The following is a 71282-nucleotide window of genomic DNA, read 5'->3' as shown; positions in this document are numbered from 1 at the left end:
TCACTCTGTGTTATGAAGTCTGTCAGAGTTGCAAGATCTTTTCTGGTTTTCGCTTATAATGCTGCTAAATGTTATGTGAATTATTTTAGATTCTATTTCCTGTCTGTTTTTAGACTGCTGTTTAAGCTGGAATATGGCTTGTGTTTAATTTTTCCTTGGCCTCATTGCATTTCATTCCTTGCTTCACTGCATCATCTGTCTTGTTTAGTCTATAAATCCAATCTGCTCTAATCACTGTAAGTTCTCTGTTTCCCCTAGCTGTGTGTCACCAGCAGGACTTTGGAAACTGCATCCCTGATAGGCCATTTTGTGAAAGATACAAGAGGAGGAATGGTGCAGTGCTGATGCTGAGGGCTGGGGGGATTCACTTGTCTTAGCCTCAAAGCAGCTGCTGCAGTCTGTTGTCATGGGCTAATCTGGGTAGTTGTTGCATGCCGAGATGGCCTTGAAGGTGAGTGCGTTTGGCCTCAACCTGGTAGCACAGAAAACTCTTCACTGGGATTTGTGATCTGTTTACAATGTAAATTATGTCAGAGAATCACAGAATCCCAGCCTGGTTTGGGTTGAAAGGGACCTTGAAGCTCATCCAGTTCCAACCCCCAGCCACGACCTGCTGCTCACGCTCTGGGGATGCACCCCAGCACACAGGGGATTTGGGCTGTGAGCACACACTGCTGGGGCACGTTCAGTTTCTCATTGACCAGCATTGTCGTATCTGGAGGTGGCTGGTGAAGGAGTTACCAGTTCAGAGGCACTTTGTTGGAAAAACAACGTTTTAAAGACAGAGGTTTTGTGGTACTTAGAAACAGGCAATGATGCAGAGCCAAAAACACGCAATGGCTGTTCCACCACAGCATCCTCTTCTACAGGAACACACTGTGCAAGTTTCTTGTGCCTGACACTTGTCTTTCTCCCCTCTTCCAAGGGCCCTGATGGCTTGGTACTTGGTATATTGATAGGACAGTAGGTCTGTGGTTTAGCTGAGATCAGTACATTCAGAACTCTCCCCTTTTTTCCATGCTGATAGATGTCAGTGCCTCCACGATGCTCTTGTTTCCGTGCTGCTCCTGCTTTGGGCTGGTTTTTCATTTCTTTCTGAGGTTTCAGACGGGTGTCTGATGATGCTGTAAACATAACCGGGGAATATGAGCAGGGGTGGAAGCCTGCCAAGTTTTGGTTTGATTACTGAAGCCATATCATAACTACGACAGTAAAATCCAACTGCTCTTTTCATAGAGGTTTTAAGCAATTAATGTATTTATTTAATTTTGTGAGGCTTTTTAATGATCTTTTGAATTTGTTTCCCTTTGTGGTTGACTCCTATTACTTACTTTTCTAGCCTTGGGATGCTGCAACGTCATGCAACACGCTATACTGGCTTTGATAGTCCACCAGGGCCTGCAGAAGGTAAAGTTCTCCCTGTTGCACAGAAATATGCTGTTATGTTCCCTTCTGCTGATTCATCAGATACTTCAATTACCAAAGTTAATGCTTAGGGGTCTGATTGCCGGAAAACTTTGGTGACAGATTAGAACTTCCTGTCTGGAGCTGGTTTGTTGTGTGTCAGGGGAGCAATTCAAACCAGGGAGAGCTTGCATCGGTTGAGCCCAGAGAAGAAATTCAGATGTAAACCAGGCTAAATGACCACGTAAAGGGGAGTGCGGAGTGGTGCGAGCTCTTGCTGGTGTTTGTACGATGACAGCTGCTTGAGTTTGAAGCTGTTAATTATGGGCAGTTTTTGCTTGGTATTGTGAGGCTTGAATTACCCAGAACTATGTTTGGTGATAGAATACTAAAACCAGCACAAATTCTGAGTAAGCCACAGCTGATCAAGGCGTCCAATTAATAGCACATTATCTAATGGACTCATTTATTGGGGCTGTTTGAAATGTGCTGTGTAGAAGCTACAAGATTTCAGTTTCAAGCATGAGCATCGTTCTTCATTCCTCCCTTTCTCTCTCTTCCCCCGAAGGTCTCACTGGCATATTTGAGCCTCCTGCCTGGTGAGCAGTTCAGCTCGGTGCCATCCACGAGAGCAGAGTGCTTTGGAAGGAGCCCACTGAAGGCATGCTAGCAAGACCCTGAGTCACAGCAGAGCAAATTGTCCTAGCTCATCACCATATCCTGGCCTCAAATCCTCTGTGGAGCAGCTTCCAGAGGGGCTGAACTTTGCTGTTTCCTGCCGTGCTGCCCGGTCTAGCTGGTACTGGGTGAGCGTGGGGTACTTGCCCTGTCCCTGACGGGCTCTCCCTTCTTCAGCTGCACCATCACACACCAGATGTGCAGGAGGCTGCGAAGAGCTGCCCTCGCTGAGCAAAGGTGCCCTCTTCCAAGAAAAAAGTAAGTCTTGATAAATAAATGCCAGGCAAGTCATAGAACCATGGAATCATGGAATGGTTTGTGTTGGGAGGGACCTTAAAGCTCCTCCAGCTCCAACCCCTGCCACGGGCAGGGACCCCTTCCACTGGAGCAGCTTGCTCCAAGCCCCTGTGTCCAACCTGGCCTTGAACACTGCCAGGGATGGGGCAGCCACAGTTTCTCTGGGCACCCTGTGCCAGTGCCTCAGCACCCTCACAGGGAAGAGCTTCTGCCTAAGAGCTCATCTCAGTCTCCCCTCTGGCAGGTTCAAGCCATTCCCCTTGGCCTGTCCCTACAGACCCTTGTCCCAAGCCCCTCTCCAGGTTTCCTGCAGCCCCTTTAGGCACTGGAGCTGCTCTCAGGTCTCCCCTTCAGGAGCCTTCTCTTCTCCAGGCTGCCCCAGCCCCGCTCTCTCAGCCTGTCAGTACTGCATTACTGTCTGTTTGGATAAGAAGGATTCTGCTCCCTGGGGGCAGGCAGTGAGGAGGGGACAGCCCAGGAGTCTGGCTGTAGGTGGGCTGACTGGATTGGGAAAGTAGCAATGCCAGCCCACTGCCCTGAATTTGCCTGGCAAGGCAGCTCTCCCAGTGGAGATGAGATGAGGTATGGTGAAGCCAAGGGTTTTTTTAGGAGGGTTTAGTCGGTTTAAAATGCTTTGTTAGCAAATGCTGCCTCTGACTTCTTGTGTCTTTTAACTTGCCGCAGTTCATCTCTGTCTTTATTTTAAATTGAAAGGTACTTTACCTAAAGTGTTCTCATCAGCCAAGCCACTGCTGGTTCACACAGAGAGCATTTTAGTGTTTGTCTGTCTCATTTCTTTACTGTCCAAGGTGAATCTCAGGGGATTGAAACTCTGAAACAAGTGGCTTCAGGCCATTCATCTGGAAAACAGAGCCTGTTAGACCTCTGTAAAGAAAATAATTTAGTAATCAGTGCAAGAGATTTGTCTCTAAGCCAACCCATTTGGAAAAATTGCCAGTGCAGTAAGTACAAACATTTCATCACAGTAATACTGATGATGACTTTCCATTATTGCCAACATTTCTTCTTCCCTGCAACTGCAGGAGACTGAGCTGGGTTTGCATCCTCTTCCGTGACCCTGCATTAGAAATGCTGTGATTTGAGACTGGCACTGCAGAGCTGGACATTGAGCACAGACAATTTTATGAGCATTTCCCTATAGACTGATGCAGCTAAAACCATTGGGAAGTGAGGAAGATGTTGTTGCCATGGGGCTGGCAGGGCAGCAAACTTTGCCTTCCCATTTCTGTATGTGAAGTTGCAGACTCCTGCCGCACCTCCTCTGATGCAGGTAGAGAAGGGATGGTTTTTGCTGTGTGTATGGCTGCTAGTTCTGTCAACAAATCCTTGATTCCATAGAGGTTTTGGCAGCAGCAGATCCAAGTAGCCAGAGTTTACTTTGAGAGAGACTCCTCAAGAAGAGATAGGACAAGAATCAGTGGTGGGTGCTGGTGTTGGCAGCAGAAGTAGCTGGTGAGTGTTTCGAAGGGCAGACTCTTACCTTGGGGTTTGAGAAATTCCCAGTATTTGGACAAGTCCATAAAAGAACAAACTTCAAAAATATGTTTATTCCAGGAATGGCGTTAAAGAGGATGCAGAGGCTTCTGTGCAAGTTCTGCTCAAGGAAGACATTTGGTTTGCCTTTCCTGGCAGGGGTGGGAATGATTTGTTAGAATTTGCCTACAGATTTGTGAGACAATAACTTCCTGGTGGAGAAACAAAAAAGAAAAACCTTGACAACGCATTATTGCTGTAGATTTTGCAGTGAAGCTTCATCATTTTGGAGAGAGTAACTATTGCCATGCAAAATCCATGGCTACTGTTTAGCAGTAAAAACCCTGTAAAGAAACACATGCGCTGTCTCTGGGGGAGCATTTCTGCCTGTGATGGTGGCTGTAGAATTGCTTCATACTTCTCTCAGGAGAGAAAAGGCCCCCATTCCTACCAGTGTGCTCCATGTGATCATCTATAGTACTTACCCACTGCCATCACCCGGTGAGTGTAGGGTAGGATGTCCCAGTGTCAGTGTTCAGAGACCAGGAGGAGGGGAAGCCTCCTCTAGTTGAGTTTTATGCAGAGCTATTTGTCTCTGAAAGTGCTAGCAGATTGAAAGTACTGCTGCTGTTGTCAACAAGTTCCTCCTGCGTGTTCTGTAACGATTAAGGTCCTTGGAGGTTTTGGATCACTTATGTTTCTCAGTGTAGCTGCAGACTGTGAACATAAGGGTTGCATCAAGTATATTAAATAATGAATGGAAAGGCAGAGGTTCCTTTCCTTCTGGCTACTTTGGGTAGAAAAATTCCTGCTGACTCCACGTTTCTTGCTCCTGAAAAGGATCACCTGGTCAGGTAACTAAATGTTAACTGGGAGCTTGCCAGCTTTTGCACTTGATGTACAATTGCTCTTAGAAACAGCTGCTGCCTCGCTGCTACCAGTGCCAGAGACCACTTTGTTTGATGACTTAATCAACAAGTTATTTCTATCAGGAACCATTTGTGAATTCAAATACAGATGAAGGATGAGAATTTTTCAGGGGGAAACATTAATTTCCTTGAATTCAAAACATACCCATCATAAACCAGCCCATGTCCAACTCCTGGTTTGCTCTGAAGCCAAGGCTGAGCAGGTTGTGCACCTAGGCTGAGCTGTGCAGGGCAGTGACTTCCTGAGAACATGATGGCTAGAAAGAGTGAGGCCTCTTTTTTCTGTAAGCGTTAAAACTGTCCATGAGCCCAGTCCTTGTTCTTCAGTGAAGTGCTGCTGAAAGCTTCTAGCTGGTATGCGAGTCATTTATTAAACCCAAGGGAAAACAGTGGGAGTTTTCTTTTCCAGTCAACAATATGGATTAGTGCAAGGGAAAACCCAGTAAACATATTTATTGCTTCTTTGCCTACAGAACCTATTTCTGATGCTTGTAAGGTTGATCTGAGGTTCCTTATCTGTTCCCATCCTATTCTCAGGCTCCCATGTATTGTTGAGCCATCATTAGTTGCTTCAGTATACGAAGATTCCTGTGTTCTGCCAAGCAATGGTGGTAGGAAACTGATGTTTCTAGGGAAAAGCAAGCTGGAAATGCTAACCCCTTTTTCTCCATGTAACACTCACAGGTTTCCCAGTTTCTTTTTTGCGACCCATTACATAGAACCAGCTGCATTATTAGGGTAGAGCAGAACAAGGAAAGCACAGGCCCTGTTTTCAAATCATGAAAGGTCTAGGTTTATGTCTTCAGGGAATCTTTGCAGTGCTCTTCTTTGCCAAAAGCAGATCCTAAGTGTGATAAGCACATTACTGGAGAAATCGCATCCTTCTGACTCAATAAATGCCTCCTGAACCTGCAGTCAGACCCCGTTGTTCTCCCTTGTCTTAGAATCATAGACTCATGGAATGGTTTGTGTTGGAAGGGACCTTAAAGCTCATCCAGTTCCAACCCCCTCTCTCTTGTGTTTCGAAAAGTGTGTGAGCTGCAGGGTGGCTGTTGCTTGTCCACTGTGAATGCCATGAGCTAAATACCTACCAGTGGTTATTCTTGGTCCCAGCAGTAGTGCCTGGAAATGGGCTGCTCAGTTTCAGGTTGGTTTTGCACCCTTCCTTCGTTCCAGCCCCCTACTGACACGAGGCCAAGTCAATCAGAGCACCAGGAGGGCGCACATTATTAATGTGCTCAGCGTTTACAGAGCTTTATTTCTCTGGGGAGAGGGAACATGAGGAGTCGTTTTGCTCCGTAACAAAGACCCTTACTTCTTATGCTGAGCAGCTCTTTGCTTGTTTGGGGTTTTTTTAACCCTGGAAATAAAGTTTATTGAAACTCTTTCCTGCTGCATTTAATTAAAAGCTTCTTCTACCTATGGGTGCTTTGCTCATATTGCAAGAAGTCAGCATCAGTGACTTCCAGAAGAGAGATTTCCATCCAAATTTGGCTTCTGCTGGTCTTGATTCTTGCTGGTGTTAGACACTTCAATGGACGGGTATATTCAGGGTTTGGGGGCAGTCTAAAAAGGTACAAGTGGGTTGGATCACACGTTGCATTGTCCTTTGAAAGGCATTCAGATTTTTTCCTTTTGCAAAAATTCAGGTGCAACAAAGTAAAGGTCAACTTTTCATTGGATTTCATTTGACCCTTTATTACCTGGGCTTGCTTCCAATCTTGTTCTATCAGATTCTGGTTTGGTGTAATTCCATTGTGCTCAGAGGAAGTGGGACCAAGCGCAGGACTCCTCGGTTTATTCTGAAGCAGGCATCGTGTGTCTCAGAAGAGTGAACAGTTCGTTGTGAATCCTGACCTGGGTGTGTACAGTTTAAGTACTAATTTCCCTGCTGGACTGCCCCAAAGCTTCCCCATTAATTCAGGAGATCATCAGAAATCCCGGCTTTCACCAACTTACAGGAGTTTACAGAATTACAGAGGTTTTCAGAGCAAGGAAATTTCTTGCTCTTATTAACAAGGAAAACAAGAAGCTTGAAGCTGGCACAAACCCAGGTTTACTTTTTTAATTGCCAGGGTCTGATTGTCCTCAGTTTGCAGGCAAGGACATGAAGTGCATCTCATTCACAACAGCAGATTTGCCCCAGCCTGTGCTGGCAAGACTGGTCATACTTGGGCAGTCATGTTCTTCTCTCCTTTCTCTTCTGCCTAGTAGCTTCTCAACTAGGAATGCACAATTATGTCCTAATTGGCTTCTGTTTATTGACCAGCTCTCCTTCTGCACAGAGGTCAATGCTGACCTGCTTTCTCTGCTGGATATGCTTGCGTGTTCTTTTGAGGCAAGCTATTAAAAGAAAGAAAGAAATCTCAATTTATCCAGCTTGTGGATAAGCAGGATTTAAAATGCTGCAATTTGCTTCACAACTCCCTGTAATGAGCAGGTGGGGGCACCTACCTATTTTCTTAAGCTTGGCAACTCTAGTGTACCCTGTATGTACAGGGATGTAACTATTGTTCCGAGCATCTACTTTCCTCTGCTTGTTTTAGCACTTCCTGGATAGGTTAATCAGTAATTGTAGCTGCAATATGTGATTATCATCTGCAGTCATCTAGCAGGGGTTGGATAAGTGTGTGTTTTAAGCGAAAGCAAGGGTATGCATGCTGTATCTTGAGAGATCTTTCTTTCAGCTCACTTCTTATCACACCTTTCCAGAGGCTTTTCCTTGTTTATTCTTAGCTTCTTCTGACACCCACAGATGACTGCAGAAAGGTGGGCTATCTCCATTGCATAATGATACAGCCAGCAGCACTCCTTTGCTTCTCTGGGCCAATACCAGCAGGAAAACAGCTGACCCTCACCTGGTTTTATTCCCAGCAATGCTGTTGACTCGTGGTGCTCTGTAACCTTGTTGGGGATTCTTCCATAAACCAGTGATTTATTACAAGGAGAGGTAGAGGCCGTCTGAGAAAATAGCTTCAGCCTCTGTGATGAGTTATTTGCATCTATTTGGCAATCTGCTCTTACCCTCAGTTGAACACCCAGTGTTCCAGCATCTGCATTGCTAACACATATGAAGTAAAAGCTAGGACATTAAAGGAGATGTGTGACCGTATTAGGTGCCTAGAGAGATGACCAGTGCAACCTATTCTTACATGCACTGATTTTGTAACTGCTACTTTATACATGCAAGGCAGACTGGAAGCAGATTCTCCCTGTCTGACCTCTTTCTGGGTTTGGGGGAATCTTTAGCTTCTTTTATACTTCGCTTCTTTTATACTTCAGATTAACTCATGCATTTGGACAGAGGAGGATGGAGTGAGGAGGAGAAGTCCTATCACTTCTCCCAAGTAACAAGAGATAGGACAAGAGAAAACTGCCTCAAGCTGCACTAGGAGAGGTTTAGGCTGGATATTGGGAAGAATTTATCCACCTAAAGGGTGCTCAGGCATTGGAACAGGCTGCCCAGGGCAGGGCTGCAGTCACCGTCCCTGCAAGCGTTCACACATTGTGGAGCAGAGGCCTCAGTGCCATGGGTTAGTGGTGGCCTTGGCAATGGTTGGACTTGATGAACTTAGAACTCTTTCCAACCTGGTTGATTCTATGATTCTATTCTATATTGAATGTATCAGGGCCCATGCCTTGCCATTTCCACGTGGTAGGAGGAGGCATGAGGTGATTCTACCTCATGCCAAAGCAGCTGGTAGCTACATGAAGCATGACACAAGAAAACAGCTTGCTTAATCATGGGAAAATACTAAAGGCTCTGTCTTCAGACCTTGCAAAATGTCCTTAGTTTGTCATTGGGAAAACACGAGGTGATATCTCCGGTGGTTCTCGCACGGTTGTTTTGGCTTTGTACACACAGCAGGAAGATGTTTTGGGGACTGAGCCGGTGTCTTCACTGTGGCCTGGTGGAGTGGCTCGCAGGGACAGTCACAAACAAGAGATCTGGCTGAATTACGCAGCTCTCCATCACCCACCACCGCTCCTCAGCTCTTGGTGACACGAGGTTTTCTTGTGAAAATCCAAGTTGCTGTGGTTGTGTTTGATAAGAAGGAAAAAAGGACTCCTGGGCGAGGGGCAGACGGCTCCCTGTGACGTTTGCCATGAGGACATCTGTGCTGGAATGGGAGAGTTCTCAATACTTAAGGTTGCATTTAATATCCTGCTCGGTGACCTTTTGTAAGAAGACAGCTGAGAGTGCTAATGCCCAGGGTAGTTTGTGGAAGGATATGTGCTTTTAATCAGCTTCCCAATAGTAGGATAATAAAAGCAATAGTTCTTTTAGTATTCTGCTACTATAATCTCTATCTACGTTTTCCAAGGTCACTGAAGCAGTCATCAATGGGGAAGATAAGCTTCCAAGGAGTTGAACTGTAGAGCAGTGAAAAATATCACACCCAGCAGGATGGATTGTTCTCCGGCTTCCAGCCTGTGGTGAGGGAGTTGAACCATGCAGAGAGCAGGCTGAGTGGTTCCCCAGGGCACTGATCACAACAGATTTCCACTATTGAGTGAGCTTCATCTTGTGGTCTCCAAGCATCATTTGTTACATTCAGATGGAGAATTTGGACTTTCTCCTCTTATCAGGAGACCAAATTATTTGCCCCTGGGAAGGGAGAGAAATTACAGATTTGGGGTTCTGATTTGGTTTGGCTTCAGTCAGCTTGTTTAGTTTCTTTGAGACAACAAAAACCACCCTACGCACCCCAAAAAACCCTGTCACCTGCTGCATGTCCTGATTTCTGATCGTGAAATGTTTAGCATCATAAATTGGGTGCAGCAGCAAGAAGGTGTCGTTGAAATGTCCAGAGAGTGCTTCTGTTCTCAGCTGTGGTGAACTCTACCGCATGTAACAGGCATGCATTTTTCCCTTTCCTTCATTAGACTGTATACAAGTACCAAATCCGGCTGTTTGCATATTAAAGCATCATAATTGAGTTGCCCATTTCTTCGCTTGTGGGCTCTTGGCATTAGAGTGTCTCTGCTGGGTCAGTCCAAAGGTCCGTCCAGCTCAGTGTCTTGTTTCCAGCACTACCTCCAGCTGGCTTAGCACTGCGCCAAGGGCAAGCACACAGCCCTGTAGTCTCCCAGGCTCCAGCAATTCATGCTTAGGGACTCCCTAAGTCAGATCTGTTTAACAGCCCTGAATGGATTTTTCCTCTCTCACTAATTTGCTTTTTCAACTCTAAAATTTAGTATTCATAGCACTGGCTGACAATGAGTCCAATAGTTTTAACAGGGCATTTTCTGAAGAAGGATTGGAAGATTTCTATAGGTTACTTGAGGATTTCTCTAATTTACCACCATGACACTGGTATTGGCTACTCCTGGCTTCTCATGGGAAAATATAAACCACAGTTTTATATGAACAGTTATTTACTGAATTTCCTAGAGAGCGAAATGTATTCTTTGGGCAGTCAGTAGTATACTGCTGCCATGAACTTAATAGTCCACGTACCATATAATTTGTAGCTGTTTTAACTATGGATGATGCAACTTCTGCCTATATAGATGTCTTTTGAATATACCTCTTCTAGTTTAGTAGTATTCTATGCTTTTGAGCAAAAAACTTTATTCTCCTGCATAGAAAATGCGCTGCATTTTTGGTTAGGCCTTGATTTGTTCTTTTTTGATGTTGCTTTAAATAGAACAAGCAAGTTTTATCCTGGAATACCAAGTAATTATTTACTATAGATGTTTTCCTTAATTAGAAGATGTAGCCAAGTACCAATTTGTAGTACAAGATGTATTTTGATTGCCAAAGCCTTGTGCTGCCTTTACAGCAGAGCTCTTCTCCATACCCAAGTTCTGTCCCTGTGCTGTTCCCATGGAGCTCTAGAAGCAGTTTTGGCCAAAGAACTCCCTGTGGTGGGCATGGGGTGAATGAGCATTGTAATGTACGTATGCATTTACAGAGGTGATGGAGAAACGAAGAACAGTGGTCATAGATTGTACGCAGCAGAGTCAAACAGGACTTTCTTATGCCAGAAGGAACATTGTGTTCTAATCTGAACTTCTCACATCACATAAACTATAAAAGTTAATCCCTTGTGATTCCAGCCCCAGAAGGGTTTTATTTCAGGTGCTGGCCCTGTGTCTTTCCTCTCTATAGCATTGCCCTCAGTGTTAAAGCAGTTTTACTGCGTGCCATGGCATGGCAGTGGTTTCGGTTTGTGGGTCGTGCTGTAAACTTTCAAGATAAAACGTTGACAGTCTTAATGTGTTTTGGAACAAATGCATTTCCTGAGATACGATGTGTTCCACCTTATCCTTTAGTTAATAGATCAATACTGCCTCAGGCAGAGACGCTTAGGCTTGAGCCTCTTGGTTGTTGCTTTCAATTTGAATTCAGTTGTGAGCGTTGAAGAAACTGTCTCAGACATTACAGTTGCTTTCAATTCACAACTAAAATGGCCCATGACCCATCACATGGTTTTCAGACATTCAGGCATCTAGCTTAGTCTGTGTCAGGCAGCTGTAGAGAATATCTTTCCATGTTGGCTGCATAGGACAGCAATGATACTCAATTTACATTGAAGCTGCATGAGATGAATTGAGCTCTTCTGCTCAGTTAACTGCTGAGCATCCAACTGCTCTTGAGAGGAGTGGTCCTACTTGGGATCCTCCACCCTGCCTTCACAGCTGGATGTTCCCAGCACTTCTCTTGCATTAATCCTGCCTTTCCTGAACCCATTAGTGAACTGATTCGACTCGGTTATTAGACAGTGGATATCGCAGCTGAAAAAGAAGGAAGGAAGGGGAAGAGAAGGGAAGAGAAAGGAAGTGAAGGGATGGAATTTAAAAGAGCTGGGCTGGTAAACTGATACAGCTTCTAAATGATAAATTTCAGGCATGATGAATAACCAGTCCAAAACATGCCTAAAGCTGTCCCCCGGTTATCTGATGGAACAGCACTGAAGCATGGAAGTTCTGTGAAATACATTCCTGACTATCTTAATTTTATCATCTCCCTCTATTTTCTGCCTTTCTGTAACTATTTCCAGCCTTGCAAGCAGAGTGGTTATCAGAAAGGTCCAGTTGATGCGGAAGGGTGAGCTTCACTCCTGTGCCTGAGCAAAAAGCTTGGACACTTCAAGTGTAACAGTCCAGGCTTTCTGTAGTGGGAAGCCAGGCATGGCCCCCGCTGGGGCGTGTTGTTTGCTCCACTGCGGAGCTCAGATTTTATTTCCAAGCTAGTAGGTCTTGATTTCTCTGCTTGTAAATTGCATATCAGTGTGTTTACCCGTGTTATGCAGCCTTTGTGTGGCTGAAAGGCTGTCTGAGAGTCTGCAGATAATTGAGTTGCTGTGTAAGAACTTGGAATGGAGTCCTGCTAAATTAGCTGTCAGCCTTTCTGCAGAATTATGCCTGTGAAGATATACCCATATACTGGTGTCTTAAAGATGCTTTGAAATATGGTCAAGCAAATTGGTTCACTTAAAGAAAGACATGTCTAAATTACAGTCCCATTTCTCTCTGTATTTGACACAAGCTCATTTCTAAGACTGCAAAGCCAAATGAAACCCAGGCCGTGGTGTTCTCCGTTTTGCTCTTTCTTCCTCTCTGATTTTGGCAGCTTGCATGCCGTTGGCTGGGTATGTGAGAGGGAAGTTGGCAGCATTGGCCACGGGACACCTTGAAGCCTGGTTTAAAGCAAGGCTTACTGAGGATCTTGTTGAGAGCCTTCTTCAGTGTGACTCTCCACCCTGCTGTGCTGTTCACCAGCAGTATCTTGGGTCCAACCAACCCATGGATCATGAAGACATGGGGATGAGCTGGTTAGCCATGTTGATCTGTAGCACTGAGTGATTGCTGTGTTTCTGGGTACAGTCTGAGCTTTGGGGAAGGTTCTTTGTGGCAGTTCCGCGGTTTTGTTTGTGACTGAAATGCAGTTGCTTTTTCTTTCAGTGTTCAGCAGGAGGTGAAGCAACTGTACTATTCTGGCTGCCCTCTGACAGCTTCTCACAAGGATACTGGGACCTGAGACAAGCATGAATCAATTGGCTTCTCAGAAAAATTCTGGGAACTGGCTCTCTGCCACTCTGCCTGGAAATGGGACAAACCCAACGTCATCGCTCTGTTCTCCTTCACTTTGCTGAAATGCCCCAAAATCCTAGGCTGGAAAAATGGTCCACAGAACCAAGCCAACCAGCACGGTGTTTCTGTTGTCAGTAGTGACTGAAAGAAGCAAAGTACCTGGCTTTGCTTGGTGATCTGAAGCAGAGAAATAGGGATTGAACAGTCAGGTGACAATCTGTAATGAGCAAGTGGTGTGATTTTTTGCCTCGGGAGGAGGTCATGCTCGGGTAGGAGTGATGCACAGCAGGGGGGCAAGGCTGCAGACTCCCAGGCTAACAGCACAAGCTGCTCCCTCTGAAGCCAAGGAGCTTTGCTCCCCAGTTGCACGCTGTACCTGCTCGCTCTCTGCAGAGCTGCCTCAGAGTTAGGAAACCCGTAGGGATGGAAGGATGTTGCTTCCAAGAAATCGTATCAGAAGTTGTTCTTGTGGTTATTTAGTCTGCCTTCCCATGTGCGGAAGATCAGAACATGTAGGGGCAGGTGACAGATGCTGCCACTGCTGTCCTTTGGTTCCTGTGACATTCCTATCTCTGGAGCTAAACTCAGGCAGCTGAAGGTCTCTGCATCTTTCAGCACCGTAACTTTTGTCTTGTTGGTTGACAAGATTATGTTCATGTTTCATAGCATTTTTGATGATCCAAAGCCAGGCTTGTTTCGGCATCATCTCCAGAATGTTAAAATGCTTTAGTTTGATTTTGCAAGGTCTGTTATACTCAATAACACAATTTGCTACTTCCATTCTTGTTTAATTAATTTTGAATTAAAAGGATGTGTCTAAAATTAAACTTGTTCTTGTCAATTTAAGGTTACTTCTTAATAATAATATATTTGGACTTTGAACAGAGATTAAAGTTTAGTATATTAGCTCCTTTTAGGCAGCTTAACATTTTTAATAGAGAGAAAAATCTGTCTTATGTAACTAAGCCTATAATTCTAAATGAAACTGATTTAGCTGATCTGATAAATTATTAGTGAAATTGGAAATTAGATAAATTCTGGTTCAGTAGCATCTAGTTTGAGAACGTGATTGTAGGGAAACATGAATGGGAAGAGGATGGAAGTGTATCTGTTGGTAATGTAATAGAGAGGGCAAAAGTAATTTGGTCAAGATTTAAGACTACCTCAACTGACAGGACTCAATTTTTTCCCACAATGAAACATGAAACAGTGCTGAAGATGTCCCTGTTAGAAAATGAGGATCATCACAACTCCTATGAGGACCATGAACGTATTGAATAAACGTGGATGAATCAGTAACTTTTATTGAGTAAGAAAGAATAAATTTATCTAATTTGTTGCTCTCAGGAGTTTCATCTGGGCTTTATGGGATTGCGGGGTAGAAGTAGTGGGAGCAGGATGAGGCACATGAACTGAAGCACAGCAAAAGGTGAAAGATGATCCCATGCACTGCAAAGAAGAAACCTCAAAATAGCATTAATTTGTCTGAGTTTGATCTATCTAGTACAACACATACTGTAGTTATGTAGCTGTTTGCTATGAGGTGGTGCTAACACTTCTTCCATAGGCAGGATTTTCTTCAGCTTGTTTGTGGACAGCTGGTGGTTTCCGAAGAATTGGCTCATTTCTGATCCTAAAAATACATTAAATACTTTCTTCATCTTTCTCTTTGGTGCGGCAGAATTGGCCAAGACTAAACCCTGCATCTGTGAAGTGTAGGAATTGCAGGACTCAGGGGGCAATGTGGCTGGGAGGGGTTGGTCTGTGCTAAGGAAATGTCTGGGAATCTCGTGTGAAGCACCAGAAGGACTCCAGTTATTAAAGATTAGAACAAGTTCTGGATGCACAGGAGACTCTTACCCCCTGCAGACCAGCATCTCTGCTGGTTTGGAGATGTTGTGTTTTCAGTGCCTGTGTCCCACACACCGCTGTGGCTTAGACAGCAGAGAAGAATGTTTGCTCTCTACCTGTTTGGGAACTTCTTTCTTGCTGTTGGTGGTGAGGTGGGTCCCTAGGTACTAAGCATGGGTCATCCCTACCATCTCTGTGCCCCACGAAAGGCTTACATGTATGGTGGTTATTCCATTCTCTGATGCATTTTAGTGAGCAACCAGAGCTTGTGTGCATGTGGAACAGAGCTTTAGGTGCCAAAACAGATTCTGGGCATGCCAAAATGATTGCACTGGGTTACAAGAGTCTCTGAGCCCAAGCTGGAGGTGAGGGATTGCGGGATGAATTCAGTAAGACATCCTGAAAGAAGAGGTCAGAGATGCCATTGACTTAAGAGCTGTGAGAAGCTGGGTTAAGCTCTTCTTCATGGTGTTTGCATAAGTTACATATGGCTGAATTTTTTGTCCTCCACTTTGTATCTAGTATGCGATGAGTAGTTCCCTCCATCTGTAGTGAGACACTGCATTGTCATTGTAATGATTCATTGTTCTGTACACAGTTTATCATCCTGAAACCAACTTCTGGAAGATGCGGGGTATGTTTCCAGGACGGGAGCTGGCTCTGTGGGCAATTAGAGGTTGGGGTCAGGACCATAGATAATACACTACTGAAATGGTCAGTTCTATGTTGGTGAAATTCAGAAGTACTGGAAAACAAATTAACAAAGAATAAAGGCCCAACTGTTCAGTTGGACCCAATGTAGCCCCTAAATCTGTGTGAACAAATGTTCATGATGAGCAGAATTAGCCCGTTTGGCTATACAATCTGTGCACTGTGTTCTTGATTTCAATTGCAGTAAATGTGAACAAAAAAACTTGATGTTCCAGTGTTATGTATGCAAGCCCAAGCCCTGGATCTGTAGCATGTTTGGTGACGCACAGTATCCGCTGGTGCACAGCCCAAATGTTAGACCAGTTCTTGAAAAGGCAACCAAACAAGTGAGCTCCAGAACTGCACTCAGGGTCCACAGTTCTGGTTTCAAAAAGCAGAATTCCAGGACATTCAGCTTTCTCCTTCTGATACCTGCTCACTCTTTTCAGCAGCACAATGCAGAGCTGACAGTGTTTGGGAAGCTCCAGACTGAGCTTACTTCTTCAGGCGCTGGTCCTTTAAGAGTAACTAGGTTTAATATAATAACAGACTTTCAAAGCTATTCCTGGAGATACTCCAGGCCAGGCTGGTTCTGAGCAACCTGGTCTAGTTGACGATGTCCCTGCTCAATGCAGGGAGTTGAACGACATGAGCTTTGAAGATCCCTTCCCACCCAAACCATTCTGTGAAATCTTTTTCTTTTTCCTTCCTTGCAGGGTAGGTGGGTTTGTGAGGTTTTTAACACAATCAAGAAAGAACATTCTCAAAGCATCAAAAATAGGTAAATTGGCAATCGAGTTCCCCAGTGTGAAGTTCACTCCCCACACTACTCTGATGTGGGAGTAGCATTTTGTTTGACTTCAAGCTGTTCTGCCAAGTTCAGTTTTATGGGTGTGCAAAAAATCCTGGAGATTCTTGAGTCTTCCTAGGCTGAAAATTCAAAACAATGCTGTTTCCATTTCTGAGCCCTGTCTGCTTCCAGCCCAGCTGCAAATCAAGTCAGGGATGAAGAAGGTGCTTTCATTCTTCAGGAGAATGCCAGCTTGGATTTATGCCTAGTACAAGGGTAAAAGGGCAGAGCATTTTCTAACTAAGATTGTCACTCTCTGGTGCACGATGTTATGGTTGATTTGCTTCATATAAAAAGAACATAATATAGTTCATTTCATTTTGTAGTTATCAGAAAATACTCAGAAAAGTGACCCTACTGGGTTATGATTTTCTGCCAGTGACTCGCACAACCCGGTCCCTGGGCTGAGTGTTCTTGAGGAGCATCTTTGTGTAAGATGGAAAACTCTCAGTCACTGCTTTCAGCAGCAGTTAAATAAGCTCCATCTTGAGCCGCTTGGAAGTAATCAACTGTGCTGAACTTAGCTCAGCTACAGGCTCCATCCTACGCAAGGCTCTGACCCGATTGCATACAGACTACTAGCTATGCTGTTGTGCTCCAGGGACTGTTAAGTTAAGAAACATTTCCCTTTGTACAAAAATGGTGTGAGTGATATATGCCAAAATGACACACAGATTGTCTCGTATTTGGGCTTTAATATGTTCTGTTTTCCAGGGAAAGCGTCAATTACCAGTAGATTGACAGCCAGTGCACCTTGGGCACTAATGCCTGCAGTCCCAGCCCTGCCACAGAATCAGGCAGCCCCAGATCAACACAGATCAAACAAGCTTTTGGGAAGTTGTGAGGACTCTCCCTTAGCTGAACTATAACCAACAGCATCACGTGAAAACAGAATGATCAGGTAATTATTAGAGAACAATAACATTGTTGGGCTGACTGGGCTATACACCAAGGGGCTGTCAATCATGGTTATTATGAAGAGCAGAGCATTTAGAGGCTGTCAATCATACCTGCTTGTAAAAGCAGAAGGACTTCAGGAGTAATGTAACGCCTGAATTTACTAAATGCAGAAATAACAAAAAACCCCGAGTCTTGTGCAGGCTGATATTACAGGTTATGTAGAAGTTCTTGCATAAGTTTATGCCTTTATTCATCTGCAAATATCTTATGACACTGGGAACTTGGAAGGGTTTATTTTTCAGCCAGCTCCTTTGTATCACTGATTGTTTTTAAGGCTGCTTAAATGTGTCAAATCTGGGAACAAAAAAGGAACTTTTGTTCCATTCCTTTGCTGTGAAGCAAAAATTTGGGGAGTTGGTATGCAAATAGCAAACATTTGATGGCCTGATCATCCTAAAGAGATGCAGAAAGAACAGCAAAAGGGGTTAACCTGCCCAGAGTCATCCAGTGAGCTGACGGCAGATCCAGAGGTGGAAGATACACCTCTTTGATGTTCCAAGGAGTTTCGTAGGTGGACATGGACCACACCACCTCCCCTGGTAACATGCCCAGGTACTGCAGCAACAGGCATCATCTCGCCAAAGCACTCACGCAACTGGTAGTTAATTCAGTGAATTTTAAAAGCAAATGTTAATAATTAAACTCAAGTGGTTAATGAGTTCGTAGAGAAAAGATCAAATTATACTCTTCAAACATGGAGTTAGAATTTTGTCTGATTGGAAGAGATATGTTTTTCCCATGAGGGGCAGTTGCTGAAGTGACAGTTTGGAGACTGTTGTGACAGCATTTGCAGAGATGGGTGCCAGCCAAAGAACAGAGCTTTTTTTAGTATCTCTGGTAACATAGTAGTTTCTTTTGAAAGCATAATTATGTTGCATTCTTTGCACAGTTCATTAGGAAAAGAAAAACAAAGAACTTGTATTCCATGTGGTGGATGTTCACACGTTTTTATCTTAGCATGATAGAAGAAGTTGTTAGATCCAGAGAGTAACATGGTGTCTCTCTCTCTCTTTCCCTGCTAGCCTAATAACATAGCTAGTGCTAGGTGGGAAACAGCTTTCCTGCCCACAACTGTTATTCAGGAGTCCATTTTTTTCCCTGTGTGAAATCTCAGAAAGTGTAAAAATAAACGTAAAGTAAAAATCTCAGCAGGAACTAATCTTGGGTCAATTTGAGTCATTCTGATGCCTTGAATTTTTTGATTTCTGATTAATTTTTAATACGGCTTTTTTTTGCTGCTACTTTTTTAAATATAAAAAGGAAGAAATGGCTTTAAACTTTGGGATTATTTTTGTTTGCAGACTGTAAAAGTGAAATTTCCCCAACGTTTTCCCACAGTGCTCTCTGTGGAGGAACGCGTCCAAACTGTTCCCCACAAAAGAAGTTTCTGTTAACTTCGCACATCTTTTTTTGCATGAAAAAAAGAGTTTTGTGGAACTGTTCCCAAGCAACTCTGGGAATAAATATCCTGTTCATTACAGCCTACCATTTGCAAGCAAAACAAGTAAACAGGATTTCTCCAGAGCCAGGATTTATCAAAAGTGTCAAGATAAAGCAGATTCATTTTCTTGGAGCATATGTAAGGCAGTCTTTATGGCACAAGAGCAGAGGAGAGAATAAGCAATCTTTACTGGCCATTAAACAGACCTTGCAGAACTGAGCCATCCCATACTTCCAGAAGCTAGCGGTTACTTTTCACACTGGTTTAATCCCTTTATAGTAAGGAGAAAACCTAATACCTGTAACTTACCTCCCAATAGCTATAACCTACCTGATACCAACACATCCTGTTGAATCACTTATAAATGGCTTAAATCCCATTTCTGTTTAGTGACAGCCTGAACTGCCCTGCTATGGTGGGAAATTGGCTATGGAGCCAATTTCTAGGACACTAGGACATCCAAGGGTCAAGGCAGGGGGTTGGAATGGGATGAGCTTTAAGGTCCCTTCCTACCCAAACCAGTCTGGGGTTCTGTGCTGCTTCAACCTGTTCAGGCAATTTGCAGCGTCCCCTTTGGAGCAGAGGGAACCCTTTCAGTGCGCAGGAGCATACAGTGCAGATGTTCCCTTGCGATATGTGTCTTTCTGTCTGTAACTCTAAGCTATGAGATGTGAAGACAAATTACAGCAGCTGTGCCACGTGTCTTTGGGAAAGAACCTCATGTTTCCCCAGGATGCAGCTGTCACTGGAAAAGGAAGTGTGGAAGACTCTGTTTGCAGTCATGTAGGATGATGGGGCTCAGCTCTGAAGTCTACCCAAACCCTCTTGCAGGCAAGAAGGTCGTTTCCCAAATAACAGGGATTTGAGGCAGAAATTGTGATAGGGGAAAAAGACATTATTACTGAGTTATTTATTACTGACAAATGGATTGAGATAGAAACCATGCGTAGATTATATATGTATATTTATGCATATATATATATACACACAAAGTGTTTATTTCCCTCTAACCTGAGCTGTATAGTGGTAAATTGGAAAGCAGTCTTGGTTTTTCAATGGCAAGCCATTCTGGTAGGGCCCAGGCAGGATCTGTTCATAGATCCCCCCAAAACATTGCAGATCCTGTTATTCTGTGAAAGACCTCACAAGCACCAGAAAAATAATCTCCTACAACAAGAGCTGTGCCCGGCACAGAGGGATCCCCTGATGGTTTGTTGTTGTTGCTGCATTAGCTCTGCAAGTGAGGCATGGTGAAGCATAGGGAAAGGGAGGAGGAGGCTTAAGTGCACAGCTGCAGTTACTCAAAAATCAGGCTAAAGCTGATAGAAATCAGCACACCCGGCACACCTGGGTATCTGTGGCTTGGTTTTGATAGCGCTGTGTGAAGCACACACACTTCATGCTGCCTGTGTTGATAAAGAGATCATCTAAAGAACATTCATCTAAGCAAGAAGGGGTATGAAGATGTCTGAGAAGTCCTCCATGCCCTTGTCTGGAAGAGTTGTTTAGGATTATAGCTTTGTTCATGGGTTATTTGGAGGTGTTGTGTATCACTGAGAGCCCTGTTCCCTGTCTTCTCAAAAATGTAGGGAAAAGCTGATGCAATCCACAGCTCATCTCTGGGAAAAACGTGGTCAGGCAGCAGAGCTCTCCCATGGGGTCAGTATAGTGCAGTCCTGTCCTGTCAGTGCAATAAGCTGCTCTTGGTGAGCCTTAAAGGATAGAAGGTGAGGATGTGTGGGTTTGTCTTTCACTTAAATTTCTGTTGTGATGCTGGCAGCAGAGGTGAATTCCCTCTCCAAAGCAGGTCCAGTCTCAGGAATCTGAGTAGTTCAAGTTGCTGCTCAGAGTACTCGTAACTGGACTGTGCTTTTGTGGCTTAAAGGAAATGAAGTAAAAATACTTCATTTGATATTAAATGGTAGCAAGTGGAAGCAAGAAGTATTTTAAGATGTTTATGAGAATTCTTTGTGATGTTGTTTAAAAAAATAATCTGAAGGTTGAAATTCCAGCTTTGTCCCTTATTTCAGTCACTTCTGTAAACAAAAGAGCTTAAGCTTTGGCCCTGTGAGGTGCTATCTCTGTTTCTGTCCTGGGCGCAAGCTGCACAGAGTGTTTGATGTGGTGCTATCGTGCTTTCCCCAGGTCTTACTTGTCTGGTTATGTTTCAGGTATGCACACTGTTGTTATGAGCAAGCTACCAAAATCTCTCGAGCTCTCAAGACCTAAGCCCTGTTCCGCCCTCCCAGTCTCACTCCTAGGTGTTGCCACTGAAGCCTCGCAGCTCTTCTGGAGCTTGGTGAGAAGTGACCTTCGTGCTGCTTCTGTTGTGTTGTTGAGCTGCCAAACAAAGGGGCTTTATCTCACCTGGGATATGAGTAGCGGAGCTTGCTTTGTCCTCAGTGGGCTGCAGTGGCAGTGAGTGTGATCAAGGAGAGAAGTGCAGCACCTTTGTTTCTGAATGAATCAGCCACTCTGATTCAGAGCTGTGCCTTGTATTGCTGGGCTTCAGTGCTGCAGCATGGCGCTGATATTTTTGGCAGAATAAAGCCCTTCTACATCCAAATGACCACAATAGTGCCTTTATCTAGAAAGTGTTATGGTTTTCAGCCTTCTAAATAAACTGAATGCTCTAGAAGCATCAAATATGGAACATTTTGCTTGGTGCTGTTACACCTTATGAATCCTCAATGAAGTTACAATCTGTAGCATTTGGTTCTTGGGTTTTTCTGCTTCCTCCTTGTTTCTGTGCTTGAACCGTGTCTGTTCTCCCACACAGCTTTGCTGGGGAAGGGAAAGTAGGAGTAAGTTCACATTTCCCTACTTCCAAAGGCTCTTGTGTGCCCAGGGCAGAGTTGCCTGCTGGTTTTGAGGGGCTCAGGTCCTCTCACTGAGTGAAGTTTCTGTGCCTTAGGTCAGTGCATCTCCGGGTCCTCAGCAATTGTGATTAGCTGGTACTGAAAGAGCTTCAAGATAAGGATAATGTGCCTGACTTTGCACTTCCATTGGCCCAAACAGGATCCTCTGTGTTCATTTTTAGTTAATTGAAACAAACTCCTGCAAGAGGAGGATGCTTGGGTCGCATCAGCTGCGTTTCAGGGGCTGTTCCCAGTGTTTAAGAGGCATTTGGTTTCTAACATTTTGCATCTTGTACGTGAGCGCTGAGACTGCAGCTGGGTTCAACATCCTCAGTTTTGCTCAGGACCTGTAAACTGGTATTTCTACCCAGAATGGTTAACGACTGCTGGTTGCCTGTTCCACCCCTCAGGTTTCTATCAGCCTGTATGGTGCTCCCCGCTTTGAAGGTGGCTGCCTTCCTTCGGGCTCCGCTTTGGTGCAGTGTTGTTGATGGATGTTCCCACATGTGTATATTGGTCGCCTTGATCTGGATCAGATGCCTGTTTTGCCAGGTCTTGCTCTGTCTGAAGCTCTTGCACGGTGCTGTGCAGTAGCATGTCACCAGCAGCATGGGTTTTTCTATCTACCTGTTGATGCTCTACTTACCCAAAGGGGTTTTCCAGCAGCAAACATTGTCCTGCTTTGTGTCAGCATCTGTACTGAGCAACCAGGGTTTCTGACAGCTCAGACTTGCAGAATAAAATGCTTGAGATATCATTTTTAATGACACTGAGAGTTGTGTTAATCTTGGAGCAGAACATAAATTCTTGCTTTGCCCTGGGGCAATCTCATGGAAACGTTTCTGTTGTAAATGGAAACAAGGCTTGGGGTCACACTCCACATGCAGGAATTCTTCATGCTTCACATGCTGTGTTATGGGCTTCTGCATCCTGCCTTCTTTGTCTTTACATAAGGATCACATATCATCAGTGACTTTGGTTTTACTTTGGGGACTTACTGAGACAGTTCATTAAAGAGCCTGCAAACTAAACCATATTCCTCACAGATCAAGTCACAGTTTCAGCCCACCAGCAAGGTCCTGTGGCTCACAGCAGCATCCCAGGATGGGATGTGCTTCTGTTGACCTGTATGGATTAAGCTGATTTTGGCCTCACTGAGTATTTTGCGTTTCTAATTGCTCTTTGTGCTGCTGTGGGGTCATAAAACTGGGAACTCAGAAGTGTGTTTGCTACTTCTTTGACCTTTCTATGCAAATCTTCCTTGAGGGTCAATGTGTGTGAGAGAGAAATGATGCCAGTGTAATTTAAAAACGATACGATGACATCTGTTAGCTCATCTATGCAAGGAAGTCTATTATTGCCTCTTAATTAATGGAAGTACCCTAATTGCTTATTTTTAGAGTGCTGCCATTTATCACACCATGGGTTTGTAATGGCCGCACTGCCTGGTATGAAGGTGTTTAAAGTGTTAGGTTACCTGGCCTGATGCAGTTTGTTCTTAAGTATTCTCTGCTGCTGACTCCCCAGCCTTGGTTCATGTCTCTCTGCACGGTGCTCGCTGTGTGCTGTGGTTGTACTCCTAAACCAAAGTAACTTCAGCCTCAGACTGTTGGTTTGTTTGAACTTCTATGGCAAAGGACCCACCCTTTACTGAAAGCCTTCAGATGTCAGAGAAGGGATCGTGCCTCTTGCCCTCAAACATCCGTCTGCTCCTTGTGAGGCTAAACATGAAAGGATTAAATTCCAGCTTAACTCTCACTCATTTATAACTGATAGTGCCAGCACCCACATTCCTTTAGCTTGGGATGATGCTGGAGCTGTTAGAGATCAGAAGCCAGGAGTGATGGACCTGCCCTGTTGTTTCTAAGGGAGTGTTTCCCTCCTGTGAAGAGTGTTTTTGTCATAGAATCAACCAGGTTGGAAAAGACCTGAAGTGTTCCTCTTCCAAATGTGCTTTACCCAAAGGAGGGAAGGGGGAAATGTTTTCCCCCACTTGACAATTGATGGCTTGTTACATCCTTAACTCTGAGCTGTTCACATAGATATTGCCTTGCTGACGAAATGAAAGCAATTTAGTAATCGCTTGTGAGAGAAAATCGGCTCCATTAGAGTTCAGCTGCCTTTGTTCCAGCCATTAAAACGCAGACGCTGCCTTATTCATATATAAATTGGTTTGATAGTTTCATTATTTTTCTTTAGTCCAGTTTATTAAAAGAGCATTTGCATCCTTCGGATATACTCATGCTAGCGTCAAGTGCATAAGGAGAGGTTGGGCTTCGTCACCCATCACTTGCATGGGGACAGCGCTGTCTGGGTCTCTGACCACAGCACAGCAGTTACCCACAGCCTGACTGGAAAACAGCATTTCAGCCAAATCTTAGGTAAATGTAAGAAACATTCCCCTACAAAAAGGGGATGGCTGCTTTGGATCCTGTTTGAATGGTGCCACTTCTAAATACCAGTTTTCCTTCACTTCTAAATGCTAGTTTTCCTTCACAGGCTGTCACTGAGACCAGAGGCTGGCTTTACGTAACAGTGTCTGCTTCCCTGTTAGTTGTTAACCTTCGTATTTTCTCCCTTGTTCCTGGTGGTTTTCTACAGCTTTTCTGCTCTTTTCGTTTTCTTTGCTGTTGTCCTAGCCCTTTTGTTAAGTGCAGCCAAGCCTCTGCCTGCTGTTTGCAGCACCAGCCATCTCAGGACTGCTTCCCTTGCTGCAGTTTCAGCATGCCTCATGCGTTCCTTTTGGGATAGAATCCAAATGATACAAAATCCTCATTTCACGTGTGTTCTCGTAAGGAGAACTGGGCTCATCCAAATTGCATCAACTCCAATGAAGCACCTTTGCTCTCCACGTCATACTGGGAGCTGGAGTAGTTTCCATTTTGTTTTGCCCCCTTGGTTTCATTATCCCTGACTCATTTACTGGTGTCATAGATGCCAGTTTGTGTCACTGCAATTTGCTCCCATGGAAATGACTCCTGCACATGTGCATGTGGCATCTGAGTCTTTGCTCTTCTTCCATAATTTGGGAGCTGTCAGAGCTCTACCCCAATGTCCCCGTCTGTCTCTTCTCTCAAAGTTAATGAGCCTTCTTCTTCTTGCTTCAGGCATCTCACCCACCACGACTTATTCATAGATGATGTCTATTAAAATTGTCAAATCCTTTGAAAATGAAATTATTTCTCTAAATAAAAAGCCTGCTTCTAATCTCATTGACGATGTTTCAACACAATTGCCCTATTTTGTGGTACAAATCAAGAGTGACTGTCCCGAGGACTGTTTGACCAGAGAGGCAATTGAAGCATCTTGTTTACTTGAAGATGTTTGTGATTGATTATAGTGAAATATCAGAAACTGCCCTGGCTTAGTCTGGGGGCAGCAGCACAACAGAGATTTTACCTGGAATAAGGCATCCAGTTTAGATCATATGGCATGAAGCAGTCAGCATAGAGGGCTGGGAGGCTTGTAAGGTGCAGGGATGTGTCTGATCAGGGAGAAGGAAGGGAAAATGAGTGGAACTTGAGATCCTGATCTTGGGAGGAAAGCTGGCCTGAGGGAGGAGTGCTGATGACCTCTTGGGCTCAATCTATGAGTCAGCCTCTTTGGAGCTGGGCTTGGTGCGTGTCGATGCAGGGCAAGGTCAGCAGGGCTGTGGGTGAGGAAGGAACAGGATGAAAACTGATGGAGAGAGCCAAAGCAAGAGGTCTGATGGTGTGGGAGTGATGAAGAGGGGGTGAGAGCAAGCAGGTACGTGGAGAACCATGGGGTCATTTGATGCTAAAGCTGGCTAGATGATCAATGTAGCTGAAGAAAAAAGTTTCTGCAAACACGAAACTTGCCAGCAAAGGCAGAGGATTACTTCTGGCATCCCAGACTGGTTTGGGTTGGAAGGGACCTTAAAGCTCATCCAGCTCCAACCCCTGCCACGGGCAGGGACACCTTCCACTGGAGCAGCTTGCTCCAAGCCCCTGTGTCCAACCTGGCCTTGAATACCTCTGGGGATGGATATGGTGCATCTAAGGCTTCTAAGTGCACTAAGAAGTTGAATAAGCATTGGAGGTTGCTGTGCCATATGTATACAGCCCTGCAGACTAGCACTGGCAAGCTCCCAGCCTGTATCTGTGACCTGCTTCCTCAGAGGCAGGATGTTCCTGCACATGAATGCACAGGCTTGCTCCTGTTTGAATCATCTTTCTTGAAAACAGAAGATTAATGAATAAAAATACAACTATTAGGAGTCAAGTGTCTTGTGCCAGTGGCCTTAGTTCTTCCTTATCTCTACAAGAAATCCCTTGCTTGGTTTATGTATAGCTTAGGTTATATTTGTCTCTTTCGTGTCCCTCTAGTGCTGATGTGTGCCTCAGACACTGAAGTAATTGTCTTTGTTTCCAGCTGATAAACTCTCAGTTCACAGCCAAGTTTGTATTATCACATTTCTTTATTAGTTAGGTCATTAGTTGGTCCTCAAAGCCATTCAGCTTCTCCTGTGTGGTGTTCCAGCCTTTCCCAGTGTGGGTGCTGCATCCTGGTTTTGACTAATCAGTGCATTTAGTTCCCTAAGTAAATGTTTTGGCATCATTAAATAAAGATAAGAAATCAGACAGAAATGAGTATCAAGATCAAACCTTGCCAACCCCAACGAATAACTTAGTTCCAGAGCAGGGTTTGGCTCTTCAGCCTAATCCATTTTCATTTCTTCTGCAGCCAATTCTATGGCTTTCACAATTGCTCTCTCTGTCTCTTTCTCTGGGGTTTACCTAATGATTTCCCTGGTGACACCAAGTCAAGTGGCTCAGTGACATCCATGTAAATCAGAACTGCTGCTGGGTTTTTTCCCCTGTAAAATGGGGCGTTAAGGAATAAAGAAATAAAATGCCAAGATTTAGGATGTACCTCTGGGAAACTCCTGTAATGTTTTATAGCACTTTTCATGTATCTTTAAATCTTTAATTTCCCTGTTAAGAGTTTTCTATCTACTTTCGTCTTTAGGTTTTTCCTTAGTCCTGATTTACCAGAATATCCAGTTATGGTATATTTAGATCAGAGAAACATGGCTTTCTCAGTTTGTACTGTCAGTCATCCCTTTCAGATCCATAGGGGTAAGTTTTCCAAGGCGAGGGGGTTGGAGAAGAGAGGGGCACTAAAAAGGAAAAAAACCCTTTCTTTTTTGCAATGTTCTTTGGGCTGCGTTTGTTTCTTGGGTTTTATTTTGTGGTGTTTTGGTCTGGGTTTGGTTTACTTTTAATCTCTTCAAGGAATTACTTATCATTTATCAGTCTTTGTTGCCTAACATTTCTGGGATCCAAGGTACTCCTCATGTATTAAATAGCCATGTGAGAGCCTGTAAAACTGAAAGAAGAGGCAAAGTGCAGCTGCCAGGGCATGGTCTCTTTCTCTACAGTAGAGCATCTCCATAGACTTTACAAAGAGGTGCAGTGGGGGACTAGAGCTTGAGTATGTAAGAGGCTGCACACTGCCAAGAGCTGGGTTTGAATCACTCCGTGAGCATTATCCATGCAGTAGGAACCTTTGGCTGCTCTTGCTATGAATAGCTACGTTTCCTATGTAATTTTTATGTATGAAATATGACTCATGGATGTTTTGGTCATTCCTTCTCTGCCATTGTACAGGTGTGTGGAAAATCATTATTTAATTACAATAGTATAGTAAAGCCCTGAGCAGTTTGTCAGGGACACTTTTTATTATGCTTTGCACTTTGCTTTGCCTTTCCCTGTTTCATCTGATGCTGTGATTTTGGTTTTTAGAAGATGCTCTGGCAGCACTGACAATAGGAAGGGCGCTCAGTGGCATGTATTAATGGTGCACCACCACGTTAGGTAGGAGGCTTCTATTAAATATCTTATAATTTAAATTAAATAGCTCTCTGGGCTTTGAATTAGAGGGTGCTGTAGGTTCAGGTGCTTCCTGGGAAAACTGATTTAAGGGAGAAGCAATTTCAGCTGTGTGAGCCCCATGGTGAGCATCCACGTCTTGCTGACATGTTGGGCTGTGCGTAGGCATGACAGGCTGAGAGCTGGGCTTGCTAAGGCTCCTTAAGGGGAGACCTGAGAGCAGCTCCAGTGCCTAAAGGGGCTGCAGGAAACCTGGAGAGGGGCTTGGGACAAGGGCCTGTAGGGACAGGCCAAGGGGAATGGCTTGAACCTGCCCGAGGGGAGACTGAGATGAGCTCTTAGGCAGAAGCTCTTCCCTGTGAGGGTGCTGAGGCGCTGGCACAGGGTGCCCAGAGAAGCTGTGGCTGCCCCATCCCTGGCAGTGTCCAAGGCCAGGTTGGACACAGGGGCTTGGAGCAAGCTGCTCCAGTGGAAGGGGTCCCTGCCCGTGGCAGGGGTTGGAGCTGGAGGAGCTTTAAGGTCTATGATTCTATGGTGAGTCAAGCTGCCTGTACCCAGGGTCTATATGCAAAGCTGAGGGGAGATTCTACCTGGACCATGTGTGGCGTTTGGTGCAGGATGTGCCCCATGTGGCTGCTTAATAATCCCAGTTTCTTCATTTAAAAAAATGAGATATTACCAAATTGGCCTGATTTCAGAAGAAGCAGAGAACTGGACTGAAAAGAAAGCTACAAATGCAACATCAAACAGTTTCTTGCTTGATGAAGAAATTTGCCTTAAGTGATAGATGAATTGCTACCATTCCCCTAAAAAAGGACACATGTTTTGGGTAATGGTGTGTGTACGCTCATGCTGTGACTCAGGATCTGGCCTGGTGAATATTCATGTTCTTCTTTTCCAGATTAAGTGCTGCTTTTTATTACTATTGCAAAGGGTGCACAATGACTCAAGAATGTCAGGTTAATTGTCATGAATGTGAGATTTCCCCAAAAATAAAAGAATTTCATGGTTATTTTATATTTAAATGCATACATGTAGGTAAGTGTGTGTTCCTGTGGGCACATCCTGGTAACAAATGTAATCTATGTGGTATTAGAGAGTTATGAAGGCATATGGCTGAATCAAAAAGGGACTGAGAGAATGTCACCCCATTGGTGGCTGAAGATGGGGGAGTCTTTGCAGCCACAAGAGCTGCCTGGAGGGATTCTGCAGACTCTCAAATCTCTGTGTGCCAGGGAGCAAATACACGCAGTGCCTATAGCAAGCACTGACTTTTCAGTGCTGGTATTGAATGCTTTCAGGTATTTATTGATAAGGATGAAGCAAAATCCAGGTTTTAATTCATTATTAACTTTATTATTCATCCCACACGGTAATAAAGGTCCCAAAATAGACCTGCCAAGGAGGCTGGGGGATGCTCAGCTGATCTTTTTACAAAGGTGAATTTTAGCCACTGGGGACATGCTGATTTAAAGGAAAAAAATATTACCCCCCAAAAAAGGCAGCTTGGAATGATATCTACACATAGAAAATATGAACAACTTGGGTGCTATCATTCCAGGAAGTTAGGACAGTATGTGATGAGACTCAGATTTATTCTGTTGTAGTCCTTCTGTGTGTCTGAGCCCAGAGCGCAAGTTTATCATTGCAGGGAGTGGCAGGGTATCTGCATCTTCTTGTGAGGCTCCCAGGTGCTCTTCCACCAAGGGAAAATAGGAAATAAAGATGCTGGTCTTCCTGCCAGAAGGTAGATTAAGAACCCTTCTGTGTGCTTGTGGTGCCTTGGAATGTCTGGGAAAGAAATTAATGCCTTTCTGACTTGGTATTAGGAAAGATACAGAGAGGGAAATTAATGTTGTTTGCTTATGGACAGAATGGTAGTGATTCATTATTATGACCCTACAAAATGTCATTTCTCACACGCTTGAGCTTGTGTCTGAGAAAATCCATTTCCTCTTGCTGTGGAAAAAATGAAATTCTCCCTTTTTTTTAGTTTGTAAGTCATTAAATAGCTGCTTTCTGTGTTGGAATTAAAAGAAGTGCTAAAAAGCTGTGTTTGGGGAGGTTTCCCCGAGGTTTTGGTGTTTTTAACTCTGATTTATCTCTGGAACCTGCTGGGAAAACTTCCAGAATATCTTGCAAACCTGAAGAGGGAGTATTGAATAATTCCTTGGAGAGAAAGTCCCTGATCAAAGTGCTAGTAATATGGCCCCCACTTGAAGAGTGGCTCTGGAAGGTATTTAAACACTTAATTTTAAGTGTCTGGGCTGCGTCCTCAGTTCATTTTGAAGCAGGCATCTACAGAATAATCATTACGGTTTGATTTTTCTTTTCCCACTGAAATGGTTGTGAAAACACCACCTCTGTGTTGACACTGCTTTCAAAAGACAGGAACGTTTCCTGGTGCTCCCAAGTGCCTGAAATGAATTGAGCATTTCTACATTTGCCACTTTGCAGAATATATTTGAGCCATAGGTTTCTTGGACACCTCAACAGGAACACCTCACAGTGTTCAAGGCCAGGTTGGATGGGGCTTGGAGCAAGCTGCTCCAGTGGAAGGTGTCCCTGCCCGTGGCAGGGGTTGGAGCTGGAGGAGCTTTAAGGTCCCTTCCAACCCATACCAGGCTGTGATTCGTATGATTCTGTGATTCTTCCTCATATCTATGCTGTTTCAGTTTAAAGCCATTTTTCTTGATCTGCACAGAAATAGGGATGTATGTTATTGTGGCCACACAGAGATAAAAAATGAATTTGCAAGTGCCTAAAATACAACGTTCTGAAAATATAAAATATGCTTTTATTCAGTCACTAAAACTAAAGGGGCTCTTGCAAAGTAGTTGTGAAAAGATGTATTTTAAAGCAGCCTTCTGTTCCAAACAGAAACGAAAATGAATTTGGCAAGCATTAGGAAAATAGATTAGTAAAGATGCAGATAGCTGGAAATGCAGAGTTTGGAGTGAGGAATGAAGCCTTAGATGTGCTTTTTTGAGCCTGAACGGTGTTAATTATTTATTAGTATATAACTTTAAAGTGTTTGTCATGTTGTAAAGGGTTTCATGGAGCCGTAACAATTCCCGTAAGCCGACTGTCTGGCTCACGTAGTTGTGAACTATCTGCAACTGCTTCCCCGTGAAGAATTGCAGTATTTGCAGTTCAGTTTGCTTGTCTTCGTGTTTATTTTTACTCCTCTGGAAGGCTCCCATCTAATCCAAGGCTGAAGGAAATCCTTATGACTTAAAAACATGGTTGATCTTTAACAAGTTGTTGGCTCTCCTCTGCTTAGCAATGAAATGTGAATGTGACTCAGTGAAGCGAGTACTGCTGGTAGCTTAGGAGGAAGGCATCTCTTTTGCTCAAATATGGCCTCTGTCCCTACGACAAGCCATTGGATGTTGCTTGTTTTTCTCATGGGAAGGAAATTGCTGAAAGTCATAATTTTTGATCATTAAGTACTTTCTTTTGTTTTTTACAGCAAGACTTAGCAGGAATTAATGTATTCCTATCCTCTCGGAGCCAGCTTGAGACTCGGGTTCTTTTTTGGGGCTAAATTGGCAATCTGTGGTTTCTTGCCCCATTTCAAATGCATGTTGTTAGCATTCAGGCTATGAGTCCTAGAGGGTTAGTGAATGATTTATGAGAGCACAAGAGCTCCGAGTGCATCCAGGAGAGGCAGGATCCTGGCTGGGGGCCGGGGAACTTCTGGAGTTCTCAGCAGGTGGCTGGTTTTCTCCAGGAGCTTTGAAGGGTGAAACAACTGAAGACAAATGCATTTAATTCAAAGGGGAAAAGAATTGTGTTTATTCCAAGGAAGGTTTGTCGGTTTGTTTGCTCCTTTTAGCAAGAGAAATGGTTGTAAATGCTCCCAAAGGCATCCGAACCCCCCAGTGCCCTGCTAGTTACAGGCTTATGAACCGCCATAGCTTTTGGGTTTTAACCTTCTGGAATATATGAAAGCTTCAGCATCTCAAACTCTTGGTTTAAATAATTCAGGTGTTCTTGAGGGGAAAGAAATAAAAATGATTTTTTTCTACTTTCAGTTTATTCGAAACCGGACTAAATCTGAAGGGAAAAGGTGTGCTCAAAGAACTTGTTACTTGACTCTATCAAAAAGCAAGAGTGGCACAGCCAAGAACCTGGCTTTGTTGGATGTTTAAATTATAGTTTTAAGGCCTGTTGGTGGTAGATTGCACTGGAATTGATGCTTGACCACAGAATTTGGGATGTGTGCTTTGAAGTCAGTGATTGGAAAAAATCTGTGGTAGGCACAGGTTTTAATTTAAAATTATGGAGATAGTTCTTAAACACATGCAGAATTCATGAATCAAGTGTGAATTATTTGTCTGGTACAGTGATGTGCTCAGAAGTCTGTAGCTGAAGGAATTAGTCATAAAGTTTTACCTTATGGAAGGCTGAGGGATGCAGTGAAAAAGCTGATTTAAACCCGTGTGAAATAATACAAGTATTAACGAAGCAATAGGACTGTTAATTCTTAAGGTGGAGCCAGATCTGCAGCGCTGCAGTCCTGAGCTGCTATAAAATAAGACATTTTTAATTCAAAAACCGTATTTTGCAGTTAGATTTCTTCTGGTGTGTGGCTTGTTCATTGGGAGGTGTAGGAGGGGTGGTTTTTGTTTTGCTTTTATGATCTAGAGTTGGGGCATCTCCCTGTCCATGTTCCTTTGGCAACCCCAACTAGCACATGCAAGGAATGGCAAACTCAAATCTGTGGCAAGTGTAGTGGTAGCATCACCTTCTCCAGGAGCTTGGACCTGGGAAGAAGTAAGACCAAGGCTGGGCTCCTGCTGTCTGAGCATGTCATAGAATCCCAGCCTGGTTTGTGTTGGAAGGGACCTGAAAGCTCCTCCAGTTCCAACCCCTGCCACGGGCAGGGACCCCTTCCACTGGAGCAGCTTGCTCCAAGCCCCTGTGTCCAACCTGGCCTTGAACACTGCCAGGGATGCTGCACATCCTCATGTTTGGGCATGAACTTTCTGCTCATCCTGCCAAGATAGTGCTGTGGCATGACCAGGAGTGCCCAAGAGTAACGGACCCAAGGAGAGGGAATTTCTGGAGACCCAGAAATTCCCACTGGCTTTAATGGAGTGGCCTACATAGCTAAGCTTAATTGCCACAAAGCTGCCTGCTACCTCCTTCACTGTGGAAAGGTGGCTTGGAAAACTGGTTAATTTTGTTCACAGCTTTCAAGTAAAAGCTGTTTTGGAGGAAAAAAAAGTACTCTGAAGTATTTTGAAACTTTCTATGGACTTTTTTTAGACCACTTAAATTAGAAAAAACCGAAGGTCCAGTGACTGCTCCTCATTCATCTGCTCGTGCAGCTGCGGAATTATTTGCTGTGCACATAGTGCAAAGCTTCTTCCTAAATATGACGTTTAGAGACCCTTTGGGAGTAATTAACTATAATGCAAACGCAAATCTGGTTTCATTGTCTGCACTGCTCATTTAAGAAATGTTTTTGTGCACAAAGCCCATTAGTAAGTTTCCAAAACCTTCATGAATGTTAAACATTTTATTATAGGACTCTGAGCGCTTCTTATTTTACATAAACCCGAATGTAATCTCATGAATTACATTTTGCTTTTGGTCCCTGGATAGCAAATTACTGTGGCACACGTGTGCCACAGTGGATTCAGGGGCTGAAATGTGGCTTTTATTTAGTTATTTATTTAACTGTTATAGAGCAGCTCTTTTCCTGTGGACTACACAAAAGGTTGAAATTATGCTTAGAATAAGTTGCACGCTACTGATTTTATTCTGGCTAGCTTCTATACAGTGTGTGATGTGTGTTCTTTGTTGTTTTCATAAGTTATACGTGACTGGCAATCAAAATGATTGAGTTCCTGAGGTTGTGATTTAGCCAGGATTGGGAACCTTTAGCCTCAGGGGGTGTAGGCATGTGCCTGAAGTTAAGGGTATGTTTGATTTTCTGAATTAGGTCAATGCACAAGGCTAATGCACTCCTTCAGAAGCAGCAGCGTGATGCTTTCTGGCCTGTGTTATGTGGGCAGTCAGGGATTGTGATCTGATTTGCCCTCACTGTCAGCTACTTTGTGAAGGAGCATAAATCGTGAGAGATACCCTGAGGAAATCTGTCCTACTCGCTGTGTGTGTTGAGGATGCTGATCCTTGTACGTGCTGGGCAGTGCTCCTGGGCAGCAGGCCAGTTGGATTGGGCTTACTGGCCCAGCTGCATGCTGGTGACTATCATGGAAGCAGAGTGGCACAGAAATGGATGAAGAAGAGCAGAAATAACTGCTCAGCTTTTATGACAATTTGTCCTTTCTTTTCAGTCCTTGTTATCTGTTTGTTTGCAGAGACTGACAGCACAGCAACATACAGTGTCGTCCAATGTAGCCACCATTTATTGCCCAATGAAAACCATTATAGGAGAGTTATAAAGCCACAATAGGAGAGTTAATCATGAACATCTGAGGGTTTTTACACCTGGGCTTTATCTCAGAACACGCAAAATCTATTCAAACACTCCCACTGGAAGCGCTGGTTTGCACAGTGCTTGGGCTGTGCTACGTGGCTTGGTTGGAATTCCATGTGATTACTGTTTTACACAGCGGCAGAGTAGCTCTGAAGTGGCTATCAATTGAAACATATTTTGCTCTTCAGACTTGCTTTTGCAGGTTTCACAAAACATTTAATTAGTGATAATCAGCTTTTAACCAGCCAGAACGCACTGATGTGATTCTCTCCCTTTTCCCCCCATAATTGTGGGCATAGTCTGTACCCATAAGATAAATTGCTTCCCGTCTGGAGAACATCTTAGCCAGCAGGAAGGGAGAGAATAAGGATGCCAGTTCAGGGGGATATAAAGAAGGTGTTGAGTGTGCTGTGATTTCAGTGAAGAATATTCTTTCTCTTTCCTTTTCAGAATGGTAGACCTGGAAACCAACTGGAGATTGCAAAGTCTCCTTTCCCTCGAGGTCACTGGTCGGCGGTCATCTTCTACCACATCCAAGGAAAGCAGAAGAGCTCTGCTGTAGCTTCTAAGGTTTGCCTCACCATGGAAGATCCTAGGATTTTCTGGCTCAGGTTTTATGAAGTTCAGTGTCTGCCTTGGACCTGCAGTTTGGAAAAGGGATCACCTCTGAGGCACTGTTGAGAGACACAAAAACCCCGTCGCAGACAATGAGCACTTTAAGTAGTCCTGGAATATTACTCAGCTTAACGACAGTGTCTGTTACCCTGGATTTTAGCTTGCATGGTGGTCTCATGGCTTGGTCCTTAAGCAGCAATTTGACTCTGAATCAGAGTTTGCCTACATCTGATCCTCTTAACGCCTCTGAGAAGAGCGAAGTCTCTCGGATGTCTGTGAGGGAGAAGAACTGGCCAGCCCTCCTGATCTTGGTTGTCATCCTGCTCACCATTGGGGGGAACATATTGGTAATTATGGCTGTGTCCTTGGAGAAGAAGTTGCAGAATGCCACAAACTTCTTTCTGATGTCCTTGGCAGTGGCAGACATGCTGGTGGGTATCCTGGTCATGCCCGTGTCGCTCATTACAGTCCTGTATGGTAAGTGGCTTCCCTCCTTGTTTGGCTGTTTGCGTTCACAGGGAATCCCCCGAGGCTGCAGCAATCTGCTTTGCCCACATTTTCATGCGCTGGTGGCTTGGGAAGTATCAGTGTGAACTCGACTGTGGGTCTGTGCTGAGGGTCATGCTCTGCTGGGTGAGGGCAGTGCTCTGCTGACAGCAGAGCTTGTTTCCTGCTGCCAGGAATGACCTGTGACTGGTGTTGCCATTGGGTTTTTGTTGCTGAAGGCACCCAGAGAAACTGCAGCAGAGTCAGCTTCTTACCTCTTGGTTGGATAGCCCCAGAATTAGCCAGGGGACAAGAGATCAGGGAAAAGCTGAGGAGAAATGTGTTTGTGACTGACCCAGCTCCTTGAGCAACCACCAATATCCGTGCAATCTGAGCAATGTGGTTAAGAAAGGAGATTTGCACTGGTAGATTCAGCTTGCAAATGAAAACCAGCACTGTTGGCATTTATACCTGAGCTTGGCTGTGTCTTTCAGGGTGTCATTTTGCCTTTCTGTGCCTCTGTATCCCTGTCTGTCATAAAGCACTTGGAGATCTGCATGTACAGGTGTAAGCATTTACTTCTCCCCTACCGCATCAGGGTTGGTGTGTTTGTGCTCATGGGGGCATTGCTCCTGCACTCAAGTATAGGATCGCTGTTAACACTTCTAAGGAGTAAAATATAAAACAAATCCAGCTTTCTCATCTGTCCCAGTCTTCAAATCTGACTTCCCTCAGTGTGGTGCTAGGACTTTCCAGCGCTGGTATTACAAAGGGGTATTTGCATTCGCCTGTGTCTCCAATGATCACGTTTTTAGACTCGCGTATCAATATAATGTGTGTGTTTCATAGATAACAGTCATTTTTGAAGTTTGTTTTCAGATTTTCTTTGAAAAGGATTTTAATATTGATATTTCTTGGGAACAAATAATGCTGTTTACTTACAAATTTGTTTAGAAATTGGTTTACTGTCCTATAAAGTAAACTATAGGGATATTTATGTGACTTCTTCTCTTGCCTAAATTATTAAGTCAGACAGAGATTCATTTCCAAAACACATTGATCAAGCATACATCATTCCCAAACTTTTCTAACTTGTGTACAGTGAGTTAAATCAATATGTGATTTAGGCACAGACAATGGGTACATTGAGATTGTATGCATAAAGCCTTTTATTCTGGGCTGTCCGAATAGTTCCATCCTAAATCTTCCGTGTGTTACAACATGTGTATTTCATTTTTAGCATTTTATTCCAGTTCCCTGGAGCTTGAAAGGGAGCATATAAATACTGAATGATTTGATTGACCTAAACGTACATAAATTCTGGGTTACCCAATGACTCTAAGAAGGTGAATTTATGGAAGTGATCTTCCTACATACATACTTCCTGACTCTTTGAAAATGAATGGAAATGGGTTTTCTGTTCGGCCTAGAAAATGAGGTTTTAAGGTTTTTTAAAGGTGTGAAGCATGCTGCATATTTAGAAGCAAGTAAATATCATTGAACTGAATTTGAACGAGGAATTGTAGTTATTCCTCTTTTCTACCAGAGCACCAGTAGTAGCTGTTGATGGCCCAAACACTTCTCTTCAGGCAAACAACACTAAATGGATTGTTGGGGGTTTTGGGGACGTGGATTGGGTTTTTTTGTGCCAAAAGTTGTAATTTCAGAGCAGGCATGGAAAATTTGTGGAAATACTGACGGAAACGGGAATAGCTGCTGCTGTTCAGGGGAGTCATTCTGGGTGCTGGCTTGGTGACCCTGGCGGGGCTGGTCTGAAGCAGGAATGTTGCTTTCAGGCTTTATGAGGGGAGGAGGCAAAGCTCTATTTAGGGAAAATAGAACCTCAGAGGAACTTTTGGACTGGTTTGAACAGGACCCCTGTGAGATCACTCTTCTGTGTTATTTAAGCTACTAATTGTGGAAGGAAGCAGCCAGGGCTGTGCCACCCCAGCAGCAAGAAGGCTGCTGTCAAAGGGGATATAGAAAGTCTGCCCCTTTTCCAAAGTGATTATTTGCTAATTCATCTTGAAAATAAGCACTTGGTTTGATAACCCAGAAGTTAAAGAGCACAGACTGATGGGCGACGTCAGAGAGGACCGAAGGAAAAGGACTGAGGCTGCTTCAAGGGTATTGCTCCTCTTTAAATCCACCATAACATGCTTTGTTATGAGCATCTAGAAAAATCATTTAAGATGTAAGACTAATAGGGCACATCAACAATCTCAGCATGTGGTGGTTTGTGTCAATGAAATGTGTGCAAAAGCACAGAGGAAAAGCAGGTTAAACTTGTCATTCGTCACTACATACAACTTGGAGCAAATACAGCTGTGTCTGTCTCAGCTCCACGTGTGCTGGAGTCATCAAGCTTTTCAGAGTAGTACGACTCTTCCTGGCTTTGGCAAAGAGGGGAGCAGGTGTCTTGTGTGTTATACTCAGCTTGGTGGACCAGTTCTTATAGCATCTTGAGACAGCAGCAGGAGAGGCTCTTGGCAATGTCACAACATTAACAAATGCTGTTGTTATAAGTGACAGCCTCCAGAGATCCATCACTTATTCCTGAGTCTGTTTTATCTGGTGTCATATGTAGCATCTCTGCACCGCTGCACACATTGGTTTGGAGCACAAAGGCTGGTCTCTTGTGTGACTCAGGGTTTCTTGGCTTAATTTGAGCTGTAGTTTTTGGAAGAATGGTTCTTACAGCAGCCTGCAAGCCCCTGGATGCCACAGTGATAAGCAGGACAGTCGACTTTATCTTGGCTTTTTAAGAGCTGGAGGTCAGGAAATCCACCCGTATACAGATGCTTTAGTAGGTTTTATGTTCTGTTTGACATGGAAGCACACAAACCAGGATCAGTGATTAATGGGGCAAATAGTCACACAGCAGCAGAATTGCTCTGAGTCACTTCATGGGTTCATGGCCGTGGACTGAGCAGGGAGAGTGTTACTGCTTGCAAATGTACTTGTGAATGGTCAGTCATTTTTACTCTATGTATTTTACCCTGTGTGTTCTGTATAGTCTGTATGTAATGACACTGGGCTGTTTCAAAAGCTGCAATTTGCTGTATGGAGAAATATGTGCAACACATCTCTCCGAGATCTGTAGAAGTCACTTCTAATTCCCATAATTAACCTTTAAAAGCTAGATCTAATAAACAGAAGAGCGATGGGGTTACTGTTGCATTCCCATATTATCTCTCTCAGCCCCAGTGATAAATTCTAGATTGCAGAGTAGGTTCATTTCCTTACTTTTTAGATAATGAGGTAAATGAAGTAGAGTTCATTTCAAGCATAACCAGGAAATTGAATAGACACCCTCCACAATGACCACTTGTTTTCAGTGGTTTCCTTAATTAAGAGAAGGAAAAATCATGTTGTCAGTTAATTCAGGAATGTGATTACAAAGGAAGGGAGGGCAGGATGGGTCATGCTGGACTTCTCACCAGTTTGGCCTTCACAACTTGGGCAGTGTGGCTGGAGCCCGTGTCAGTGGAGACCAAGGCAAAAATGTCAGGTAGGACAAATGCAGGTGGTGCCCAGTTACTGGGGTAGGTGGACTTCAAGTCTCTCCACTCAGCCAGTGAATGTCCCTCCTTTGGTCAGTCTTTCTTAAGTTATTCTTCAGTTCTTCAATTAATCTTTCTTAAATGCCTTGGACTAATCAATGAGTTGCATTTGACAATGTAGAATGTTTTCCATGGTATACAGTTCCTAAAGAACTAAACAAATCAGTATGCAAATTAATGAGCATGTATGGAGGAGGGTAAATAAGAAATGAACACTGTTTAATCTCAGTGGAGAAACTTCTGATTAATTAAAAATACTGGTGTAGGTGGGAGTCAGGTATTCTACATGTAACAGCTTCTGACAACACATGGAGGTTCTCCTCACCGTGGAGCATTTTAGGGACAAGCAGTGGTGGGTTTGCATTGTCTGATGTTGATGGGCAAGAAAGAGATGGGCTGCTCTTTATCTACTAGGACTAGTGAAGGAATGCAAGAGGATCTCACCAGCTAATGTGAATGGAAATTACAGAAGGTATTAAACTGTCTTTGTCCTAATGAAATGGGTTCAGAGCTGCTAACAAGTTGCTCTAGCATGGCCAACAAGCAGCCAGAACACTCATCCTCAACTCATGCCCAGGTTTCTCTCTTCTCTTTGAGTTTCAAACAACACTGGACTGCTGGTGGCCTGACACAGCTTCCAGGAAGGCTGATATTAGGCACAGCATTCATTAGCCCCAACTGGTGGAGCAGCTTTGCATCCTGATGATTGTTATTACAGATAATTACCATCATTGTTATGTGGTGACACAGATGTGCTGAGCCCTTGCAGTAGCCGTTTTAGGAACAAGCCATGGTAGGTTTGCACCGAGGAAGCAGTGCAGTTTAGCACTTTGGGAGATAATGTTCAGGTATCTAAAACCAGTCAGTCCTTTCAGAAATCCTGCCAAGTCCTGGCCTTGGGTGCATCCTGACTGCACCAAGCTCCACATGGCAGCTGCCTGATCTTCAGAGATGATTTTTCATGCATGTTAATTTTAAACGTGTGACCTTTCTGTTTGTACTGAGCAATCATTACGGTTTGTTCTTCTGTGAGAGGGTGGGTGAACACACACACCTGGGCTGCTTGCACTGACTGATGGCATAAACTCGGAGATGGGGTTTATTTATTACTCCTTCTCTCCGATGACACCTTGTACCTGGGATGTCCGCAATGAAATTTATGCCCAACAGCATCTATTAGTTTAGTATCTCTTGCCATCAGTAGCAGCCACTGTCTGATATGCTGTGTGCTCAGCCAGCAGCATTCATTCTCTTTTGAAGTCCTTACAGCTTTCTTGGAACCTAAATAGTTCTGTGAAATCTAAACCCATGCTACATCATTGCTCATCTTCTTTCCAGATTATTGGATACAGAGAAAGCTTTTATTTAGCTGTTGGGTGCCCTGATGCTGAATCTTCTCCACATGAACAAGTGCCTGTTTACCTGCTGTGACAAAGCTTGTGCTGGTGGAAATCTCATAGCTGCTGGTCAGGTTTGTCCAAGGCTGAAGAGTTTGAGTCAGCACAGGAGCTCAGGACTGGAGAGGGTTACAGTACCTGGCAGGAGGAAGGAGTGATGCTCCGTACCCTTTCTGAGCAGTGATTAAATTTGGTCACTTGTATTAGCATCAGCCTCTTCCAAAACACTTTGAGTAGGAGCCTTTAGCTTTTAATTGTTATACTCAAAGCTGGATTTGCTCCATATGCATAAATTTCTTCATTTCTTCTTAATTTCATTTCTGCTCTCAGCTGAGATTATCCGTACCTCAGTTTGGGCTTTTTTCTTGGCTTTTTTAGGTTTTGGTTAAATTTTTAATGTTGGACTTTGCACAATAAAGACGTAAAGACCACAAAGCTCCGTTGTGCTTCAGAGCTGACATATTGCAGAGTTGTTCCTTAAAATTATCACAGGAGTTTAACTTACTCCAGCCTTTTGCTGTTATTTCTCATTATTTTGATGTGTCTTTTTCTTGATGTCTTGTCTGAAAATGCCCTCAAACTTTTTGAATTCCTTTGTTAGAAGAGATGAGAAATCAAATCTTCCGTTTGCAGAATGGCACCAATGGGAGCTGGATACAGTCATTTGCACGTTCTTTTTTCCAGTCTGATGAAATTCCACTTGTTTCATCCAAGGAGCAGCCCCATCCCCAGCACTGTCACAACAGGCAGGTTGTTTATGCCTCCAGTGCAATATTCTCCATTGAGATAAACACTTCATCTGAAATTAGCATAAATGTCTCCTCTTTGTTCTGTGTCTTTCATTTTTCTCAGTTTGATAGAAGAAGCTGCCAGACATTCTGGAGGGGCTGTGGCAGCCCTGCAGTAGCTACAGAGCCAAAACTGGAGGTATTTAATTTGTTGTTGGCTTCTCCTCCAAGAGGTCACGCAACAATGCAGAGAGAATGAAGAATATTGGGTAGCCCAGGAATGAAGAGGAGGCACAAATGATGTCAAACCATGGTGCAGTTACATGAAAAAAGGTGTTTATGTGGGCACAGCTACCCCCCGATAGAGGCACAGTGCTGAAACTTGGTTTTATTTTCACGGTGCCTGTAACATCTACGCTGATGGTTTCCGTTGTCTGGGAAGATCCATTTGACTGAAGTGGTTTCTTCATACGCTCCTTTCTAAGCCTCGTGGAAGTTTTAGTCGTCATCAGGTTCAGAGAAAGAACAAAAATGGGCAGCCCATACAATTGTCTCCAGCTCTTCCATGATCAGCTGCTGCCATGGAAAACAGGACACCAGCACTGATGTTGAGGTTCTGGTCTAGCAATAAGACAGGGAAAAGTTTCCTGGTGAAGCTTGTCTTTACTTGCTTTCTGCTGAGTTTCCCCTTTTGAGGCAGTGCATGGGTTTTGGTTGTAAGGCTTGCAAGCAAAGGAACAGTCTACAAGTCAATTGTATAAATTCAGGGAAGCAAGCCAAGGAAGTCTGCTGCCTGCAGAAAGACTCTTGTCAATTAGGAGGTTTATCATGTGAAAGCATTACTTTGAGTTGGGTTTGACTTCTGACCTGTCTCTCAGCCTAAAGTTGGGTAGAACAAGAAGTGCTGCAGAGAGTACTTAGCTCATCTGAAAGGTAGCTCACGTCTAACATCTGCAGAATCAGTCTTCTTCCAGTAGATTAAATTATATGTGTTCGGCATTTGACCTGCCGTCACTTCTCTGGGCAGATGGTAATGTCCTTTATCGGTAACTGAGCTGGTTTTTGTGTGTGCTGCAGCTGCAGGGACCGATTTAGAAAGCTTGTCACTTCTAATATAACAGCAACTGGCCCCATGAAAATTCAGATTTTTGTAAAACCTTGGCTTGAATTGTAAATTCCTCCTCAAAAAAACAAATACAATCCATGGGACCCACTGTAAATCTTCCGTATGGAAGCTCTGAGGCTCTTTTCCTTCCCTTAGAATAAATCTGTCCCTTAGCAGGCCTCTGTGTGGCAACAGCAGCTGGTAGATTTGCAGCATTATCCTGCTGTGATGTGACATCCAGGAACATATTTCAGGACACTGGGAGGGAGAGGAGCAGGCAGGGCTTGCTGGTCATGCACCACAGGCACCATTTGAATGGCATCCTTGGAGATGTTGTGCCGAGGCTTGGTCCAGCCTGCGCTCTGCAGGCGTGTGCTGTGAACTGAGCAGCTCTCTGGTAGCCGGTGGGAAACAGGAGCCAGTTTCTGTGGTCAGCAAGAGCCTTCCTCCAAGGAAGGAGCTCAGTGCATCCATCCCTGACAGCGATGAAGACAGCGATACCTGAGCTCCTAGGACGCACCAGCTCACAGATTAGCTGTTCCCCACAAGCTGCTTGACCTTCGCTTCAGCACTGGTTGGATATGCTTGAACATGGTAAATCTTTTCTCTTTCCCAGCAGGAGAGCAGAGGACCCCTTGCCTTAGGTCTCTGATCTTGCTCCCTGTGCTGCTGAGCACTGGCTGATGTGGCAGAGGGGTTGCTGCTGCAGGGAGGATTTTTCCCAGAGTAAATGAACACCAGCCTTAGGAGAGCTTGAATGGCATCTTTCTCACCTGCTCTTGGCAAAGCCTGGCAGTTTTGTGCCCGGTCCTTATGACTAATTTGAGCTCCGCTATAATCCACATCATGGAGCATCATCTTATAGGACTCTGACGACCAATTTATGCTGTTGGATACAGAGGCAGAACTCTTGCTATCTCATATTTTTTTTTACCACCTGCCTCTTTCTTGTTATTTCTTCACTCTGAGCTGCCTCTCTGTCATCCAGCTCTGCCTTCAGCCTGCTTCTTGGTGTAGGCAGATGTATACATTATTACCCTCCCTGCATTCATTCCCATTGACAAAAGGATCTTGTCAATATGCCAGCTTTGGGAGAAAACAATAAACGTTTCGCACTCATAAACATGCTCTGCTCCTCCTAACTTCTTGCTGTTAAGCAACCAGCTACTTTGGGTTAATGGAGCCTGTCATCTGCCAGGGATGATGTTGCTGCCCGTGGAGCTCAGGCTGCTCACTCCAGCATGGATGAACACAGCACAAATGCTTCCAACAGCTCCGTTTCTGGTAGCTTCCATCCTGAGGGCTGGTCATGGAGCAGGTTGCACGGCTGCTTGCTGTTGGCTGCTAGAGGTCTGTTGATTGAACATCCCTTGGACTTAATCAAACAGTGCCCCTCCAGAGAGGTCAAGCAGAGCCTCGGGTGTGCACTCGGGGTGCACAGCAGCGGCTGGGGCTGTGGGGGGTGTCAGGTCTGAGCAAGCCATGGCTGCACCATCTGATGGTCTCAGCATGTTACAGCACTGCCAGCCTGAGCCAGTCCTGCCCTTGCAGGAAGTGCGCTTGCGGTCCTGACTTCCACTGGCTGTGAGGGATGCTGCAGACTCATCCTTTGCCCTGTAGGTTTGAGAGGCTTTGTCTGAGATGAAAGGTGACCCATCAAGTAGGAAAGAGAAGTTCTTTTAGTTTTCTTTTGTCCTCAGTGTAGAAAACTGAAACCCAGGAATGCTAACGAACACGGTAGATTTCATTTACTCAACATATTTCTGCCTCCTGTGTTTCGACCGGTGGCAGCAGGCTGCAGGTGGATAACAGTGTGTGGTTTATTGTTCCCCTGTGCTTGCAGGTGGACCTAGGGAATGGCTTTCTACAAAACACCCCAGAGGAGATCCTGCCCACGCTAAACTCAGTGGGAGCATTGGCAGCAGGTTCAGAGAGGCCAGGACTTCTGCCAGAGCATTTCTCTGCCTCCTCCAGCCCTCTTTACACTCCTCCTTCCTGGTCATGACTGTAGCTCTTGGCATGACTGTGGCAGCATCCTTCATCTAGAAGGTCCCAGGTGTTTTGCTGCTCTCTAAGCAGTTGAAAGGAATCCCTTTTGCCACTGCAATGCAGCTCCCTTACGGCATTGCTGTTTGTTAGGGTTCAGCACCATCACATGAAACATGAACCACTCTCCTGTTACAGCTTTCTGGTACATATAGGTAAGAGACCTGATGCTGCACAGCGGGAGTCAGTGCTTAAATGTGCTACCAGGGCTGGGCCTGATCCTGAAGCGTCTGTCAGTGAGCATTCACTTGCATAATGTGGTTTGGAATGAAAAGCTTCTTGTGATTGCCTTTGCATTGGCTTTGTGGGGCTGGTTATCCTCTCTTTTGCTCTGTTTCCTGCTGGAAAAGGTGTGAACTCTTCTTTTCCAGGGTGGTTGAGACTGTTGATGATTTTATTTTGTTGGTTTTGGTTAAAAAGTTAAGATTTTTAAAAGGCAGGGAAGGCAAATTCACCCAAGAGAAAGAAATCCCATTTTCCTGAGCAGCATGATCCAGACAGGAAAATGAAATTTTGAAACAATTTATATTTCAAATGAAATTTCAAATTAAATTTGAAACAGTGAGGTTCCAAGCAGCTCCTGATCCCACAGGAATACAGGAGTGAAAACGAGTTTCCGACTTGCTATGTCCTGTTGTTTGCTACTAACTGTTACTAAGACCCTGAGCTGCTGCAGCTTTGTCTTACTCATAGCTTACAGCTGCCAGATCCTGTTTCCTTTCCTTTATCTGCCTCCTGTTGGGATGCGGAGGCCAGGGTCTGGATGTAGCAACAGAAAACCCTGGCAAATCTGATCACCTTGGTCCAAAAGCAAAAAAATTCTTTCTTTGCCAACCTCAACTTTCCTGCAAGAATCAGTTTGAGATAAAAAGATCCTACCGCTGCAGTGCGGGGAAGGCAGAGCCTCCATGTACCTTTGTACTGCAAGAAGTAAATGTGCTTTGCAACGTCCCTTCAAAAGCCAATAAACTGCTTCCCCTTTGCAGTTTTATCCAGGGGAACACGTTTCAGTATTTCATAGCATCCCAGCCTGGTTTGTGTTGGAAGGGACCTTAAAGCTCACCCAGCTCCAACCCCTGCCACGGGCAGGGACCCCTTCCACTGGAGCAGCTTGCTCCAAGCCCCTGTGTCCAACCTGGCCTTGAACACTGCCAGGGATGGGGCAGCCACAGCTTCTCTGGGCACCCTGGGCCAGCGCCTCAGCACCCTCACAGGAAGAGCTCCCTCCCTATATCTGACCTGAATCTCCTCAAGGCACAAGTGCCCGTCATCAATAAACCACTGAAGGCTGGGGTCTGAAATGAAGCCAGATGCTAACTTGCAATCAGTGTGAGCAGGTCGCAGAGCAGGTTTCTATAGCAAAGCCTCGGTGAGCGCCTGAGTGGAGCCAGGTTTTTTGCACCACTTCCAGCTCCACAGCTCAACTGGAGATGTGGCCTTACCCTAGGAAACACCGTGCAAGCAGCTCCAGGGGAACACGAACCATGTAAAATGTCACCCGTGTCTCAGTGAGGATGTTTCCTTGGATGCAGCCTCTACAAATGTAGCAGAAAAGACCAGCAGAGCCCAACTTCTCCGTTCTCCCAAGTTCCTGAGAGGTGAAGGGAACTGTTCAAGTTGATTTCAGTGGGTTAACTCCTATGTACACTACTTGAACATATGGCCTTAGAGTTATCTGATTTACCCATAGGATGTGTGCTGCATCCGATCACAGAGCTGTTTGTCATATTTCAGACACTAAATTGGCCCGGCATGTTTTGCCTGCCTGGTGTAATTGAAAAGTGCCCATCCAAAATTAATCTTTTCTGTTCAGCTATGACTCACTGGAATGGGTTTGAATGGTGCACATTTAAATGCTGTCATTTAATGCAAATAGAGATTTAGATCCAATTATATTTTTGTAGTTCACCCTCTTGGTACGCACGTTTGGAAGGTGCCATGGGTTTTAAAGCTCACAGGATTGTAAAGCCCCCAGAACCTGGAGTGTGTACAGTTACATTTCTGTTTTACAGGGGTTGTCAGTTTTAATACAGCAGCAGTTTTAATGCTGTCAGTGCAATCTTCTCATGCCCAATTTGCTTCTGGATCAGTGAAGCTAACTATGCTTTAAAATGCATGAATCTTTGTTCACTCTTTATGACAGTAGCCTGTTAGATCCAGTCATAGCTTTGCAAGTGCATTGCCTCATTGTAATTAACTTTTATGGGTTTAGTGGAAAAGAAATATAAACTTCCATACTTTGTAGCAAACCCGAACTTGATGCAAGATAATGAGAAAGGCAGAATTGTGATATGTAGGAAGACGGACCCTATGGTGATAAACTGTGCCAGCAATAAATTTGCTGCTTTAGAAAGGTGCCAGGCAGATCACGGAGATACCAAGGAAAATGAAGACAGCTGATGTGTTTCCTACAGGCAGATTTAGCCTCCTCTGAATGGAAGAACAGGAGCACCTCCAGGTGCTGGGGCCATGAGAGACGTCGCCACACAGAGCCCTCCTTAGGTTTGTTTAATCTCCTCTTCTTAAACTTACAATTTAAAACCGAGGGGAAGGATTTTAGCAGAATTGCAGACATTTTACCAAGATCGAGTTCATTTTAGTCCATGTCATTGTCCAATAGGTATTTACCTGTGATAGCTTCTTCGACAGGGATGCTGGTCCCAGCCTCGGTGCCCCTTTGCACAGCTCACCTGAGTTCAGCTTTAGCAGCAGCTCGGGCCTCCCTGATTCTCACAGCGTGTTGGCCATCTGGAGAAAGACACAGTTAAAACGTGCCTCTCCAGCCACACAGCAGCCTGATGCTCCGGCAGTGCCTGCTCGGTGAGCAGGGGAGCCGCGTGTGAGCTGACCTTTGTTCTGTCGATGGTTGTAACCGGTGTGATCTTTAAAGAAAAATGTAAAGCAGAAATGAAAGGGGAAAAAACCAAACAGATGAACAGAAAATGACGAGGAAGAGCAGAGGGGGGAGGACAGCAGCTCCTGCTCATCTTTACCCAGACATTAACCTAGGCAAGTGGGAAATAGATTCTTGACTTAGACCTCAAAACACAGACGTGTCCACAGCAGCCCACCTGAGCCGTGACAGAGGAGTGCATCTCAATGCCTTTATTCATTGTGTCCATCCCAAGCATCCCTCACCAGTTACTCTGTTAGCCTCTGATTTCTCTTACACAGAAAAGCCCTTCCTTCCCCTCCTAGAAGGTGTGTGCAGCTAAATCTGGCTGCACTTTGATGCACCAAATATCCAGGATGTCTTATCTCATGCTGAGAGCTTGCTATCTCTTCTCACTCACCCCAGCAGGGTGAAACTAGGATGAGGAACCGGTTAGTAGCATGTGTTTCTCGGCTCTTGCCAAAAAGCAGTTATAATTTCCAGGAACGGTCCTACTTGCAGTCTGTTGTAAAGATTAACATATGGCTCATTTTCCTGTGCTGGCTGCAGCTGCAGATATTGGAGAATGTAAGGGGAAATGCAGAAGGACTCCAAGGATGTTCAGCAGTATTTCTGTACTCTGTCTTGATTCAATGTGTAATTGAAAAACTCTCTCATCCTTGTTCTGTTTGGAAATTATGCCCTGCATTGAGTCAGGAAGTCTGTTGTTGCATGCAGATAGATCACAGGATAGAATCCCAGAGTGGCTTGGGTTGGAAGGGACCTCAAAGCTCCTCCAGCTCCAACCCCTGCCATGGGCAGGGACACCTTCCACTGGAGCAGCTTGCTCCAAGCCCCTGTGTCCAACCTGGCCTTGAACACTGCCAGGGATGGGGCAGCCACAGCTTCTCTGGGCACCCTGTGCCAGCGCCTCAGCACCCTCACAGGGAAGAGCTTCTGCCTAAGAGCTCATCTCAGTCTCCCCTCTGGCAGGTTAAAGCCCCATCCAACCGTGGCCTGCTCCTCATCCACCACCAGGCAGAGCTCTGTGCTGGCCATTGACACAGAGGGTGATACTCCCCCTTTCCCTTGCCTGTCCTTCCTGAAGAGCCGGTATCTTTCCATTGCAATCCTCCAGTCACAGGAGCCATCCCACCACATCTCTCTGATGCCAATAAGGTTGTAGCCCTGCAGGCATATTCCCTGCGATACGTGCATAGAGGCATTTAAGTTGGGTGATGAAGCCCACTTACTGGCTGTAGTGGCTGTAATTCCTTCATGCTGTTCTTCAGGTGCTCTGCTCACCTGCAATCCCTTAGATGCCTCATGTCAGCATTTTACTGTTTGGTATATCTGATCCTATCAGATTTGTTGCTTTATTGTATTGTTTTATGCAGCCTTTTGTGAAAGGAAGTGCGATTTGTGCTCAGTGTATGGTAAACTCAGTGTTCTCTAAGCAATACAGTAACATCCTAATTTCTTGCCTAAGAGCTCAACCTGAGTGATGGTGCCATGACAAGACCCCAAGGTATAGACTACTGCATTTGTAGAAGAGGTGCATGGAATGGGCAACCTAGCCGTTGAGCTCAAAAGTATGGGAAAATCGCTCACTGCCATGATGCAGACCAGTAAATGTGTAGGCAGCTGCTTTACACAAGATGGAAAGAAATCCAGAGAAACAAGGTGAAATCTCTGAAAAGCACTTAGACATATTGTAAGACAAATGTATCAATGTAGTACATTAGTTTGAATTATGAATGTTTCCAGGATTGGGTCAATTAACTCAGAATTAACTCAAATTTTCCTTTTTCCTTTCACATCTGCCTGTTGAATTGATGTTATTAAATTCTGCTCAGCAAATTACAATTTTAATGTCTCTCCCCAATTCACATGACATATCCCTTGAAATTTGGGTTCTTGAGTTGTCTGATAGTCATTAAAATGTGTGCAAATACCCTCGTAGGTTAGTTCACTTCCCTGAGACCTAATGGTAAGAGTAGCATTAAGTTCCCACTTTGTGTTTTATCAGCACATGCTGGGAAAGAGGCTCTGATGTGATTCATCTGTTTGCATGGTAATTAAATGGAAATTACATTGATGGAAGAGGGGCCACATGCCAATTGCTCTGCCTTGCACTAATTTGCACGCTGCCTCATTGACGCAATACAACGCTTTTCTGAACGGGCAACTCAGAAGAGAACCAGAATGGATCCTCACTAGCTTTTCTGCCAAAATTGTCATTAAGGATGCTCATGACATGAGGGGAATTTGTGCATGAGCCTGCCACAGAGCCCAGGCTGTGATTACCAGTGTGTGCTATAGCAGCATTTTGGTTTCATGTGTTAGTTTCCAATATATATTCCATTTTTCCAGATTTGGTGTTCTCTGGTTGTAATGAGTGTCAGTGTTGGAAAACTTCTATTTCTGCAGGAACTCTGATAAGCACAGGGACAGCAGTGGGTTTAGTGAGGGAATCTCTCAGTTCCCAGATGAAAAAGGTTCAAGACTACAAAGTTCAATGAGTAATGAATGTGAAATACCCTGTTCCTCTAGCGGCTCTTAGGTGCAAGATTTTCGGAGCAAGGCAGGATGGTTGATAAGGTTCTGTTGATTCTCTGTTATTTCTCAGGTGGTTTGATTTCCATTCCTGTTGGCATGTTGGCAGCAGGCTCTCTCCTCCAGCTGTGTTCGAGTTATCAGGACAGACCAGTTGTTACCCTGACCAATCTGCTCCCACCTTCTGATGGAGGCTTAATTTTTTAATGTGTTTATTTTAGGTGAGTTTTGGGTGTTTTGCTTGTTTTTATGAATATCTATTTCCAGCCCCAATCAGAGGCAGCAGCTGTAGAAAAAGGTCTTGGTGTTGTTGAGATACGGAAATTGTATGACAGGCTTTCACCATACCTATTTGGCACCCACTGGGATGCAGAGGACTGTAAATGCGCATCGACACCTATGAATATTGATGGCTGGGTTTAGGAGGCAGCAGAGCTCTGTCCTTCCATCCAGCCCATTGTTCTGAATGGTGAGTACCTCTCACTCTGCTGTTTAAATTTTGAATTTTGGGGTAAAAGTTTGAATTTGCTATTTAAGCTTTTGTTGATTCCTTCAGATCAGCTGAAATGAATGGAGAGGGACACTGGGTTTATACACAGCCGAAATCAAAAGTTGTGAGTCTCATTTGCTGTTAAAATCTTGCTAGCTGGCTCCATCCAAGATGCACAGCAGCAGAACAAGGTTATTTGTTTGATGCAAGATGGCAAGTTGATGTTGACAAGCATGAACACAGGAAAAACAACTTCCAAGAGAAGTCCTTTAAACATTCCCTCTATAACTTCATCTACTTTCCATAATGATTTTTCCAAGCTTTTTCTAGTCCATAGTGGGATAAGCACTTTGGGATAAGTACCTCCTGTATCTTGGGGGTAACTAGTTCTACTACAGCACCCATATTACTCATTTACATTTGTTAAATTGATAGCAACACTTATTTTATTACGTTTTGCTGGATCATTGTGTTTACACATTATTTTATTATCATAGTTACCACTGAGTTTGATTTGTAATCAAGTGCAAGATTACACTGTAATAGTAGCATAACCATGATAATAAAATAACATTGCACTTGATTACAAAGCAAAAACAAGTCTATCAAAAAGCCCAGTGGTATAACTTAACTAAATAGCATTTCTTTAGTTTTCTTTTCCACCTCATGAGACCACTATAATTTCCTGGGTAATAGTATTCTCTCGAAGATGTCAGTACACCCACACTTCATTTATCCACATTAAATTAAACTTCTACTTCATGTTAATGGAACTTGCAATAGGCCTACAATCTCTGCAAAACTCCAAAACAAAGGAGTACAACTGTGCCGAGAATGTGGTAATAAGGGAAGTTTCACGTTGCCTCTGATGCTGTCCATCTGGAATACTTCCTCATTGTTATGGGAGATGTGATCCTCTTGTCCTGCATTGCTGTTTTCGACTCTGACCTTCCCAGAATTCCAAACTGATACCTGCCTCATTCATCAGACAGAACATAAAGGCTGCCAGGATGGATGTCGCTGCCTGTTTGTTTTCTTTTGGACTGAGGGATGTCCCCAGAAGTCCAGGGTATGAGGATGAATGTACATGTGTTGGCATAGTCTGAGGTGTTTCTGTGCAGAAAGCTCTGCTGGGTTGACCTTTACATGTGTTCATGCAGCAGTTTGACAACTCCCTGGTATTTTGTAGGCTGTAAATTCTGCGTTATGCAAGTACCATGATCTAAGATGAAATCTTAACTCCAGGTCAAGTCTTACAGCAGACTCTGTTGGTAGTGAGCAGTTTTAATTAGTAACAAGGTGTGTACAAATGTCTACAGTAATGCAGACCTTTAACATTGTATTGTGTGGCTTTGCACGTTGGGCTGTCACATTGAATTAAAGTATGGTGACTTGGAGGAAAAGGCTGATTTAACATCACACTGCGTTAGGCTGGGTTGGGGGTCTTTCAGCTCTACTGGGCAGGCGTAGGGTAAGCAGGGGTACAGCAGCCCCATGTGCATCTGAGATATTGTGTGACATAAGGACAGTAGATGGCACTCAAGGATATGGAGCAGAATTTCTAGGCTTCTTAGCAACCCCCAAATCCTTGCTTTTTGCAGTGGCTTCTGTGGAGCACTCTCACAATGGCATTTCTACCTGTACAATCACAAAGAATCAGAGATGCCTGTTGTGGAAGCCGAACAGGGAATGTGTTTTGCAAGTGCTCTGCTCTGAGAAATATCAGAAATGGAAATAAACATCTGTGAGAATGACCAAAACACAGCTTATTTCCCTCACTTGCAGTCGTTTCTTGTTATTATCAATCTCACAGGCTGCTTGTGCTGGCTTTTAACCTCATCAGAAAAGCAAACTAGGACTCAACACCGGCATGAAGTTCAGCCAGACAGTTAACCCACTGTCCCTAATAGCTTTCCTGCTGCTGAGGAAGGCGCACTGTACAGTCAGAAGGAAAGCTGACTCACTGAACTACTTTGATATCCCTATATTAATCACAGCACTTGAGCAGGGGTTGCATTTTCCATTGGCATTAGACTGGTGCAAGTGTAGTGCTGTGCTGAACAAAGGCTGAAATGCTGGCTGTATCCTGGTCACATCCAGCAGCCTGTGAGCAGATGGGAGGCAAAATCACTGCTGCTTTTCAAACTGCAGATCTTGCTTTGTATCGCATTGTGTTTTATATCCTGAGCTGCAATTCTTTACTTCCCCCACACGAGGAGGGGGGAAATACCAACCACTGTGCAAGGGATAGCAGAGTATCAGCACTCCTGAAAACATCTGTATCTGCACACTCAAAGTTAATGCTAATGATTTGAAGGAGTTGCTTGAAGTAAGTATGTCAATTCTTGTAAAATTGGGCATCTTCCTGGAATATTTAGTAGAAGCATTGCCTAGTTGACAATGGCAGACCTGTGCTCTCTGGGTACAGAACCCGTTACACCATAATGAAGGAAATCCTTGTTATGGCTGTGTCTGAAATCAGGAATTTTACCAGGATTCGGATGCTGGTTTGTTCAGCTGCATTGCTGGGAGGGAGCCCGAGCTGGGAAAGAGGTTTAGGTGGAGCTGAGGAACAATTCCTGCCCCAGAGGGTGCTCAGGCATTGGAACAGGCTGCCCAGGGCAGGGCTGCAGGCACCGTCCCTGCAAGGGTTCACAGCCCGTGGAGACGAGGCCTCAGTGCCATGGGTTAGGGGTGGCCTTGGCAGGGCTGGGGTAAGGGTTGGACTGGAGGAGCTGAAAGGGCTTTTCCAACCTGGTTGATTCCATGATTTGATGGTTCTGTTAATCCCGGCTGGGCTCCCAGGCAGCTGTCAGGGGGCTGTGGAGGTCTAAACTGCCTCTGAGTTTTGCTGAAATCAAACCCAAGAACTAAACCCAAATCCCCTCTGTATGGTTGTTGTCCCCTCACTTGCCACAGAGCCATTCCTAGGATCAAGCCATTGTCTAAGCTTTGAGATGAAACACTCTGGGTTCAAGCAGATGGCTTCTTTGTTCCAGCTAAGGTGACTGTTCAGCAGGCAGCTGCAATCTGAATAATGCCCCATCATCTTCAGTTCTGAATTTTAGGTTCCTCAAATAATCGGTGTGTTTTATAGCAGCTATTTCTTGTGATATCTTCTACAATTTCATCAGAACTAGGAAAAAACACCGGTTATTGGCACGTGTTTGTGCACTTTATAATGGAACAGGGGTTTGGAAAATATCTCTGTTTTTCCATTTAGAAGGGATTTCATCTGGGGCCTGTGTTTGCTTGTGGGCTTGTTTTCCAGTGCAGTGTTGGTTCAACTGTTGCTTCATTGATTGTTTAGATAGCAGGTCAAGGCTGATCCGTAACCTGCATGAAGGAACTGAAAGAAGAGGCCACTGTCCCGATGTTGTGCTGATGTGCAGAACATTGGTGAATGTTTTATTAAACTGTGGTTTCTTTCAGATAAGTGTTATGGAGAACGTGTATCTCAGAGTTGTGTGAAGGAATTATCTCTCTGTTGGAGTTAAAATGCTGTAAGGAGCCCTTTAGATGGAGTTGGTGATAAAATTCAATTAATTGTACCATTGCCCTGTTAATTATCTGTATCATTCCAAGTAAAAATTCCAGATGTAGCTACAGATGTTGAAACTGTGAGCAAAGAACATGACTGAGCCGAGAAGTTTTCCCTCTGACTTCAAGCATCGTTTTAGTCTCCAACAATAAGTGGATTAATGGAGCGAAAGACACACCAGAATAATTGATGTTTCCTGAAGAGATGCTGCCTTTGGGATGGCAACAACATTCTCCATATTTTCTTCTTAGCAAACATCCCAATATATTAGCAGGGTTGTTTTAAGCAGAGTCTGTGTTAGAGCTCGCTCCTTGCATTTATAATACTACTTAAATGATATTCAAGCAACCTTTCCCTCTATCAGATAATTACATCCATTCTGGCTTTAAATTCGCTTCTTTCTTACAAGTTCTGTCAAGACTGCAAGTCATTGCCATGCTGGATAGAAAGCAAAAGCTAACACAGTTATTTAAAAGTCTCAAAACAGCAGAATGAGTGCAATTGTTTAATTTGCAATGAAATAGTCACATCAGTTAATCACTGTAACGTGGGGTTTTCATTGATGGTGGGGGTTTCTGAAGGAGACCACTTGCCTAGTGCTCCCTGCCCCAGGGCACCACTGGTACCATGCTTACAGCTCCACAGGGAAGGTGAAAACCAAATAGCTCAGAGGAAAACCAAAGCTCAGGATTGGTGTCGTGGCCCAGTTTGGATGTGGTGGGTGTCACAGACTCCAGTAAATCCTTTGTGTGGTGTTGCACTATGGCAAAATAGCATCTTCTGGGCACAGAGGTTCAAGAGCAGGGTCCCGGCAATGGTCTCACCAACACTGTGTGTGGGCTGTGTCACCCTCCTTTTCTTACTTGGAGGTCTTCTCCACATTCTCAGCCATCATATCACCCATCTGAGAGCCTGTCCTGTGCTGCGCATATGTTGGGGCTTTGGACTTGCAGCTTTCAAGAATACAGTCTTTCCCCTAAAAGGCACCTTCATTCATCGTGTGTAGATTATGTCCTTCTGCTTGGCTCTAGTGGAATATGTGCTGTTTGTAAGGGGTCCAGATAGCTTTAGGATAACCTATTTTTCCTCTAGAAAAATGCAGGCTAGAAACTTACAGTTAAAGCCAATTTCTCATGGCATCCAGTGCCCAGGAGTTCAATATGTTAGAAAAGCACTAAATTCCCCTCTACTGACGATAAAATCAGAAGCACTGGAAGCGCTGCCCTGCAGAGCGGCCGTTCCTTGTGCCAGGGAGCTTAGCTGCATGTGTGTGATCCCTCCTGCGGACGTGCTGGTGAGCACTGGGGACTGCAGGGGGTCAAGCAAGACATTCTGTACTTCTTGAGCATGATGGAGGTTTTCAGCACCCTTGGTTGTGTGACTCTCGGGAAGTCTCGGAGCCATTTGGCTGTGGGAATCTGAAAGAAATAAATTAGCAAAAAAACCAGATAACATAGCTTTACACTTACTGATGTGGTGTTTCAGGCTGAGAAATACTTTACTTCCTAGATAAGAGAGAGAACCATTTAAATGCTTTCATTCCCTTGGGAATAATGCAATGCTGTAATGTTAAAACTGTATGTAATTGCTTTCTATTTTTGTCAAGCCTGTGGCAACTGCGAAACTTTAAACTGAATGCTGGAAAAGTGTGGTTAGTATAAAAAGCTTCAGGTGAATACATTAATGGTTCAATGGGGTTAAAAAGACTTTCAGCAGTGGGCAAGGGCTGGCTTTTTTCCACAGCCCATAACAACGGCTTTGCCTGGAATGTGTGAAAGAATCATAGGATCAACCACGCTGGAACAGCCCTTTAAGCTCCTCCAGTCCAACCCTTACCCCAGCACTGCCAAGGCCACCCCTAACCCATGGCACTGAGGCCTCGTCTCCACGGGCTGTGAACACTTGCAGGGATGGTGCCTGCAGCCCTGCCCCGGGCAGCCTGTTCCAATGCCTGAGCACCCTCTGGGGCAGGAATTGTTCCTCAGCTCCATCTAAACCTGCCCTGGTGCAGCTTGAGGCCGGTTCCTCTTGTCCCATCCCTTGTTCCTTGGGAGCAGAGCCCAGCCCCTCCTGGCTCCATCCTCCTCTCAGGCACTTGTAGGGAGCGATCAGGTCCCCCCTGAGCCTTCTCTTCTCCACACTGAACCCCCCAGGTCCCTCAGCCCTTCCCCATCACTCTTGTGCTCCAGGCCCTTCTTCAAAAGCCGCTTCAATCTGGCAGAAAGTGACAGCTTTTGGGCACATCTGGGTTGCTGTTTCCTGTGATCTCCAAGCTGCTCTGAGTTATAGCAGGGAAACCTGGGTGAATGCTGCTGCTCTTCTCACTCTGAAGGCCCATGTCCTCATTTCCAGGGGATTAGGGGAGGAATTAGTCCAGGATTTTTGCCACTGACCTTTCAGAGAGCCATGGCATGGAACAGATCCATGGCAGCTAGAGGACGATGAAGATGTGCTTCAAACGCATGCTGTGTTGCCATGTTAACTGCTAAGAACCTGTGCTTTGTACCGAGATTAAGATTCATTCCAATTCACAATTTCCCACCATTTTTAGTTACAGTAGTTCGAGATCTGCTGGTAGTTAAAGCAAAATATAAATACAGCAAATAACAGAAAGCCAAAAAGGGAAATATTACATGTATTTTTGATTTTGGCCAGGCCAATGAACAGCATTAAAATAGGCTGCATTGGAACCTCTCTAGTTCTTCTTCTGCATCTCTTAGCTCTGGGGTTTTCCCTGTATAAATGCACATGTATATATACATTATATATGTATGTGCGTGTGTGTATGTATGTGTATGAATGTCACTGTGAGTCTAAAAGACAAAGTATGCCCATATTCTTCCTGTGTGATCTTGAAGTATGGTTTTCACCCTTTTATCCATCCTGACAGATACAAAGCAGCCCTGGATAAACACGGGAGGTCTGAAGCCTTCTCCAAATTCCTGTTCATGGTTAGAAAAAGCCATGTTGGTCGCAGCTTGCTGCGAGTTTGTCATGAAACATTTCTGATGCTACAGGGATGAATTTTACACAGCTCTTCACTCTACTGTGGTGTGAGCGGATATTTTATCACTGTTATTCCCCATTTGTCCTGAGTGTTACAATGTGTATTCCCGGGGCAGACTGCTACGGAAGTAGTACGTATGTACAGGCAATAGTGGGTTTTTAACATGTAAATTCAGTGAGCCAGTCCACTTGTGGCATGGGGGGTGTCTGTGTACGCACAACCCCTGTCTACTCCAGCTTAGCACAGAAAGCTGGGTAAAGCTCGTGAGGTCTTGGAGGCTCTGTGGAGAAGGAAGGGGTTTGTATTGGCCTCCTGCAGTCCCACGGTTTCTTTTCATTACAGGGTCTAACACATCTTTATTCATTTTTTGTCTCAGTTCAGCCATTCTCCTACAACCTGGAGTCATTCAGTGTTACTGTAATTGATTTTGCTTCTGTTTGCTGTGGTTTGGGTTATTCAGTCAGCTCCTGCTGCAGGGGCTGGTAATTCTGCCTCTCATGCTGTGAGCAGCACAATGACCGCAATCACAGCGTTGCACAGCACTTTTCACCCGTATGCGCAGAACCTCTGACAAAAGTGATTCAATTTCATTCTCACTGCCTTCCTTTCATGGTGTAAAGCACAAGGAATTGAAGGGACCTCTCCTCTGACATCAAATGAGCTGCACACAGAGAAGCTCTGCAGCTTTGCCAAAGTGCTTTTGAGTTTCTGTATTTTGCTGGCATAGTTTGTGCCCATCTCAGTGCTCAGTGGCAGGCAGGAACTGGGGTTTGCTTTTTCCTACCAGTGCAGGAAACAAAATCCCCCCTCTGGACCATGGCTCCTGGTTAAGTGTGAGTGTTTGACCCATGTTTCCCGTGAAGAAGGGACGGTGCCTCAGGTTCCATGAGCTGCTATTCAGAGTTGGAGGCTGAAGCAGTATACACAGGCATTAGTTTCCTTCCAGGATTTCATACATGGTATTTTTATCCTGATTGGAGCCAGAGGCTAGCACTGATCTATCATTGCAATAGTTTTCTGTATGCTTTTCTCTATGAATTTGTCCAGTGTAAACTTCTAATACCCACAGAATATCTGAAGGCAAAAACATCTGCAGTTTTATTACACGCTGGTTAAAGAAGTATCACCTTTTGTTCTGACCTGGTGGATTCACTTGATTTCCTTCAGCACTCTCCTATCTGGTCTAGCAGCCAGTGCATTAAATATGTGACTGATCTGAAGGGCGCAGATTAATTCAAGGTATAAAAATCAGATAGTTTCTTACCAAGAATTTGGGGTTTGCTTACCCGGGTGTTCAGAACTGTTTCGTTCCTTCTGGAGCCAAATTGGAACTGGGATTCATGCTTTATGTTGGGAATGCAATTGCTAAATCTTAGAAGTACTGCTATTGTCTAGTTCACATCAATAGCAGAAGTTGTTCCAGGGGAAATCAGTCGTGGGAAGTGGTTGGGGTAGCTTGCAGGAAGAAGTGGAGAAGTTATTCATCATTCAGTAATGCTGAGAAGGTAGTTGCTGTAGAAACCTTTTCCAGGTCTAGCAAATGCCAGGAATCAGACTGAACCCGGTGCAGTGCCGTAGATCAGATTGAAGATGCTGCATGCACAGGGAGCCTGGAGGCCCTTTCTGTAGACACTGAAGATTTCCTGGCCTTCTGCCTGATGTGGGGAGCAGCCACTACCATCACCATCATCCCCCTGTGCAGAGGCTGCTGCACAGTCACTGTCACCCCATGCACATTCACCAGGACTGCTTCATCCATCACAGCATGGTCCTGGTACTTTTCTCCAGGTCTTGTACCTGTAACTCCTTTCAGCCTATATCTGAAAGAAGCTCAAAGGAAGAAGGAGGGAGGGATAAAGTGTGACTGAATGTGTTTTAGCTTGGGCTGACAGCAAAAGCCTGGGGCTGTGCAGGGAGTTAGGTCCTGCTTGAAGGAGATCAGGCTTGTTCTTCCCTGGAGGCATCATTAAAGACCCAGCAGTTCAGAGGTGTGCTTTGTTGGAGCTCTGAGCTCATTTGCAGGCTGATGCCAACGAAGCCCTAAGCTATTGCAAAGTGTGAACAAGAGCAGGACGTGCAGAATTTGATCATAGCTTCATAAAGGGTCTGAGTCATCATTTAACCAAGTTCAATTCGTTTGCACAGCAGAGGTGCCCTTTCAAGTAAAGATGCTCCAGACAAAGTGCTTTACTTAGTTCCCTTTGATAAGCACCTCTTACTTGCTACATTGGATTTCAGTCCACTTACAGTCCATCTAGTCGGAGCGGTGCAAACTTGCTGACATAAATGGTTCTTCTCCCAGGAGCTGAGGTCTTGTTATGTGGCTTTTGTGAGTTATTTAGCACATCTCCTGTGGGTTTCCCGCTGGTAAAATGACCTAATGTGTCTGTCTCGTTCTGCCATGCTCTTTGTGTAGGATTCCTGGGCTGTGCTTGGACAGTTTGTAATGGCTTCCTCTGGTTCAGTTCATCTCGGCTTTTGCATATGAGGTGTCCTGGGTCTCTCTTGGCTCGGTAATCTGTTTCAAAATGTGCTGTCTGAGACTAACATTTCTCCCTTTCCATTTGCGAGCTGTAGGATGGGGCTGCCTTGTGCTTTATATGACATTGATTCTGCAGAGTGATGTTTCTGATCCTTGGGGTGAACTTTGAGATTGCTTTAGATACCCATGTTTGGAATGAAGACACAAGAATATCTCAGTATTCAACTATCACGAAACCTCTCATGCTTTCAGCTGCCATAGATGCTGTTGATTTGTTTTGATAAGTGTGTTAGAGCTTGGCAGGACGTGTTATTGATCTCACGCGGCCCGCTCTGAGCATTAACATGGGAGTATCATTCACAAATCAATTTTCTCTGTGCTTTGATTTAAATACCAGCGCCCCTGGAGGATTTTTCTGGGTCACTTTTATTCTCCAGCTGTACTTCAGCTCTGAGTAAACTGAGTAATAATGAATGCAGGCACCCTGATTAGCTGCGTGCCAGCTGCTGTCAGAGGTAGCTATCTAGTCTGTTCAGTTTGCTGGCGCACTTGTTTCTGTAAGGATAACACTCAGCTCTGTCTATGTTCAAAGCAGTTTCCAGATTTCAGCCCCTCAGTCCCAGCTGCTCTGTAAGGAGGCAGCTATTCCTCTGTTATTAAGGCACGCTGCCTAGGGGGAATATTTAAGGTAAAGTACTGTCATTTAGCTAGTTGTTAGAAAAACCTGTCTGCTGCCTTTCTCCTCAGACAGGAGCTGAGAGGTATGTATCAGGAAAGCTTTAGCAAGGCTCTGGGTGAAGCTAACGCCAGGTAACACTGTGGGAGCCATTACGAGGATGTGGTGAGGTCATGTAAATTAATGTAATATTTGATTTTGTACAGATATGGCTGAAAGATAAAGAGAGGAGCAGAGTTAGAACGGTCACTTGGAGGCACTGCCAAATCAATGTTCGTTTGCCTTTAGCTGCTGCTCGTGGAAAACAGACGTGTGGGAACTGGGTGTGGGTTTATGGAGCGTCGGGAGCCGGGGACTGCCTGGAGAGAGCCCCTGCGAGAGGCTTCCTTGTCCTCTCCTCATGCACGTGCCCCTTGCTGGTGTCGTAGGGTTAAAATATCCCACAGGTTTCTCAGAAATGATGGCCTGGCTTCCCAGATGATTTCCTTTCCTTTTTTTCCTTTCATTTCTTTTCTCTCTATGTTTCAGATTATGCTTGGCCTTTGCCTAAACAGTTGTGCCCTATATGGATTTCCCTAGATGTGCTCTTTTCAACTGCATCTATTATGCATCTCTGTGCCATCTCTCTTGATCGGTATGTAGCAATACGCAATCCCATTGAGCACAGCCGCTTCAATTCCCGCACCAAGGCTATTATGAAAATTGCTGCGGTTTGGACCATATCCATAGGTAAGCAATGCGGCTCACGATCTTCACCGTGTCGTAATGAATGATAGTGTTCCTCCAATTTTCATTTAGGGTTTTTAAGAGGAGACTCAAATTAATTTACCTGGCCTGCATGCCTGAATGTAAGAGATGACTACTGGGAAACACAAGTCTTTCATTGCAGTTGGTCAGCGACCAAAAGAAGCAGTAGTCATTTTTCGGAACCCCACCACTTTTGATGCTGAAGCATTGCTGCTGTGTTCATAGAAATATGCCGATAAGACAGACAAATGGTATCATAAAACTGCTAAGTAACTAAAGCAGAAAATAGCTTTAGCAAAGCCTATGGAAGGAAAACCCAGCCGATACAAATGACATCTACAGTGCAGTTGGTGCAGATAAACTTGCTCAAATTGTGGCAGTGGTTCAAGTGAAGTGGCGCAGAATGAAGGCAGGGTAACAGAGAGGGATTTACTGCTCTTGTGCAGGCTTTGGAGCTAATCTTATACTCTGTCACAGCAGGATTGCTGCTAGTACTGACCTAGCAAACTTGAAGTCGTAGTAAATGAGGAGTAGACATAAAAGAAGGCACTTTTGTATCACTTCGATAAAAAGTGATAAATAAAGCAGCAGTAAAATAAGGGAAGAGGCAAAATGACAGCCAGAGGTTTCTGTAATGTCAGGATTTATGTGAAGGAAAGCATTTTTTGGGGGGAATTCTGTCAGTGCTCTTTATAAAAGAGACATTTGAGTCAGGGTCAGAAGTGTCTGACCACGTCCCTCTGCCATATTGCCTTTTTTGCTTGAATAAAATGCAGTCTGACAGAGATTTCATAGAATCATGGAATGGTTTGGGTTGAAGGGACCTTAGAGCTCCTCCAGCTCCAACCCCTGCCACAGGCAGGGACCCCTTCCACTGGAGCAGCTTGCTCCAAGCCCCTGTGTCCAACCTGGCCTTGAACACTGCCAGGGATGGGGCAGCCACAGCTTCTCTGGGCACCCTGTGCCAGCGCCTCAGCACCCTCACAGGGAAGAGCTTCTGCCTAAGAGCTCATCTCAGTCTCCCCTCTGGCAGGTTCAAGCCATTCCCCTTGGCCTGTCCCTACAGGCCCTTGTCCAAAGCCCCTCTCCAGGTTTCCTGCAGCCCCTTTAGGCACTGGAGCTGCTCTCAGGTCTCCCCTTCAGGAGCCTTCTCTTCTCCAGGCTGCCCCAGCCCAGCTCTCTCAGCCTGGCTCCAGAGCAGAGCTGCTCCAGCCCTCGCAGCATCTCCATGCCCTCCTCTGCACTCACTCCAACAGCTCCACGTCCCTCTGGTGCTGTTGCCTCAGAGCTGGACACAGTTTTCCAGGTGGATCCAATGAAACCCCACACAGTTTTCCAGAGGATGGAACAAGTTAAGTGAATTGATCCTTCCTTCAGTATTAAATATCACAAAAGATTTGTACATTCCTGTGCATGGTCAAATATCAAACTCAGAGCAAAACTGAAGTGCAGGCTGCTCAGTTTGTGTTTCCTAAATCCTGCTTCAGTTGGAATGAAGAAACTTTTCAATGTACCCCATGTGAAGAATTCTGAATTCGGTTCCTGAAGCAGAATTTAAAAAAGGAAGTAAAAAGCATGTAATTTATCTTAATTTAGTCGCTTTTGCGTTCTCTTTTCCTGGAATGTTAATGCTGACAGCAAACTATATAATAGAGGTTCTTTGCTCACTGAGCTATAAATTTGGCAGGTTGCACAAGCCTAAACCTATGATTAGGTTTTTAAGCAGGGGAACATAACAGAGCCCTCCCGTCTGTTGACAATTACTTTATGAATGGGTCTTTCCAAAGTGCTCTCTGTTCCAGATTCAAGTCCATCACTGCCAGTTGTCCTGTGCTTAGCAAATGTGGCCTGAGCAAGGTTTTCCTGTGTTCAGTTAAAGTGGGTGCTGTGAGGTGCTGGGCTTGTAACTATGGGGTTTGAGATAGATAGAGCTGTACTGAGGCCAGCAAGACAACACAATTGAAAATGAAAATCAGTGGTAGGTATGAGCTGGCAGAAATTGGTGTTGTTTCAAGACTTCAGACTTTGCACAGCTTCAAGTGCCAAGATGTTCATGTGTCATATGTGAAGCTGACCATCCCCCCGGGCTGCCTGTATCCCTCTGTGAGGAAGGTGGCCTTGGGGTACCCTGGCCAAGTGAGGAGATCCCTGTGCAGCTCCCAGCAGGAGTGATGAGGAGCTGGTCAAACTCCAGTGCACACCGTGTAATACAGGAGAAGGTGTTAACTGGGTGACAGCAATGTAAGAGAATTAGCACTTTGGAAATGTGACTGAAGGAACGTCGGTGATGTGGAAGGGTGCACTCATGTTGCTTCTGATGGGAGTATGAGTGAAGCACTTGAATCCTGACTCTCTGGTGACCTGCACTGCAGCCTGCTGGCACAAAAGGGGTTTTCCTCTGCTTCCCAGAAAGACCAAGATTTGGTAATTTACTAGAGAGCGCTGGAATGACACGTGCTGCCAATTTCCCAGCTCGCAGCTGTACATCCTTAGTAACAGTGTCAGTTCCATTCACTTGATAAGTGACTGAGACAGGGCCATCCTTTAACTGCTGGTGATCCTATCAGTGCCATAAGCAGAGTCCACATGTCCTTTTTTTATTTGAAAACAGAACAAGTAACCAAAGAAAGGAATGGCTCTGTTGATGGTGATGACATGTGCTCTGTTAAAATGGGAGTTTTTTTGCTTTTCATCCTCTCCCTGGCCCTCTAATAACATTATCATTTTGATTTAAGGTAGATATCAAACTCTAAAAAGGAATTTTACATCCCCATTGAACTTTCATACTACATTGTTTTATTGAGGAGATCTGTTTATAGAAGTCTGCAAGACACGTGTTGCAAGGATCAGTAAATGCTCATCGCAGATCAAGTGATCTTATGTCTAACGGGTTTGCTGCTGTTCCTCTCTCACATAGACTGAGCAGCCCCATGCCTGCAAGCTGTCCTAATGATGTCCTTAAAGAGCCTTCAGGTATCAGTTAAGCCTTCCCCTGTCTCACTCAGGATAATCCTAGTGGAAAGGACGCTCAGTTTGAGGAACACGCTTGGAGTGACACCGCTGATATTAAAAGGAATTGTAGCCTTCTTATAGGCTAAGAGCAGCTGGTGCATGCAGGTAAAGGGGGATGGAGTTAACTCACATAGCCTCCCTCAGGCTGTGCCCTAAGAGGGGCATCTTCTTCCCCAGAGGGTGCTCAGGCATTGGAACAGGCTGCCCAGGGCAGGGCTGCAGTCACCGTCCCTGCAAGGGTTCACAGCCCGTGGAGGCGAGGCCTCAGTGCCATGGGTTAGGGGTGGCCTTGGCAGGGCTGGGGGCGGTTGGACTGGATGAGGAGCTGAAAGGGCTTTTCCAACCCAGCTGATTCTATGATGGTTCTCTCTAGCCCATCAGCAAGAGTTATCAGGGTGAGGAAGATCACAGCAGTTGATAACAAGCTGAGCTTGTAGCAAGGGAGCTACCATGGGATTTCAGGCACGTGTAGCTGGATCAGTTTGGGTTTGTCATCAGGCACCAGTGAAAGGTTCTCTCTGAGACAGCAGCAGATGGTGATAACCTGTGGAGTGTTTTCACACAAGGTGAATGGGCCATCCCATCTGGTCCCAGGGGCAAGCGAGATGCCGGTATCTCCTGTTTGAGGTCACTGGTACTGAGCATCATCAGCACAGGCTTGGGGAAGCCAAGCCCTGGCAGCAGGTACACTGTGAGCAGGGGCCCCATCCCCTTTGTTCAGATGCACTGCTGGAAACACACGGCTGAGCAAAGCAGAAGTGATTTAGCAAAATGCAAGGGCAGGTGGGAAAATCATTTCTTTCTTCTGCCTTTTACTGGCATTTGCTGATTTCCCATCTGGGCTCAGGCTGCTCAGTGCTCTCGCAAGGTTTAAGTAAAGGTTGGCCACTCGTGCAGGCACAGCCAGTATTTACATTTATCTGTTTGCAGTTGTGCTCATTGCGGGGCAGGGAGATCCTTCAGAGTTCAGCTCCCTTTTATGTCTGACTTTAAACCAATACAAGGCTGGCACTGTTGTTTTATTAGAACAGTGAGATAAAAATAGACCTAAGGCAGCCCTGAAGGTAGCATGGTTATTGTATCAGCACATGAAATCACTGCAATTAGGCTGCTGGCATACAGGGAATAAATGGAATTTTGGGGGTTTGAACACTTCAAATGCCCACGTTCTTCAGTATGCCTCTGAAGAGCTCTGCTGCTTTCACAGTAAGGAGGCCACTGTCTGTTGGGGTTTACTTCTTACTGTTTGTTGGTTATCATCAGAGGAACCTGCAGGCACTTTGTGAGATGCTTCTGCTGCCAAACCAAGCAGGTTTGGGTTAGTTTTCCCTTTTCAGAGAGGATTAGGGGAGTCAGTTCCTATTTCCTCTATCAGACCTTACGCTAATGTGTAGGTACAGCAGCTGCTAACGTTCAGGTGAATGTCTCAAAGTCGCAACTGACATCTATTTTGTATAATAGTAAATCTGAGGGTAAAGATTTGGATTTAAACGCAGCATTTAGCATGGACAGCACAGACTCCTCCTGTGGCAGCCATCGGCTTCTTTGGCACACAGCTCTTTCTGCTTTTTATTCTCTTCAAATTGTGTGTAGTGCCAGGAGGATTGTAGTGAGGTCCGAAGCCCACCTCCATCAGCAGAGCCTTTGCCAAGGACCACAGCAGGCTTTGAATCCAGAGACTAGGAAAGGTGATCCCAGCATTCTCAAGCTCACAGACCTGCAGCAAAATATGGCCCCTCTTGTGTTCAGCCCTGAGAATCCCACACGTGGAAACAGAATAAATCCATACGCGGACCTCTGTCTTTTAGCAAGGTAGCTGTCACTGGAGGAAATAAAATAACCTCTTTTGTAAGAAAGTTGTGAGAAAGAATGGAAATTACTGCTTTTCTTAGCAGAAATAACCATGAAAGGCTCCATCTTTCCAGTAATTCCTAGCAGTCTATGGGCTTTCACAGAAGGAAACGAGATTAAACACAAAAACATTACTGTTTTTCATCCAATCTAAACTCTGTAAATGACAATTTGGACTTTTTAGCCAGCTTTTTCTCTGGAGCAAGCAAGTGAATGTTTTACAAAGCTGTATTTGCAGTCATTTGGGTTTTGTTTTATTAATTGAGAGTCTGTGAAGAGCATCTGTTTCTCTGTGTCCGCAGCATCATCTCAGCCCCATTTGGCGAGCCATTCTGCTGGCTTAAGAACATCTTTAAAGCTGACAAGGAGCAGATAGGATAACAGCTGTAATTGGATTTGTAATCTGGAAGGATATCTCTCTCTGACTTGCTTCCTGCTGCTCCGTCAGACAGAAGCTAAAGGAGGGGAGAAGAGAAGAATTCATATTTGTCTTCTCCCTTGTGAACTGCTGTGGTGAAAAGGGATGCTCTGCCCAAGCCGCCGCCTGGCAGAAGGGTGCACAGAGCTCCCAGTGTTGAGTCTAGCAGGGACCTGGCCCGTGTCTTTCTGCCTAGCGGTGGCTGCTTGTCTCTTCTTCCCGGGGCAAACCCGGTTCCTCTGAGGTTCACTGCTCAAGCATCAACCAAGGTGATCAGGTTTGCTCTGAAGGGCAGAGAGTGATGTGCAATCAGTTCACAAAAACTTCTGTCTTGGAAGTGTTTGGCACAAACCCACCTCTGTGGGAATTTGCTGCCCCCTTGGTTTGAAAGGGTCATTTGACACAACTGGAAGACACCTCTGAGGCTGGACACCGCAGCTCAGTACCTGAGTTCTGTCTTGAACAGTGACAACCGCAGTGTTAGGACGGTGGGTTGCTTGGCTCAAGTGGAGTTGAATGCCTTCTCCTAACTCATTCAAAGAGCTGAACTGAAGTAAGGCAGCCATTCATGCGTACCGATGTTCAAGCACCATGATAAGCACAGCATGTACTGATCAAGGCAACCCTACTGGAATCACAGGCAGGGCGTGAGCTGTGTCTGCAGCAGGTATTTGTACATTGAGGATTGTGGCAGTAGCAATGTTGCAGTAATCCCCCATGAAGGAAGTCTCTGTGGGGTGTCTTCCACCCTTCACTTCTCACTACTGGGGTGGTGTAGAGTTAGTCCCCATTGCCCAAGTTGTGTAACAGACGTAGCTCCCTCCAGGGCTGGATTGTGGAGTGGGTGAGTGATAAATCACAAAGAATGAGTTGCAAAGGAGAAGTGTGAGGCAGAAGAAAGCATTTGAGATGAGAGCAATGCTCCCCGTTGAGCAGTGCTGTAGGTGAGCTGGCAGCTGACTGAATGTGTGTTGGCAGCTCCTCCAAGGGCATCTTTCTTCCTACTGCTGTTAATGATGGGATTTTCCTGGGCTGGAGGAAGGAGCAAAGACCTGGTGCTCTCTCTCTTCTGTGCTTTCTCAGTTTGAAATCCCACTTTATTATGAGAGAGGTAGAGGTCACTTTTCCATTACAGCAGCTACCTGTCATCAGTGCTGAGGTATGTCATGCTCATGCAGAGTTGTAGGCTGCTAGCAGTGCTCTTGGTTTGTGTATTCATCATATCCCAGAACTAGGTTATTCTTCCCAAATGTACTTTATGTGTGTGACCATGAAGATGTCCTGAAACCTAATCTCTTTTCCCTTGGCGAAAGCAATAATACTAAATCCAATAATAACTACTTCATGAATGAACCTTTATTCATTTTGGAGTTTTATGTCAAAGGATATGTGTTACAGATGGCTCTAAAGCATAAAACGATCCATGGAAATACAATCCCAGTGTAATGCCATGGGCCTAATTCAGATTTCTTTGCAAGAAGACTGCTCTGTCTACCTCCCACCACTTCCTGAACGCCTGGGGTTTGATGGAGGCAAAGCATTACAAAGATGTCTAATGATAAAGAGTCAGTGGCTTGATGGGATGAAGGTTATTGCAGTCACAGGGATTTGGCACGACAAGGTAATAGGGGTTGATGTGTCAGAAAGGAGGCAACTGCCTTGCCAAGGTTAAGCTGATAAGCATTAGCACTTAGAGGGAAAATCCTGGAATTATCACTTGAGCAAAGAAACACATCCTGTGACCACAGAGGGCATTTAGAATCATGATTTTTCAGAAGACATTCCTGCACTAGATTACTGGCAAATTGTAATTTTATGGTAATGAGAAATTGCAGATGTATTTCCTCAGAATCCTGGAAAACACTTAGCTGGAATGAGAAAATACCCTGGTTAATCTCTTTAATATGTGATTCTTTCTATTTAGAAATACAGAGTCCCACAGGATTAGTTATAGGACCTGTGCTGTTCACAGCAACCCTCCAGAAAAAACAATCCAGGCACAACAATGGCCTCAGCATTGGTTATTGTTTGGGTGAAAAAGCCAAGGAAGGACATGGCCAGCCCCACAGATGTGCCTGTGGAGTGAATGCTTGTGGACAGCCGGGTGGTCAGAGGGGTAGGAAGGGCAGCGCAAAAGACCTCCTGCAGCTCTAACTGCTGGGATGTGCAGGTCCATTTGCTTCTTTACAAGGACAGAGAGGAATTTGGAAAGAAATAGAGAAAGAGCATCAAAGGCACAGAATGAGTTTGGCATGAGGAGAGCAAGTAAATAGAGCAGCATTCCTCAGTTCCAAAAGAGATGTCAGACAGCAGGGATGATGAAGGTCTATAAAATCACTGAGAAGGTGGAAAAGGAGACCAGAGGGTGATTATTCACTGTTTCTCACAGTAGAGGAAGTGAGGGGAGTCAAAGGAAATTATCAGACAGCAAATTTGAGATGAACAAGAAATACTTTGCTCACATGGCAAACAGGCTGTGGAGCCGAATGCTGCTGAGTACGGTGGGGTTATGAATGAAATCAAGGATCCACAGAAGACAGCTCTCTCAAAGGTTATTTTACAAACGAGGTGTGGAGGCAGCTTCTTGCTGTGCAATTGTCTAAGCTGTAATGCTGACGACTGCCCCATTCTGTACCATGGCCCTAAACTTCTGGTACCTACCAAAGACATGAGACAGGGTTAGATAAACCCACGACAATACCACTAGACCTGGCCCACCGTGTCTTTTCCATGTTCATCCCAATGCATAGGTTGGGGTATTCCAAAATATGTTGTTGCTTTTGCTGGATTTGGCTGGGTCCAGACAGATTTGTTTGGAAGGTGTCGGATCTGTCATTGTCTGGGACTGAGCCAGAACAGAGTGAGATTCAGTACTCTGGCATTTCTTCTTTCTGTCCCCACAGTAAATTGATGATGACTTTCACAAGGTAGAATAGAACAAGAGTACAGATATGTATTCCTTAGAGGAAAAGAGTGTTGGAGGACAGTAAGTAAATGCAGCTGAATTAGAGCTATTCAAAATGCTCTCATTCCTTCAGTCTGTGAGGGACAAGTCACTGGCTGGCTGTGGGTGCAGGCAGCTATGTGCAGTCCTGGGCAGTCATGCTCTGGGCTTGACATGCTGTCTGCTCTGCCCATGTGCCAAATAGCACAGGCATATAGTCAGAGACCCTCCATTCAGGACTCCTGATGTCCTGAAATCCTGGACAAACAAGCTGTGCTGGGTGATGCTGGAGAGGAAAAGGGATCCAAAATGTTCTTAATCTCATTTGTGTGCCATGAAGTCTATGACTGTAAGTGCTGTGCCACCAGGATACAAGGGAAACTGCCTGGGCAAGTGCAGTGATTCCCAAGGCTTATTAGACTGTTTAGTGCTTAGGAGCAGCTGGAAGCTGTGCTCTAGTTGTTGTTATAATCGAGTCATTTAAAGTTTCCTTCCTTTTCAGCCAGAGGGTTTATCACTGAGGCTCTGATTTCAGACCATCACGTCACTCTGTAACTATTTTAGTTGCACCCCTTCTACTCTCATGTCGCCCATCCCAGTTCTTGGCCCTGTGTTCAAGATAGAGGGATAGGAATCAGGCAGATGTGTGCTGCAGCCTTTTCATTCAACCATGTAATTGCCTCTAAGAATTCAAGCGAGGCTGTGTCTGTGGTACCTCTCAGTTTCGCAGTGCTCATGGATGAAATGCCTGGGCAGGCAGAGCTTGCAGGGAGCGCTGTCTGCTTGCACCTAGATCTTCAGTGCATAAGGACCCAGGAAGCCAGGAGCTTTTCTTCCATGTGTCCATGATGCCCTGGCAGAAGTGGCCATTTTTCTATCAGGTTTATTTTCATTTCTTTAAGAAACTTGCTCCTAAATCTCAATAGCTGGGGTTCTTCTGCATTTTGGTATTTTCTTCTCTTTAAAATTTGCTGTTATCCACCCTATGTCAATGATTTCAAAACCTCCCCAATCTGGCAGGCGTGGAGTGGCCAGCTGGAACAGAGCAGGGTAATGACTGCAATTAATGCTGGAAAAGGGCTTGATAAAGGAGAGACGCTGCAGTCGCTGTGCCAGCTGCGGAGCACAGCAAAGCTGCACTTGATCCCAGTGGAGGGTGTTCATGTCCTGGAGCTGCGTTCCCCGGAGCTGGTACACGAGGTTTTCCCTTCCATGTGGGAGTAGTAGCTTCTCTTTTGGACAGGTTGAGGCAGTGGGCTAAACACATGCAGGACCCACATCTTTTCTGCTGCCTCTCTGGGACCTACCCTGTCCATCCAGGTAACAGTCTCTTATTTTGATCTCGTTCTTCTAGGGATATCTATGCCCATTCCAGTCATTGGTTTGCAGGATGACTCCAGGGTGTTCGTAAATGGGACCTGTGTCCTCAATGATGAGAACTTTGTCCTCATTGGATCTTTCATGGCGTTCTTCATCCCTCTCATCATCATGGTGATCACGTACTGCCTGACTGTCCAGGTGCTGCAGAGACAGGCAACGGTGTTCATGTGTGGAGAGGTGCCCAAGCAGAGGAGGAGCAGCGTAAACTGCCTCAAGAAGGAAAACAACGCAGAGAACATTTCAATGCTTCACAATCACGAGGGGGCATCTCACTTGAACTCTCCTGTAAGTAAGGAGGCAGTGCTCTTTCGGAAGGGAACTATGCAGTCCATCAACAATGAGCGAAGAGCCTCCAAGGTCCTGGGCATCGTCTTCTTTTTGTTCCTTATCATGTGGTGCCCATTTTTCATCACTAATGTCATGTCTGTCCTTTGCAAGGAAGCCTGCGACAGAGACCTGCTGAGTGAACTCCTTGATGTGTTTGTTTGGGTGGGGTATGTGTGCTCTGGGGTCAATCCCCTCGTATACACACTCTTCAACAAGACGTATCGCAGGGCTTTTTCCAATTACATCCGCTGCCTATACAAGACCAGTAAAAAATCAGCCCTGCGGCAGAATCAGTGTCTGAATGTGGCTTCAACAGCTTTATATGGCAAAGACCTGACTTTAACTAGTTATCGAAATGGCAACGAACTCAATAGCATGGTACTAGATGATGCTGAGGAGGGCCTTGAAATGCAACCAGGGACTTCAGAGCTCTCCATAAACAGCTGTAATGTTATAAGTGAAAGAGTGAGCTGTGTGTAAAGGTGCTCACACAGCCTTTTGCTGCGGATTATCCGTAGCCCACATATATTGTATAAAAATGTAAGTGTTGGTCAAAGGACCATGTAAATATTGCATTCTGAACAAAGCTTTTCTTTTTTTTTAAAGAAAAAGGAGTTGTCTTTCCAGTCCAGTACTTAAGATCATATATATTGGTATATATGCAGTGAAGTTTAAGGTTCTATATTTACTGTTAATACTAGATCAGAACTCTTAGTTACTTTGCATATGTCATGGACAAAATGTTTGAATTCTTCTTCCAGTGCATGAGCAAAAACGCTGAATATTTATCTCAGGTGGCATTTGCTGGAGTCCAGAATGGCACGTTAATAGTTATATATCAAATACATGCTATTAGACTTGGTCAGTAGAACTTTCTTTTTCAAGTTGACAGTAAATATATACTTTAAATCCTCACCCCTATTTGTGCCGTGTAAAGACTGTACAGAAACCTGGCAGAGAGCCATACGGAAGCATAGGGGCTGTGCAGGCACTGGCCAGACTTGTCCTGTTACGGGTAGTGGCTTGCTGCCATACTGGGACAATCCTGCCCTGCAAGGGACCTCTGTTGGATTTTGACACCCCCTCCCATCCTGCTGGTTCCTTTCTGTTCCCCAGGAGGCTCCGGCTCCCCTAAGGAAGGGGGGGAATGAAGTTCTGGTGTGGGTTTGTGATCCTGACTGGGATCACTTGCACACTTGGAGAAGCAGCACGAGAAACAGAGTGAGCCCCAGTTATGTGCTTCA

The 71282-nt window shown here is 44.8% G+C and overlaps 1 protein-coding gene and 1 long non-coding RNA gene across 2 annotated transcripts in view; both read left to right on the top strand.

Annotated features, from left to right (window-relative positions):
• Window positions 1-2334, top strand: part of LOC308224691 — a 7592-nt gene extending 5258 nt beyond the window's left edge. The window contains exons 2-3 of the long non-coding RNA XR_013957556.1: window positions 1340-1407; window positions 1973-2334. This is a non-coding gene — a long non-coding RNA (uncharacterized lncRNA). The remainder of the gene's footprint in view (window positions 1-1339; window positions 1408-1972) is intronic.
• Window positions 2335-34274: 31940 nt separating this feature from the next.
• HTR2C (5-hydroxytryptamine receptor 2C) lies at window positions 34275-70636 on the top strand. The gene is made up of 2 exons (XM_080624849.1): window positions 34275-34887; window positions 69686-70636. Exons 1-2 carry the CDS (start codon window positions 34503-34505, stop codon window positions 70516-70518), a joined length of 1218 nt encoding a protein of 405 aa, XP_080480975.1. The 5' UTR covers window positions 34275-34502; the 3' UTR covers window positions 70519-70636.
• Window positions 70637-71282: the final 646 nt, after the last annotated feature.

This window comes from Psittacula echo (genome assembly GCF_963264785.1).
Source record: "Psittacula echo genome assembly, chromosome: 8".
NCBI lineage: Eukaryota > Metazoa > Chordata > Aves > Psittaciformes > Psittacidae > Psittacula > Psittacula echo.
This window is presented reverse-complemented; position numbering and strand designations above follow the sequence as displayed.

Coding starts and splice junctions, on each gene's coding strand:
- HTR2C (XM_080624849.1), top strand. CDS start 34,503: ATGAGCACTTTAAGTAGTCCTGGAATATTACTCAGCTTAACGACAGTG. Junction 34,888..69,685: donor GCTCATTACAGTCCTGTATG/GTAAGTGGCTTC, acceptor TCGTTCTTCTAG/GGATATCTATGCCCATTCCA.